Genomic DNA, 72,089 nt, shown 5'->3' on the forward strand with positions numbered 1-72,089 from the left:
AGTCGGCTAAGTCAAACTACTTTGTCCGTTCTAGTGCCGAAGTTGAGTATCGGGCGGTTGCGAATATAGTTTCGGAAACTTGTTGGCTATGAAATTTACTCATAGAAATTCATTGCCTGGTTCCGACTGCTACTCTTGTTTACTATGATAATATAAGTACGATCTACCTCTTCAGTAATCTCGTTCACACCAACGGACCAAACACATTGAGATGGACATTCACTTTGTTCATGAGAAGGTCTCACGTGGTCAGGTTCGAGTTCTTCATGTTTCATCTCGTTTTCAACTTGCAGATATCTTTACGAAAGGGCTTCTGAGAGTTCTTTTTTAAGAATTTCGATCAAATCTCAACATACATCGCCTGCATGCTTCGGTTGCGGGGTGTAATAAATGTAATCAATTAATAGTTATCTTGTATTTTCTATATATGGTTGTCCTAATTAATATATTGGAGATCTTTAGATTAATGGATAATTAAATTAATAGATCTCAAGATTATAATATTATATATATATATATAGTTTATACTTTGGATTGAATATAACAACGAATTGTATTCTTTTTACTAATTATCAAATCACTCGTTTCATCAATTTAGATATTAAATTCATTTATTTATCTTTCAAATATATCCATTTTTAAATATAAAAAAGATATTATAATAATTAACCAATAAATTTTTTAAATAACCTACCTTTTCATTTAAAACAAAATGATAGAGCCCCGAGATGAATAAAAAGGAAAATGTATTCTTCATAATTACACTTAACTTAATTATTATACAACAATTATTATACCTAATTATAAATAATAAAGATCCTTTTTAATAACATTATACAGTGAATTAGGTGACGTAATAATTACAATGACGTTTAAGCTATATTTACCCATTTCATGTTGCATTTGAACCTTCCTGAAATTGACAGCTCCTCAAAGTATTGTCCACACGTCACTAAGACCAATGGGAAGAGAAAAATATAATAATGATTATGAAGGTGATAATTTTTTATGTAATAAATAAAAGTGGGAATTAAATAATATTAGATTTAGTTTGAATTATTTAATAAGTCAAAATATACTTAAGTACAAAAATTTGATTATAGACCACCAGACATTTATTTAATTTTATATTTATTGCTAATGACCAGACTCATTTAAAAACAACTATATTTTTTATTTTATATTATAAATTTATTTGTTGTTTCTCTAATTTAATATTCTAATTATTTATAAAATATATTTGGGTAGTTCAAAATACCTTTTAGAGCTTGTTTCATATTTGTGTTTTTAGGTTTTAAAAAAAATATTATCTAAGACCTAATAATTAATTCATCAATTTAATCAATCATTTTATTTATTAAAATTATAACTTAATAAACCAAAAAAAAGTAATTTTGTATATTAATCCCAAAAAACTAATTTTATAAATATTATCAAACAGGTTTTTTCAAAAAAAAAAAACCCAAAAAACAACCTCCTCAATCGAGCTCTTGATGTTAATATAGGCTTTAGTAGCATGGAATTAAATTACACATTTTGCCTTAACTCTTAAGCATCACATTTTACTCTTGGCTTAACTCTTAAGCACTAAATTAACAAGCTATACTAAACCACATTTTTTTAATCAATATATTGAGAGATATCACCTAAAAGAAGGACCCTCCCTCCCCAATGCATATTTCTTTAATTAATTGACCTATCATTAATTAGGGTTTTTCATAATAACTAGAATATACAGAGAACAAAATCACCAGAATATAATGTTGATTCGAGGCATGTGTTACACACATTTCCCTTAAAACAACTCTATCATCTCCCGTTTGTGTTGAAACTTATCCCAGATGACTGTCTCCTAAGGTGCAACAAATTTAGTAGTGATTATGTAATTAAATCACTATGCATTGAACTTGATCAATATACCTGAACTATTAACGGGTTTTAACGGAAAATATCGAGCGAAGAACTCGAAGAACACTCACAAAACAAGAAGAGGGATTTTGGAATTCGAGAGTGAGAAAAATAAAGGATGAAGTGATGTGAAATGAATAAAGAATGGGTATATATTGCTAAGAATTAAACATTCAAATAAAACCATCCAAATGTTTATTAGCAATAAATATTGCTTATTAATTTGTCAATTAATCTAAAACTAATTAACATCATTGCCTATACGGTTGATTTGGTTGATTTGCTGAAATACAATGTTGGACATTACTTATTCAATGCTAGCTAATGAAAAGTCCATACACAAATTGATAGGCTAATTAAAGTTAAATGTTTATCATAACATTAAACTTTAATTTTCTAATTAGGTATTAAATATTAATTAAAAAAATTAATATTTAGTTATAATTTGGTTTAAATTCACCATTAATTCACGTTTGAATTTATGTGAATTTTATTTGATTTTATTTATTCACAATCTTATTTTTATTCATTAATTGAATTACCTTAATTTCAAAAATCCCACGCATTAATGGAAATTAAAAGATTAACCCGGTGAAAGGTTCAACAGTTGAATTCTACATAGGATAAGTAGGTGTAACCCTTTGAACCTTCCCTTATGAAAGTATATAACTTTACTAGCCGATTAGTAGACTCGATATCCTTGAACTATTCTGCCAATTGTGTAAACGATTACACACTTTCACATAGAATTTTCCCTCATACATGTCAAGCTCTCATGGTTGTATCCGTTTTGAAAATGGAACACGCGCCTAGTTCTGTTAGAGGGTCTAGATTTGTGACGTGCAATTCTTTCAAATAGGCCCCACTTCTCCCTCACATAGGTGATCTCTTTGCTCACAAAGAATCATTAAAAGTAACTAGCATTTAGTCCGTGCATTTGCACGAGTAATAATATAAAAACCGTGAAAAAAAATTACGGATAACATTTTTTATTTTATTTTTAACCGTTTTAAGTTTATGGGTGAGTCAACCCACAATCCGACACAAGTATTCATTTACTCAACATCATTATATATTAGTTAGTTAAAAAGTTGACCCTATATTAATATTAAAACGTCCCGCGTTTATCAAATTTGGTGTTGAATTTAAAATATAAAGTCTTTGTAGCCTAGTTGGTTAAAGAGTTGTACTTGTTTTGTTAGGTTGCAAGTTCGAAACATACCTCTAGCATTTTTAATTTTATTTTTAACCGTTTTAAATTTAAAAACGGGTCAATCCACAATCCGACCCAAGTATCCAAATTAACCACAGCTCTCGACCCGGCAATCCGGACACTTTAAAAATTAAGCATCATTATATATATATAAATATTGGATCAATTTGGTTATATATATTTTATTATGTATTTGGACCTAATTTGGTCACTAATGAATTTTGAATACCAATTCAAATATGTTTTGGTAGAAAATTCAAAATTATAGTTCTCAACTAACTATTGTATTACATACAATTTGGACATTTTATAGATCTTTTCAATATATAAAATTTGGACATTTTATAGATCTCTTTAAAATGATTTATTATTTTAGTCTCATCGAATCTAACAAAAATTACATAGTAGTTAATTGAAGAACAGTTATATCTTTAACGCAGATATAACTTTAATTTTAAGTGAAGATAAACTAAGATAGATTGTGTTTAGACCCACTTCTTCACGTTTAGAATGAAAATATTTCGTGGAGATATATTTTTAGATGCAGTCGTTGAGTGATTTAAAATTATTGTAAACATGAAAATTAAGCATACCTCAATTTATAAATAATATTATTAATCTATAATAATATTTTGAATTTTTAAATTTAAAATAACTCAAAAAAAGATTGAAAATCAAATTAGAGTTAATTATTTTTATAATTAAACTCTAATTAGAAATATTAAATAAAAACACAAAAACAATTAAGATTAAAATATTGTATTTATTTTATCCAAATTAAACTCAAAAAGGAGTTGAAATTATTTAATTATAATTTTAAACCTAAATTATGTACAATTTATGACTTAAAACAATTAAATAAATACCCAAAATAACTAAAATAAAATAAATGAATATAAATTTTATTATGTTGTCAAATATATTTTTGTGTATTAAATTGGTGAAGAAAAGTTAAAGAATAGGGTTAAAATTCGATATCAAATAACTGTTTTAATAAAAATAAAACTGATAATCAAATACAACCGAAAATAAAGAAATCAAAACTGCAGCAGGATTCTTATCTATTGGATTAACGCTGAATTTTTATCCAGCGCTCAAGAAGACGTCGCGTCAACCGGCTGTAGACAAGCGCACACCCGGATCCACAACGAATCGACTAACGAGACACTAACCCGATTAGCTCGATCGCCCAAACACTAACGAATCTCCATCGGAATGCCAACGAACGTCCAATTAAACGAAACAACGTCGTTTTGTTCTTCTTCTTCGCAAACTCTAGAGGCCCGCGACGGACGTCGGCAACCTTCCATAAGGCTTATCTCCGTTATCTTCCATCATTATCCTTTGAGATTTCACACATGTACATGTATTCTCCACGTCATCATTTCCCTTAGGTCTAGAAGTCAAATCCTACACTAACCTAGGCTGTTAAGGACGAAATAAAAATGGGGAAGAAGAACTTCAAAAGAAAAATCGAAGTTGAATTTGTCCATGATAATCGACCTAGCTTGGTATAAATAGCCTCTACGTGATCTTCTTCCAATCCATCAAACATAATCCAAACATTACAACCTAATTCGAAAAATTGAAGAACTCCAACGAACTAATTTTTGTAAAAAAATATTCTCCAGTGATCAAAGCTTCGATCCAAGGTTTGAGAAAGTTTTTTTCACACCATTAGAGTGTTCTCCAATCGTTTGTAAGCTTTCAGACTTGCTGTAATTCAATTTATGATTCAAAATTGGATTTTTCCAAATTTGATCGGGTTGATCATATTTAGGGTTAAATTTTGTGTTTTCTTTGTTTGAAATTATTCCTTAGATGATTTATAAGCTTTCTGTCGAAAGAGATTTGATCAATTTAACCTTAATCGAAAAAACTCAAATTTAATTTGAAAATCTGAAAATTTTGAATCTCATGTTCTTGAGCTTTTAAGCTTAAATTTTGATTCAAATAGTTGTTAAACATGTTTGGATGATTTCCAAATCATATAATCAATATCTCGATCATGTTTGATCAAACTGAAATTTTTAAAAAAATGAATTTGAATTTCAGTTTCAAAAGTTGATATAGAGCTTGATTGATATTCTTGTTTTGGTTGTGTTCGACTATAGTCATTATTTCAAAGTTATTGGAACAAGAAATAGGCCATGAGATGACCTAAACCAAAAGTTTCCAATTATTTTCCTAAAAATGATTTTGAAAAATCAATTGTTATACAGTTCGATTGATCGTGTTTAGGGTTAGGGATTATGATCCCTACAATCATATGAGTTTTTTGAAACTTACCAATCATTTTTTCATGATCTGTATCAAAAGATACAAACATGCAATTCTTCATACCAAATGAAGAACACTCGGTCCCCGACGACCGAATCTTGTAGGATCGGGACTGAGAAATAGGATCAAGAATTCTAGGTCCTGACCGAGACCAAGGACCGTTCTTGAGTTAGGACCAAGGAATCTGACATATGATTCTAACCTAGGACTAAGAGGTTTAACCTAGGACCGAGACTCCCAAGGCCAAGACCGAGGAAGCTAGATCTGGGACCGAGCCTTCCAAACATAGGACCGAATAACCTGAGTTTAAGACCGAGCCTATTGAACCCCATGACTGAACAATCTGGTCCCTTGACCGAGTGTCCTGAACCCTAGGACTGAACCCTCTGGTCCTTTGACCGTGTGTTCTAAACCCTAGGACCGAACCCTCCAGTCCTTGACCGAGTGTCCCGAGCCCCGATCCAGACCACCCCGGTCTAGACTGAGCCCGTCCGAGCCTAAATCGGTAAAAACAGACCCAATCCCTAGGACCCAAGTCTTAAGGCCTGTTTGGTTCCACTTTTCAAATTTCAAATTTATTTTTGGAATTTTGGAATCCCAATCAATTTTCAAATAATTCTGAAAGGTCAAAAAATGAATTTTAAATATTTTTGGGATATTTTCCAAACACATATTTTGACTAAGGCCCCGTTTGAAATTTATTTTTAAGTTCTAACACTTTTCTGATATTTTCAAGTCTTATACTGAGTTTTATATCAACTCAATCGCAGGTACGCTCTTCTAAATAATTTTTTACAATTATTTACGTAATCTAAATATATCCTTGCTAGGACCCTCAGAATACTAATTAATGGAAATAAATGTTATAAATAAAACTTTTGATAGCAAGACTTTTACTTTATGAATAAAATCATCCTTCGATGGCGCGGAGGACATAGCGCGAAAGCTTTTTCCGAGCGTAACCAAAAAATAAACCCCTTATGGAAACTCTTGTATAATGTACATTTACAAACGTATCTTTTACTGATTTTTCTAAAATCATTTGACGACTCTATTTTCAAATAAATAATACCTTCTTAAATTAATCATATTTAATTAATTTAAACAATATTTCAAATTCCCATATTATTAAAATTTGAATAAAGTTGATTATTTTTATATATTTAATTTCAAAAGCTCTTAGGTATTTCAAAATCTATTAAAGTAATGTTTATATTTTAAAAAAAAAGCCTGACATACAAACCAAGGTTGAAACGCATCGAATCTCGAGGCACTCCGCAATTCCCCATATTGTCACGTGTACTCTAAACATGTTCTAAGTTGCGAGGGAATTTTCTGGGGTTACAATTATATATTTTGAAAATAATTTTAAAAATGCATCTATTTGATAAGGTTTTGGGTTTTGAGATTTGAGTTTGGGTTTCGAACACCCTTCTCTGAACCCGATCGGGTAATCTTTTGTCATTCTCATCTCCGACCCTGAACTCGACCTAAATTTAAAATACCCTACTCTAGCCATCGAATACTCTCGGGTATCAGATATACGGATACCCATTGTCATCCCTATATATTATTAAGGTTTTTTTAGTTCTTGACATCAAGGTAATCATAATCGATAATTTATTTAAAATCGTTAATTAATTGTAAACTCGTAAAATCAAGAGTTTACTTGAAATCGTAAAGGTTAAATTTAAAAATTATAGATCAAATATTCTTAATATATATAATCAATTGTTTTATATATGAACAAAATTTTAAAAAATATATATATATATTTAAATATAAAATTAAATAAATAATAAGAATGAGTATAAAATAAGTTATATTTATAAATTTAATTAATTAAAATAAATAATAATTTTAATTTATAACTAAAAATAAAAATTATTTTTTAATATAAAATCGTAAAATCAAAATTATTTATAAATTCATAAAATCGTAAAATCTTATTATTGAAAATTTAAAATAACAAGAATTTAATTATTTAAGAGTTTATCTAAAATCAAATTGTAAAATTATAATATTTTAAAAGTTAACTCGATATTTTAATTTGTTTTTATTTTTGTTTGGTATATGTAAAATTAATTTTTATTTGATACTTTTTAAGAAAATTTAAATATGAGTAGAAAGTAAATAAGAGAGTTAAAATCATAACTTATGAATACAAATGGTAAAAAAAAATGAAAGAAAAGTTGATCAACAAAGAGATTAAAAATAAGAAAGAAAATTAAACATGAGTGTAATATATTCAGAATAATATTAAAATTTAATTATATATTGATTTTCAAAAATTAAGTTTCTATAATTAAATCTATTTAAATAAAGAAATAAATTTATAAAGATTGTTGAGAAAAAATAAATACTCTTAGAATTGAACTTTAAATTTATTTTAAAAAAGAAATAAATTTAATAAGATCATATACTTATTTGATTTGAAAATATAAATCTAATTTTAACTTAATTATTTATAAATATTATTTTATTATATGCATATATATTAAAATTTTGAAAATCGTACATGTATCAATATTATTTTATTATATGCATATATATTAAAATTTTGAAAATCGTACATGTATCGTATTTATAATGGATATCTATAATGGCGATATCGATACAATCTTATCGTTTTTCGGTATACCAAAAAGTTAATATTTTTAATATTTTGCAATCCAATATATTTTATACATACTAAAAATATATTATTCCTATATATTTTATTTCATTTGATAGGAAAACACACATATATTAATTATATGATCACACTATCTAATCTTGTTAATAATATCTGTATGATAATATCTTAACCAAAATATATAAGAAATTAGTTAGTTTGAGATGAGTGTTTCTTCTAAAGGCAGCAGAACCAGAAGGGGGGAAAGAAGTAGAACCGAACGCGTGTTGGCTAAAGCAAACAAGAGGTCCCATCTCTTTCTCTCTCTCTCTCTCACTCACTCTAGAAGTTACCTTGCTTAAGCAATCTGATTCCATCCTTGAACTACGAAACATAGTCATATAATTTTCAAGGGTTCTTTAGTTCCTAAGACTGTGGAGGAGGAGATCAAGTGACAGATGATGATGATTATGATGGGTATTAGCTGTAATCGTCTGTCTGTTACTTATTAAATCTTCCTGAAGGTTTATCTCTTTGAAGATTTAGTCTTGGGCTTGTTTTGTTTTGGTTTGGTTTGGTTTGGTTTATATATTGGAAAGAATAAGAGAGAGGGGTTGATGGGTTTTGTTTGATTTTAGGTTATTTTACGTGTTAATTGTTGGATGGTAGTAATAGAGAGATAGCAATCGAAAGAGACGATGAGGAAGTCATTCAAAGACTCTCTTAAGGCACTTGAAGCTGATATTCAGCTTGCCAATACCCTGTAATTTCTTTCTCTCTATTTGAATTATGTCTATGTTTTTGGTTTATTTGGTAGATTGATCTCATCAATTTCTTACTGTTGTTGGAATTGATCAGGGCTTCTGATTATCCAAGGGAATATGATGGTGCTTGTTTGCAAATGAGATTATCATACAGTCCTTGTGCTCATTTCTTCCTTTTTCTTGTTCAATGGACTGATTGTCATCTTGCTGGAGCCCTTGGACTCATTAGAATCCTCATCTACAAAGTTGTTTTCATTTTCTTGATTTCAATTCTGGGTTGTGTTCATGAGTTGAATTTGATTTCTGAATAATTAATTAATTAATTAATGCAGGCTTATGAAGATGGGAAAACAACTATGTTTATTTATGAACGTAAATCTACTCTTAGAGACTTCTATGGTTAGATTAATTCTCCAATTGAAGCTTTTCTTTATAGCTTTTGTAGTTGTCTTAACATGGTGGGGGGTTGGTGGGCAGGCATAATATTTCCTTCTCTGTTACAACTTCAAGGAGGAATTACTGAAATTGAAGATAGGAAACAGAGAGAGGTCTGTGATTTAAAATATAGAAGGAGAGATTCGACAACGATGGAGAAGGGTAAGTCTTCTGAAATCGAGATTGAAAGAGAAGAAGAGTGTGGGATTTGTTTTGAGATTAGTTGTAAGGTTGTCTTGCCCAAATGCAACCATTCAATGTGCTTCAAATGTTACAGAAATTGGTAAGTTTTGTTTTTTGATCTTTGAAATGATTATAACATTGGTTGATTCTCATGTAACCTTTGATCTAGGATCATTGTAGGCAATCGGGTTAATTTGTTTATCTTCTCTTTATTCTTCGAACTATTGTTTTCTACAGGCGAACACGGTCTCAGTCTTGCCCGTTTTGTCGCGACAGTCTCAAGCGGTTGAATTCTGGGGACCTTTGGATCTACACTAACAGTTGCGAGATTCCAGATTTATGTTCGATTGCTAAGGAGAATCTGAAGAGGCTGGTTCTGTATGTCGAGCAATTGCCACTTATAATTCCTGATCCAGTGTTTGTCTCCTATGATTCTCAAAGGAGATTTATTAGCAATGCTTCTTGATGGATTATTTGTTTGATTAGTGACATGTTTGTACATAAATGTGCTTCCCATTTGTTGGTTGGTTGATTAAAATGTACATGGTAATGTTACTATATATATATAGTAAGTATATTGCAAATAGCAAATTTGGGACATGTAATTGTCTCAAATTTGACACTCTTAGATAGAATAAATAAGTGTACACTTTTTATTTGGTTTATAAAGTTTGAATTTCATTGATAGAACAAAGGTCACAACTATCTCAATTGCACAAATTTCAACAAACATGATAATTCTCATTTAAACCAAATCTATGTTTAAATTGAAGAAGTCATCAATCTTATGTTAATCTTAGAAGAATCACAACTAAAGTTTCAAAATGACATAATTGATAACCACCATAGTCATGGATTGATTGAAGTTTATTAGATGAGTCAGCTTGTTTGATTTTGGGTTTTTAGAATTGTAAAGATTTTCTTGAAAAAAATTGTTGATAAAAATTGCAACTTATTTGGGATTTTTAGATAATTGAATTATCAAAATATTTTTATTTAATATTTAAATTTAATAAAAATAATAATAATATTTTGATATTTTATTGATTAATTAAGTGATTTAATGATATTATTTTGACTTTAAACTTATAAATTTAGGAAAAAGAAGATGCATGTTATAAATTTAGTTTTTTTATTATAAAGTAATTTGACTCTAAATTCATGTTACAAACCGCCTATTTTCTTTCTAATGTGGGATTAAATTATTTGAGGAAGCTCAACCTTCTAGCTCATTTGATTTTGGGTGTTTTTACTAAAATCTTTTTTATCATATATTTTTTTAATAATTTTATTTTTATAAATATTAATAAAAAATTAAATAACTCTGAGGACAGTAACTGGTAATGTAGCTTCTAATTTTTTTTTTCTTTTTTAAAAACTCAAATAATTTACTTTTATTTTAGAAAATCCAATAAAAAATAACCCAACACCAAAAAGCTCTTCAAGGCATTGATTGACTATATAAGATAAATTGAGCTAATTTTTAAAAAATTGAAACAAATTTTATTTAACCCATCTAAAAATTTATCAAAAAAATATTTTTATCTAAATTTTATTTAATAGCTCAAATATAATATTTCCCAAACAAAAATAGGCTCAATAATTACCTTTAGAGAAATGATAAATACAACGAATGACTAGCGAAAGCAAGGCCACGAATCCTACGTGGCCTTGCCAGCTAGGAGAGAGAAAGAAAAAAAAAAAAATTAAAACGTTTCTGCTCCTCTTTCTTCTTTCTTCTTCCCTCTCTTTCTTCTTTTAATTTATCACATCCGGCGAACGAACCGGCGTCTTCTCTGGCGATTTATCACTCCGGCATCCCGACTTCTACTTTCTTCTTTCGCTCGAAAATGGTAAGACACTTCTCATTCTTTAATATTTCAGTTTCAGAATCGTCCGCCTTCGTGTTCATTTCGTAATATTTTCTTTTCAGGCTGGTGTTTCAGGTAAATCTCCATGCAAGGCCCCAAGATCTCCAAGGACAAGGTAAATAAGACATCTTCTATTTTAGAATCGTAGGGTTAGCGTTTTGCGGTTAGGGTCAGGGTTTTGCAGTTAGGGTTAGGGTTTCAGAGTTTAGGGTTAGGGTATTGCTGCATTATGGTTCTCGAAACAAAGTTTTCGTTACCCGAAAGTCTGATTTAATTGTGTATGGTTGTATTATGGTTAGCCAAAACTAAATTTATTGGGTATTTGCTGAATTTAGGGACCCGAAATAGGCTGTTATGGGTCCCGAAAGTGGGATAACTTCATGTTTGGCTGAATTTAGGGTCCCGAAAGTGTGATTTCGGGACCCGAAATAGGCTGTTATGGGTCCCGAAAGTGGGATAACTTCATGTTTGGCTGAATTTAGGGTCCCGAAAGTGTGGTTTCGGGACCCGAAATAGGCTGTTTCGGGACCCGAAAGTTGGATTACTTAATGTTTGGCTGAATTTAGGGTCCCGAAAGTGTGTTTCGGGACCCGAAATAGATGGTTTCGGGACCCGAAAGTTGGATTACTTAATGTTTGGCTGAATTTAGGGTCCCGAAAGTGTGTTTCGGGACCCGAAATGGATGGTTTCGGGACCCGAAAGTAGGATTACATAATGTTTGGCTGAATTTAGGGTCCCGAAAGTGTGTTTCGGGACCCGAAATAGATGGTTTCGGGACCCGAAAGTAGGATTACTTAATGTTTGGCTGAATTTAGGGTCCCGAAAGTGTGTTTCGGGACCCGAAATGGATGGTTTCAGGACCCGAAACGGGTGGTTTCGGGACCCGAAACGGGTGGTTTCGGGACCCGAATTGCTTCATTTAAGTGATTATTTGCTTCATGGCTTTTAAATGTTTATCATTTGTTGTTGTAGGGCAAATAAACGTAAAAGTATTGTCCAAGAATCAGCTCCCAATCCAGCTCCCAAAGCAGCTTCCAAACCAGTTCCCAAATCCCCTAGAGCAACAGCTCCCAATGCAGCTCCCAAATCAGTTCCAAAATCCCCTAGAGCAACAGCTCCCAAAGCAGCCCCCCACAACTTATTTTTAACTAGGACATCGTCTAGTGGCCTTTTCAATCTTCTTCAAATGCTGTCTAAGGAACAAAAAGATGCTGTGAAGTCAATAGGCTTTGGCGCTCTACTTTCATTATCGCTTTCTAAATGCCCCGGGGAGATCTCTCGTTATCTAGTCAGAAAGTTTGACTGCAATAAATGTTCATTCACCCTAGAGAATGGCGAGGAAGTGAAAATCGAAGAAGAGGACGTTCATATGGTATTGGGTCTCCCCAGAGGGGAGCTGGATATTTTAGAATATCAGAATAACGAGATTGATGACAAGTTGAGGGCATTTAGGACTCGATGGGGTAACCCCGATAATGGCGCTCCTTTAGCGACTGCTATGCCGATCAAAATCATTGAGAACAAAGCTGCTGACAACAATTTCAAGATAGACTTCGTATTATTTGTTGTCAGTTGCTTTCTCTGGTGTGATCACCTAGGTAACCTATCCAGGTATATCTCATTTCTATTATTTTCAATTGCATGACAACAAATTTGTATTGTTAATCCTCAAATATGTTTTTTTCATTTGCAGGTATAGAATTCTGAAATCTATTTCAGATGTTGACAATATCAAGAAGTTCAATTGGTGCAAATTTGTACTTGAAGGATTAGTTCAATCATGCGCAAAAGTGAAGCAGAATGAAAAACGACATTTCCAAGGACCACATACGTTCTTTATCGTAAGTTATCACTCATTCATTTTCATGTTTTCAAAAATATTTAGTTTTAACATATGTATGTTTTCAGCTATGCTACGTGTATAGGGTGAGCAACCCTGAACTGGGAGGAGTTACTGAGCGACGATTTCCTATACTGTCATGTTGGAATGACACAACGTTGAAGTTTAGGCTGGATACAGAGTTGGATAATGGAGGATTCGGACGTGGAAGCGTTCTGGGACGCATTCCACTACCCGGGATGTGGGATGAGAGCGACGACGAGGATAATGATTTCAGAGAGAACGACGAGGAGGAGAACGAGGAGGGTGATATTGATGGGGTGTCTCAGACCCCAAAGGCGGCGGCGGCAGCAGCAACAGAACCTAGGAATAGGTCACCACCTCTGAACACAGCTCCGGATGAGGTCGGAATAACATTTACAGAGAATTTGGTGTGCGTTATGAAATGTACAGTGATGCTTGAAAAAGCGATGAGAAAAATGGAATCTTTAAGTTCAGGCTGGGATGCAACACCATTGTATGACAACGCCATGCACATCATTTACAGAGCAATGGACAAGAATAAACTTTTCAGGGATGCCATGCATAAATACTTCAAGGATCAAGCACCTTCTGAAACACAATGTGACAAAGATGCTACTGACAAGGAGGTGGGTCTTGATGAGGCCGGTGACAAGGAGCCTACTCAAAATGACGGTGGTCTTGATGAGGCCGGTGACAAGGAGCCTGCTCAAAATGACGGTGGTCTTGATGAGGCCGCTGACAAGGAGGTGGGTGTTGATGAGGCCGGTGACAAGGAGCCTGCTGCTCAAAATGTTGAGGGGAATCACACAGATGACGATGGAAAAGAGGTGCCTCCAAGAAAAAGAAGGAAAAATCCCGTGCGACAAATGAAAGTTCCAGCAAACCTTAAATCTCCATATATGACGCAGGACAAGCCGAAGAACTTCGAGTCTGCCCAAATTCATCGTGACGCAGGATATGAATTGCAGGTTCAAAAAGAGGGTGGTGAAGCAGTTCCTCTATCGGTGTTCAAAGGAAACAAATTTGTCATCAAAAAACCTAAAAAAAATCCCCTGGAAGTCATGAAAATTCCACCACGCCTTCAATGTCAATATTTGACAGAGAACAAAAAAAGATATAAAAATTTCTTCAATTTTGTCCATTTAGGTGACAAGGATGAGATCGTTTTGGCAATGGTTTTTGACAATAAAGCTGATGAGGATGCGAGGTAAATCAATCTTTCCTAGTTCATTTGTTTTTGACATGAAAGTTGAATTCTTATGTGTATTCTTTATGTGTTTGGCTGATTTGGGTCCCGAAAGTGTGGTTTCGGGACATGAAAGGGGTGTTTCTTGTCCCGAAATGGTGGTTTAGGGTCCTGAAAGTGTGTTTCGGGACCCGAAACGGGTGGTTTCGGGACCCGAAACGGGTGGTTTCAGGACCCGAAAGGTGGTTTCGGGACCCGAAACGGGTGGTTTCGGGACCCGAAACGGGTGGTTACGGGACCCAAATTGGTTTTTTTTAAACTTCATTTCTTCTTTATGTGGTTTCAGGAAGGAAGTAGTGTATGTATCCGAGCATACCAATATCAACATAGAGCAATTTCAATCGATGAAAAGTAGATGCCATGTTGAAAGTGGTATTATTGATGCTTGGGCAAACGTTATGACACTGCACTGCAAAATGGGCTCCGAAGCGAAAATCGTTTTTTCAACAGTCCTTACGGTAAGTCTCTATATCTTTCATTATTGTATAAACCAATTGTCTTATTGTCATGTTGACTTAATTTGCAGGACTTTTGGAGAACGAAAGAGCTTTTTATTGAAAGACTGATTGAAGAAATGAGAATTTTCCAAATAACACCCGAAGACATGAAAACTACTAATCTGGTAAGTTCAATATGCTTATATTAAATACTTATTCTTGCTCATATATGTCATCTGATTCATGGTCATAATTTTGCAGATATTTTTCCCAATTTTATACGAAAGTCATTATTATGTTGTTTTATACGAAAGTAATTGAAGTCCTCGACAATCTACCACTGGACCCAGATATAGAATGGGAACATAAATATGTTACAATTCGGAAACTGGTATTGTTGAAGTGTTTTTTACACATAATGTATGTTAAAGTGTTTATGTTTATTAACTTCTTTTGTAAAACAAGTTGAAAACGTTGTGGAGTACTTCAATACTATCGACCAAGAGATCTCAACCCAAATTGCCCAATTCCCGGTCAATGTTTTAAATTTACATTGGCAAGACAGTTCAAATAAAACGGATTGCAGAATATACTGCATGAGACATATTCATACTTACTATGGCAATGCAGATTGGGAATGTGCTATAAGCCAAAAAAATGTAAGTTAAATATTTTCACATTTTATTTGTTTCACAAATCTTTAATAAATAACCGGTGAATTATCATTTTCTTAGGCAAAGGGAATCATTAAAGCTTTGCGAGCCAAATACACCGCAATGATCATCCGTTCAAGTTTGAACCGAAATCTGAGGAACCTCTTCATTAAGTATCTGGAAATTTTAAAAGAAGATTGTCCTGAAAAATATAAGTTGTTTAAACCAATTATAAGCCAAGTATAAATTTTTTGTCTTCAATTATTTTCTAGTCTTCAATTATAGTCTTCAATTATAGTATGAGTTAAAAAACAAGAAAATAGTATAATATGAGTTGAAAATGTCATTTCGTGACAATAAAACAAGTATAATATGAGTTGAAAATGTCATTTCGGGACAAAAATAGTATAATATGAGTTGAAAATGTCATTTCGTGACAATAAAACAAGTATAATATGAGTTGAAATGGGTGGTTTCGGGACCCGAAAAGTAGTTTCGGGACAAGAAACGTGTGGTTTCGGGACAAGAAACGTGTGGTTTTGGGACAAGAAATGAATGGTTTCCGGACCCAAAATGGATGGTTTCGGGACCCGAAATGGATGGTTTCGGGACCCGAAATGGATGGTTTCGGGACCCGAAATGGATGGTTTCGGGACCCGAAATGGATGGTTTCGGGACCCGAAAAGTTGTTTCGGGACAAGAAACGTGTGGTTTCGGGACCCGAAAAGTTGTTTCGGGACCCGAAATGGATGGTTTCGGGACAAGAAACGTGTGGTTTCGGGACAAGAACATTATCAAATAAGTACTATCTTCGTTAAAGATATGATAAAAAAGTAAAAATATTCAAAGTGACAACAACATTATCAAATAAGTACTCTCTTCATTATCAAATAAATACTATCTTCGTTGAATGTTATCCCCACACGCATTATCTTCGACATATACTTGAGAGGACAAAAGTGATGTAAAGGATAATTGAGTTGAAAGTGGATCATTCCATTGCTGTTGTTGTTGTGTTGAATCCAAAAATGTAGATGTTGTGGCCGTATTTCTCTTCTTTTTTGATCTCGAAGTCTTGGGGATTTTTTCAATTAAGGATTGTTTCCTCTTTGTTGGTGGTCGTCCTCGACTTCTAACTTTGTTAGGAGAGTGTATCAAAATGGATGTAGCGGGAGATTGAAATGGAGATGGAGATGGAGATGCTTCTGTGCTTTGGTCTTTAGATGCTTCAGTATGGCTTCCATGATTAAGTGACAGAAACTGTTCCATCAAGCCTTTTATTCCGTTCATCCAAAAAGAACAGCTGACTTCAGATTTTACTCCAACTTGTTGAACCTCTTGCATCAATCGAGTTAGACTATTGTGACGTTTTTTTTCTTCAACAGACATATCTGAATCATAAATGTTGGTGATATTTTGATACCCACGCTTAATATCTTTACGCCACCGGTCCATTATATAATGCATTGGTACCTCATTCACCCTCATTTTTTTCAATACAGCCATGATATGCCTACACAAAACACCTCTGAACTCAAACAATCGACATTGACATTTCACATTGCAATCATTTTCTGTGTAATGTACTTTGTAAGAAACATCTCTTACATGTTCTCCATTAACCCCCAGAATGATTTCCTCAACTCTAAATATACTAACTGACCCTTCCTCTTCAATGACTGAGATGTCGCACAACATCAAACCTCTAACTTCTTCTTGAACCAATCTAAATATATCTGGAGTGTAGAAGGTTTGGTATTGTCTTTCAAAGGCAAATCCACTTACAGTTGGTATCAAAGAATTAAAAGATTTGAAATCCAATTTCTTTTCTCTCTCGATATTTCGCAACAGAGCCCTATCATATTGCTCGACGAATTGTTTGAGAGATGTTTTGGACTGCACGTAGTCATCAAAGAATGCGTTCATACTTTCACTCCGTTGAGATGTTGACATGCCGGCCCAAAATTGTCCTTTGACATAAACAGGTATCCATTTAGATCTTTCCAAATACAAAGATTTCAACCAAACATTATCTTCCAACTGATAATCTTCAATTAATCTATTCCAATCCTCTTCACATTGTTGAATATTTATGGAATTGTATACTATGTTTTTCAGCCTCTTCTTTATTAGATGATATTCAGTATGGCTTCCAAGTTTTATAGGAAGTTTCTTCATTATATGCCACAAACAAAATCGATGATGAGTTTTAGGAAATACCTTCTCAATTGCAATCGCCATGGATCGACATTGGTCTGTGATTATGGCATTTTGAGGTCTATCATGCATACATTCCAACCAAGTTCTAAACAACCAAGTGAAAGAATTTGAATCCTCACTTGACAATAATCCACATCCAAGCAAAATGGATTGACCATGATGATTAACACCAACAAACGGAGCGAAAGGCATGTCATAGCGATTTGTCAAATAGGTTGTATCGAAAGAGATAACATCATGAAAATCTTCAAAGGCAGCCCTGCACCTACCATCTGCCCAAAACACGTTTTTAATTCGGGATTCCTCGTCCAAATCAATAAGGTAGAAGAAGTTTGAGTTCCTGGTTTGCATTCTTAAGAAATAATTAGTGAGTGCTTCAGCATCCCCAATCCCTAACCTCAACCGTCGTGCTTCTGTAACGTAATTTCTACATGTCCTCTCATCGAAAGACATGTTTTCATACCCTCCAGCTTCAACTACAAGTGATTGAAATGTTTTGGCCACAGTTATTCCAGCTTCATCGTTTGTATCCAATCTTCTTTTTACATTTCCGTCAATCACTTTGTAGGATCTAACATGACGTATTCTCTTTGGGCTTAATGTATGGTTGTGCTCAAGAGAAATACTTGTTATCACATATTCCCCTTCATTTCGAACAACAACATTAATCTTTGCTTTACAATCTGTCTTCGTTATTGGTCTAGGCTGATGAAACTTATTTTTTGCCTTCGATTCTTTCATAAAACTCTTGGCACAACCAACACTGAAATATTTCCTCTTACCACCTACATTTTTGCTCCCTAATTTGGTAATGCCGAATCCCGTTAAGTGGGCATATGATGTGTAGAATTCAAGAAGTTGTTCTTTGGAGGAAAATGTCATTCCAACACTAGGAATGTGACTGCAAAAATTATGTGAAACCGTAAGAAAAAGTCCATAAAACACCCATTTCGGGTCCCGAATCCAACCATTTCGGGTCCTAAAACAACCCGTTTCGAGTCCCGAAACCACCTTTCGGGTCCCGAAACAACCTTTCGGGTCCCGAAACCACCCGTTTCGGGTCCCGAAACCACCTTTCGGGTCCTGAAACCACCTTTGTTGTCCCGAAACGACCTATTTCGGGTCCTGAAACAAAACAATGTTTGTCCCGAAATGGTTGGTTTTGACCCTTTCTTGTCCTGAAACGACTCATTTCGGGTCCCGAAACACAAAATTTTTTTACCCGAAACACAACATTTTCTTACAAGACACCACACATTTCGGGACAAGGAAAGACCCTTTCTTGTCCCGAAACCAACCATTTCGGGACAAGGAAGGACCCTTTCTTGTCCCGAAACCACTAGATCTGTTCAGGGTACCTTTGGGGTTCAACGGGGGTGGATCTGTTCAGGTTAAGTTCTTCATCTACTGGGTTGTTCAAGTTTGGTGCTTCTGTATCCTGAAAATTCAAATCGTTTAAATCCATATATACATCTGTAAAATGTAAAACCCTAGATCTGTAAAATCTAAACCCTAGATCTATAAAATCTAAACTCTGGATCTATTAAAAAAATAATAAAGATCCTTAAAAAGGATACCATTGAGAAGTAAATGCAGCCGTGGAAAAGAAATAAATGCAGCCGGAGAAGAGAAATAAATGCTGCCGGAGCTGGAAAAGAGAAATAAATGAAGCGTTTCAGAGAGAGAAAGAAATGCAGAAATATGAAACCCTATTGGGTGAAAGAGGATATGCAGAAACGTTTTAATTTTTTTTTTCTTTCTCTCTCCTAGCTGGCAAGGCCACGTAGGATTCGTGGCCTTGCTTTCGCTAGTCATTCGTTGTATTTATCATTTCTCTTACCTTTAATTTATTTATTTTTTTATTTTTTTTTGCTTGAGGAAAATTGGGAAATAGTCTTGAAATTTTATGGATAAACAATCATTAGATAAAGTGGGCCTGGCCTGCAATTTGATGTAGATTACTAGACTTTACATCATTACAAGTTACAACCCAAGAACAGAACATAACATAACATGCATCACAAAAGATGAAGTCATATATTCATTGTCAAGAATACAAAACTTCATCAAACTAGTGATTCTTCAGACATATTAACATATGAAATTTGCTCTTGCCCAAGTCACAGAAATATCCAACACCACCTTCATTCATCATCATCCTCACCCTCATCATCATCATCTTCCCCATCCTGTTCAGCCAAAAACAAAAAAAAAAAATTGTTTGTTATTTGACCTACATTATAAGTTCATAAGCATTGTCCAAGAACATACCTGTCCACTTTCTTCATCCTCTTCATTGTTGATTTCAGATTGTGACCTGTCAGAATCTTCATCTGCATCATCAGCTGCACTTTCCTATTTCAAATGATCAGGAAACAACAACCAAGTTAACATCAAAACAAATGGAATTCAAAGATTCAATTCTCATGACCATATTTTTACCAGCTTCTTGTTGTATGCTTTCATGACCTTTTCATATTCAGACTTCTTTTTCGCTGCTTTCGCTTCATGTGGAGCTTTTTCCTGCCCAAATATTTAAGATTTCCAATGGTCAAACTATCAGAAAAATAATGATCTCATATAGATCACATTTATGTAATTCTGATCAATTTAGAAATAACTTTGACTACTTACAGCATGAGACATAGATTTCCATTTCTCCCCACCAGCTTTTCCAACCTTCAAATTCAGAATATATATGCACACTCCATCAAATTCCTCATTCATATAAATTCAAGTCTAGCCAAAATTAACAACACTCACAGCCGAGACTGCTTTCACGTTGGGATTTTCTTTCTTAAACGTTTTCCTGAACTCCTCACTGCAGTATCGAATATATCGGATTAAGAATATATTTCCCAGCTACAAACTACTAATCTACAGAAAGAAAACTCCAACATAATGCCTACAGAAACACAAAGAAAGCACTTGGTGGCCTTTTGGGTTTGTTGGGATCTTTAGCAGCCCCTTTTCCACTCTTTGCCTTCTTGTTGACACTCTTTTCTACCTTTGGAGCAGCTTTCCTCTTTCCAATCTTCCTGCAATACATACATAGACTATTCCCCATCAATAAACCTATTTAAGATCGAATCAACACTCTAAAGAAAGTATTTTGCAGCAATTTCAATCAGTATATAGTATTTCTTAGTTCTTAGTTTGACAGAAAACATTCACATATGATACAATCCAACATTAATCAAAATCAAAATCAGACACTTAACTTGTCATCAACAGGCTTGAGTGCTTCCTTAGTATCCTTCTTCACAGCCCCTTTTCCCTTGGCAGATCTCATTTCAGTCAGACTACAAAATCCAGAAGCTTAGATCAAAACAGAGAAACTAAGCATATGATGTGTAAACAAAGGAGAGAAATTGAACTGACAAAAGTGATGAAATGGGTGATCTGAAGTTGAAATTGTTGAAGAATATATGGATTATACAAAGACAAATTAAATGATGATCAAAGATGGGTAAGAAAGCATAGAATCAAAGAATCGATTAAATACCTTTTAGGGTACTTGGGTGCTATACAGAACAAGATGAAGGAGGAAGAGAATAATAATAATATAAATCCGATATAAAGGATTGATGTTTTTTTCTGGGTAGAAAGAGAAGTGGGGAAGGGCGGTGGCGACTCGGAAGAGAGAGAATGGTGGAAGTTTACTGTTCTAACTAGCCACCGGGAATAACCGGTAAAAGCCATTTGTCAATTTTTTATATTTAATTGAGGAATCAACCCCCTTATACTATTTCTAAAATAAACTCCCATTTCATACTCTTGTGATTCAAGTGGTTCAATATTTTTATTTGCTACCATTTTGTTTCATCAATTATTAGTTTATCAATTCTAATAATTGAATATTATATAAAAGTAACAACATATTAGTCTCCAATAAGATGATAAAATGTAAGTATAGTCGCTAAACAACCGAACTCTTGGAACCTTCTTTAACTCTAAAATGTGATGAGTCGACATCGAGGTGTCAAACAACTCCGTCGATAAGAGCTCACGACGAAAGAGTTTGAAAGGACCACTAATAAAATCGTGAACTAGATCTTCCTTGCTTCCGATAACCTCCCCACAAGAAGGCAGAATTGTTGTTAGATAGAAGTAAGCCATTCCCAAATAAGACGGTCTCGCCTTGATATGGTTTACTTCTCTCATGTCTTGTGAGCCACTTCCGGAAGGATAAGTAAAAGTTACAAGTTTTCAGTTTGGACCGGCTAGAGGTAATTTATGTGATCATTGATGAAAGTATGATGGACAATATAGAAGGCCATGATTGATTTTGTTGGTTTACTAAAATGTCCAAGGAAGTGTAATATTTTGATGATAATATATTTAATGTAAAAAAGTTTTTGCGAGTAGTTTAAATTTATTGTGGGAATAGATCTTCGATTAATTTTTTGGACAACATTTAGTGTAGTGTCAAAACTTTAGCTAAAATGTAACATGAGCTTGATTCTATAACTATATGTAAAAATGTCACAATTAAGGACATATTTAATCCTTAATTTGATGGTTCTGCTAGCCGAATTAGATATAAAAATAGATTAAACATTAGTGGGTTCTTCCCATAATATAGTTTTATTTTTGATAGGACGTAAGCAAATGTCCACGTCTAAACAAGACGTTAAGCGTTGACAATAAATGAATAGTTTATAAATGAGTCATTGTTATAATTTCTTCGCTAAAATGATTTTATATGATTTTTCTTTGAAGAAGTTTTGAGAGTCAAAGATTTTATCAAATATCTCATTCTTTAGATAAAGCGTTATTCACGAAGAAATTTTACGGATGATATGTGCATGAAAAATATTGTATTATAGTAAATCGTTATCATATGTGTCACGAGAATGTTGAATCAACAACTCACTTACTTTTGCATTATCGATGGGTGATTAGTATCTGGAATCTTTTGTGAAGTATTACTACGATTCACTATGTGATGTCCAAATCTTTGGGTAGTTGCTGAGAAATTTGAATTGATGCGGTTGATATAACATGTCTACATATTTTGGTTATCATCTCAACTATTTTATGGTGAACTATCTAATTGGAGAGAAATTGTTGAACATTTAATGATTGTATTCATTTGATTCGTATCATTCATAATGTTATTATTATGACGTTTTTTAAGATTCGTTCTGAAAATCCGGTGAAATTTGTCGGAAATTAATCCTTATTCTTGAGAATCTACGAGCTCGATAATCTATTGGATAACGTGTTTGTATTTTTTTTTTAATGTCATAATTTTTCGTTCTACTTACACAATTTTTATCATTTTTAATATATATGTATCATTTAAAAAAATATATTAGAAAATTGAAATATATATTAATAATATAGAAAATGAGTGTAAAAAATGGATGCATGTGATGTTTTAATGTTCACTTCATTTGCTTGAATGATAATAGATTTTATTCATTGAGTTTATTGAATAATTTATGTCATAACTTATACTAAAATATTTTTCAGATCAATTTTAAAGTTTTGTTTCAATATGAATCAATGCAAAATGTTATCCTTTATAAAATATATATATAATAAATTGAGTGAATATACACAAAATGTTAAGTAATTGATTGTGTCATTTTTCATCACCAAATATTTTATAATAGTTAAGTTCCATTTTCCAAAAATTTCACTCCTGTTGGCGGTTAAATAACTATTTTTTTATTTTTTTAAATTTTTTTATAAAGGTCCATAAAATACTAAAAAATAAATGGGAGTAGTTTAAACATAAGGAAACAAAACATGACATCTATATATATATAATGATGCTTAATTTTTAAAATGTCCGGATTGGCGGGTCGAGAGCTGTGGTTAATTTGGATACTTGGGTCGGATTGTGGGTTGACCCGTTTTTTAATTTAAAACGGTTAAAAATAAAATTAAAAATGCTAGAGGTATGTTTCGAACTTGCAACCTAACAAAACAAGTACAACTCTTTAACCAACTAGGCTACTAAGACTTTATATTTTAAATTCAACACCAAATTTGATAAACGCGGGACGTTTTAATATTAATATAAGTTCAACTTTTTAACTAACTAATATATATATATATATATAATGATGCTTAATTTTTAAAGTATCCGGATTGGCGGGTCGAGAGCTGTGGTTAATTTGGATACTTGGGTCGGATTGTGGGTTGACCCGTTTTTAAATTTAAAACGGTTATAAATAAAATTAAAAATGCTAGAGGTATGTTTCAAACTTGCAACCTAACAAAACAAGTAAAACTCTTTAACCAACTAGGCTACAAAGACTTTATATTTTAAATTCAACACCAAATTTGATAAACGCGGGACGTTTTAATATTAATATAAGTTCAACTTTTTAACTAACTAATCTATATATATATAATGATGCTTAATTTTTAAAGTGTCCGGATTGGCGGGTCGAGAGCTGTGGTTAATTTGGATACTTGGGTCGGATTGTGGGTTGACCCGTTTTTAAATTTAAAACGGTTAAAAATAAAATTAAAATCTATATATATATATAATGATGCTTAATTTTTAAAGTGTCCGGATTGGCGGGTCGAGAGCTGTGGTTAATTTGGATACTTGGGTCGGATTGTGGGTTGACCCGTTTTTAAATTTAAAACGGTTAAAAATAAAATTAAAAATGCTAGAGGTATGTTTCGAACTTGCAACCTAACAAAACAAGTACAACTCTTTAACCAACTAGGCTACAAAGACTTTATATTTTAAATTCAACACCAAATTTGATAAACGCGGGACGTTTTAATATTAATATAAGTTCAATTTTTTAACTAACTAATCTATATATATAATGATGCTTAATTTTTAAAATGTCCGGATTGGCGGGTCGAGAGCTGTGGTTAATTTGGATACTTGGGTCGGATTGTGGGTTGACCCGTTTTTAAATTTAAAACGGTTAAAAATAAAATTAAAAATTTTAGAGGTATGTTTCGAACTTGCAACCTAACAAAACAAGTACAACTCTTTAACCAACTAGGTTACAAAGACTTTATATTTTAAATTCAACACCAAATTTGATAAACGCGGGACGTTTTAATATTAATATAAGTTCAACTTTGTAACTAACTAATCTATATAGGTGTTGAGTAAATGGATACTTGGGTCGGATTGTGGGTTGACCCACCCATAAACTTAAAACGGTTAAAAATAAAATAAAAAATGTTATCCGTAATTTTTTTTCACGATTTTTATATTAATACTCGTGCAAATGCACGGGAAAAATGCTAGTTATAATAATTACAGTACATTAAAAACAATCCATGATGAAAAATATTAATGTTCATTAAGGTTTTCAAGAAAGACAATGAATTTTTCATCGTCTAGGTAGACTTTCTAGGTACTTAAATAAGTATTCTTTTTTATTATAATTCTACTATTCATAATGTCATTCTTATAGTTCTAATCTAAAAGCATAATGAGAGATGCCCTTGAATTAGGTAGAATCTAATTGCTCTTTAAGAGCTCGTTTGATGTAAGTTTTTAGAATTTTTTTTTAAATTTTATCTTTTTTTTTTTATAAATTCTCTATATCGCATCACTATCATTTAAACCATTAAATTGCCCATTCATTAACTAAATATCCCTACTTTATATTTATAAATTTTAAATTTTAAATACAAAAAAACATTATAGTAATTTAACAAATTAAAAATCTAAATAACTTACTTCTTCATCCAACAATATTTTTTAGGACAAAACCAAGAAAAAAAACTAAAAAAAAAAACAATATGGGAATAAGCCATGAGTATCTCTATGCTGGATGATTTATTTTATGTCTTTGGTATGTTCTTATTTTTCTTGTCATATTTTAATGATCTGTTTAAGCTATTTATTTATATACATGTTGCAAAGACCTTTTTCAATTATTTTACTCTATTTGTAATGGTTGGTTTAGAAAGAAGGAAGAAGCATAAAGTAAGTAAAAAAATGCAGAATTTGTGTCATTATAATGAAAAAATTAATAGACATTGAGTCATAGAGGAGTGGATGAAAAGGACCACAATAATTTATTAATGCTTAGGGAATAGTTTATGACTGGCTACAACTAGAACCGGTTGTAAATTAGACATTGTTTCATATTTCTTTTCAAATAAACATATTATTCCATTATTACTAATCAAATCATTTAAATTATTAATAAAATATCAAATTATCTTATTTTCTCTTTGTAAAATTTAAAATTTAAAATTTAAATAAACATTATTAATTCAATCTAATATATATATATATATATTTGCATGAAACAATATTTTAAATTATTATTAAATATTTTTTTTAAATGAGATGACAATAAGTATGATTGCTAAGTGGAGTGGACTTATTGTCCCCCATTCTCATTCATAATTTATTTATTTTAACTATTGCAATCTACCTGTTTGAGGAATCCATTAGTGTGTTGGATTGGGGTGTGTACCATATCATTTATATTAATATTCATTTAAATCAAAATTATTTATAAATAAATACTTTAAAAAAACTCATTTTAATTATAAAAAGATCCAGTTAAGTTAAACATAAGGTCTCACTATTTAAATTGGGTGGATGCCAGCATACTCATTGGACCTATTTATTTTCAGTCATAACAGCCTGACCCACATGATCAAGAGGTAGGAAAGACCAGATTTAAGGTTTGAAATAGGAAAGTTAAATAAATCATTTAAATATTAGTATTATTATAGATAAATAAGTAAAAACTGAGATTTTTATTTGTTAGGTTAATAAAAAAGTTATTTTTAGATATTTATTTTTCGTTAATTAAAATACTAAAATATTTTTATTTTATTTTTTCATTTCAATTTATGTTATTTTAAGTAAAATCGAACTTTCATCATTAATGTTTTATAAATCACTCTTCTAACTTAAACTACTTTATTTAATTTTATAAAAAAAATAAATTATATATCCAAAACCAAACAAAATATAAATTATAACCCAGCCCGCTCAAATAATTTTGTTTCACAAGATGACTGAGGTCTGGTATGGTTATTGAAATAACAGGAAAAAAAATATGATCGATAATAATTTTGAGGAAATGACGTTATTTTTCTTATAAAGAGACTTAAAAGCATATTAATTTATATAAATAAAATAAAAATTAATAATTTAAAATAAAATATATTTTAATATTTTAATTAATAAATTAATTAATTTGATGGATTAAAGTGTCAGTGAAGTGATATTTAATTTTTTTGAGTTATTCAGTGAAGTGATATTTAATTTTTTTGAGTTATTAAATAACTTAAAATCACAAGAAGGCTGGAGAGATCCAATTCAAACTTTACAGTGAGTTCGATTCTCTTCTAAAAAATACTTAAAAGTTAAAATAGAGTTTATTATTAAAAAAAACTTACAAAAATTTAAATTAAAAACAATAAATAATTTATTTAATAATATAATATTTAACCATCAAATCATTTAACTTATTAATTAAAAATATTTATAAATTAATAAGAGTTTTTTTTACAATCTTCCAGCCTTGAAAGTGACACTTCTGACCACTTTCCCACATTTACACAACACATACATTAAAGTAGCAAAATGTTGTTGAAGAATAATTCAAATTTTGGACCTAAAAACAACTTCTTTTAAAGCTCTTGGTAAATTTCATGATGAAATGATCTTTTTATGGCAGGCGTTTTATTTTCTTTTACTTTTTTTCTTATAGGTACTTTCTTTAAATTTCATTTCACACCTTTGTTGCTGCTTTTTTCTTTATCAAAAATAATTTTTATTATTTTATTCAATCAATTAATCAATCCAAATAATAAAAATATTTTTATTTTTATAAAATTTAAAATTTAAATACAAATGAATTTTATAATAATTTAACAAATTAAAATTTTAAATAACACAATTTTTCGTATACAATTATTTTAAAATAACCCAATACCAAACCATAATTACTCCTTCTCTTTTGTCACATCAACTTAGAGATTCAAATTACTATTATCTTCAAACTATTTTTCATCATGGAAAGAAGATAAAGGATGTATAATGGACTGACTGAACTATAGACCATTCAAAAAATAGAGTATGGACACAAAATTGACCTAGGATTGTCTAATGCTGCAATCGGAACTCAGGTGTATTATAAATTCATGACTTTATGTAACCGTTTATAAATTAATTAGTTTATATTTGGAGAAACGCTTTGAGTTAAAGTGGAGATTATGTTTGTCGCGTGTTATGTTAGTTCTCTTTAATTCAAAATAAATTTTAAAAAAAATTAAAATTATATTCAGAAAAAACTTCTTCATTTTTAAGTATATTTTAGCAGTATTCATTATCCAGTGGGATAATAAATAATTCAATTTTTGTTTGTTAGTTAAATATTAAATAATTTCATAAATTAAAAACTAAAACTATTACCCACTCTCTTCTTTCTAGAAAGTGGGGAAATGTAACGGTCTTGGAGCCATTTTTCTTTCCAGATAATTTTAATGATAAGTTTATTTGAATTATGTATGCATATTTGCAAAAAATACAAGAGGTAGGTTTCTATATGGTCTCATGATATTGACCCATATCTTTCTATTAAATAAAGAATTAATTAAAATATTATATTATTAGTTCATGAATCCTCACAATCATTCTCTATGAATAATATGGATAGTTCAGATAATTCTTATTATTGAAAAGAACTATGGCAATAATACCACAATCATGCATAATCATTCACGATTCTATCAAAATGCCTATCCATCCAAATTATTAATTCATTTGTCTATCTATTTTAAATGACAAACCATTATTTTTGTTACTAATTCTTTGTGTGCATAATTTTTTTTTTTATCGGAATCATAGTTTTGTTCAATCAGTATGCCAATACAAAGAGTACCCCAAAACTTGGATTTTTCGCACATATGTTAAAACATAACGACAAATTAGAGTGTTTTTAATAAGAATATGAAACATTTCTTCTTTCAAATAAGATTTTTTATTTTGTCAATTGAGCAATTCTAGTGAGCGATTTTATTATCTAGGTATTTTACATTTAGATTAAGTTTGATATTTGAATAATCATTGCTTAAAAAAATCTAAGCAAGGTCAAACCAATTACGTTTTTACTTAATTAGAAATCAAACATTATAATCACGTGTCTATATATTACATTGGCCTGAATCAAATTTGAAAATTAAGTTCTTTATTATGATTTTCACTTTATTTAAGGTGTTCTGAATAAAAATTAAACTGTAACCACCTGAACTACCTTAGCAGGTTCATTCGTAGACTATAATAATGAATTTTCTCACTATTGGAGACACATCGATTCAACTAAAAATTATATATTTTAGTTCATGATTTGGTAAGGCCAAGTTTACGGGTTTTCCTGAAACCTAGCTTTCGTTTAGTCATGTTCTTTCTTTCCGTTTCCTTTGTCGTCTCATAACATCGTTGGGAGCCTTGCCTCCTCACAAACCTCTTCAATAAGGGTTTCAATATAAGTGTTCAAGTAGTGTGAAAAAAGCCTTAGAAAAACCCTTTTCCTTTGTGTGTTTGTTGAGATGTTTGTCTGTTACTCAATGTTGGATCTATGAGTTTGGATGATATTAATGTTGCCCATATATTATTTGGCCACCGTTTGTTTAGTATTTTGTTGCTTATTCCTTAATAAAACATCATTCTCTATATGCTTAGAAGTAAGCATAACATAATCCCTTTGAGTCTTTTGTAAACAATATATATGAATATCATATTTGGAAACTTTTTTACCAAAATAATAATCTTATTTAAAAAAAAAAACTTATTCAGTATGTTCTCATTCTATGCTTTGATTTCTTGCCGAGTAAAATGAATAATGTTCAAAAGTAGCATAATAATAAATTTGACCAATCTCTTCCACACACATATAAATTGCATAAGATTTAAGAAATTAAATTATTTAAAGGTCTTTTTCCTTGAATAGAACAAGTAAAGAGTATCAAGTTTTTTTAAAACCCAAAAAAAAAAAAAAAAAAAAAAAAAAAAAAAAATCCCATGTTCCTCAAAGTCTGTGGCACCTTTGACTACTGATGGAACTTTATTACAAGTTTGTTTGATCTTGTTAAAAAAAAACTCATTTTTCAAAAAAATTTTAATATAAAAAAAATCATTTATTTCAATAAATAACTAAAATAGATTTAATAACTAATTTTTAAAATATCATAAACAATAAAATAAATATTTTTTAATTAATGAATTAAATAATTTAATAAAAAATGATTTTTAATTGAATAGTAATTTATCAATAGCTTTGCTTCATATGAACTTATTTTCAAATGATTTAGTATTCAATTAATTAACCTTTCTCAATCATATAAATATCAAAATACTTTTCCTTATTTTATATAATATTTTCAAATATTAAACATATTCTTTTATTAATTCAATCTAATTGAGTTTTACATAACTTCTTTGACATGGGTTATTTTTTTATTTATTAGAATTTTATAAAAAAAACTCAATATTTTATCTGTTTTCATTTCATTTATCTACTCATTTTATCAATTAAAATATTAAAACTTTTATTTTTTATTTAGGTCTGGTTCCGAATTATTCAAATAACTCAACCTAATCAAATATCATTTTATCTAATTACTTAATTCATTAACCAAAATAATAAAATATCATCTATTTAAAAAATAAAATTTATGTTATCATTATATATTAATACTCTTTAAATATTCTTACTAAAAAATATCACATTCTCAAAATCACCATAATCATTAGTTTATAAATAATTGAAGTTATAAGAATTCAAACAAGCTCTTAATTGTTTCTCTTTAATTTATCTATCTCATTTATTTAAAATGATCACTATACTGAAAAAAAAAATCAATTTAAAAAAGAATTAAGTCAAAAAAGATTTTTATTTAAAATCCAAATAAAACTCACAAAATCCCCAAGATCAAACCAGCTCTAAAATATTTATATGATTGGAGTTTGAGTAAGTTAAATTATTTGTGTAAAAAATATTATATATAATAAATTAATATATTTTATAAAATTAAGAATATTTTAGTGATTTTTTTATAATTTGATTGAATAATTGAAAAGATGACATGTTATTTGAAATTAAAAATTTATTAAGTAAATAATACAAAAACATTAAAATAAAATAAAATCAAACTCGTTTAATCATTGTGTTTTTCTAATTTTTTTTAAAATTTTTTTTTGTCTAATTGATTAAATTTTCTTAAAAAAAATCATTTTTTATAGTTTAAAGACAAAAACAGTTCTTATTTCAATATTAAACAATAAATTAATTTAAAATAATTAAATAAATAATAATTTAATATTTTATCCCACTACATAAAAAAAAAAAAGAAGTTCTCACCTAGAATACTTATGGTGTATTATCTGTAATTAAAAGAAAAAGGAAAAAATAATCTTAATATTTTGATTTTGATAGATAGAAATAGTGATTTAGATAAATAAAGTGAAGTTAAAATTTAAATAAAATATTCTTAAAAAATCCAAAAACTCAAAAATCAAACAAGTCACTTGTGTTAACTCTTCCAGGTCATTTACTTTGGTGGGAAATAATGTCTGATTACATTCGAATATTGTCACAAATCCCATGTGATTGATCATTTCAAATCTATCTCTCTCTCTCCCCTAAGTTTCGATAAAAGTTAGGAACACGTCCATAGAAATACCCCATCTGTTTGATTCCTCTCCATTTTTCTTCCCCATAAATCTACCTCATTCATCTCTCTCCTCCGTCTCGACGGTTACGCCGCCGCTTCCTGCTTAAAAATCCCAACTTTAACAAACCCAGTAAGCTAAGATCTCTCTATCTAGTATCTATTGAATCTACATCTCCTCGGATCTGCAAATTAATGTCGGATTTCATGGATTACAGGTTTCAGAGTAGAAATATGGCACCAAAGGAGATTGAAAATGATGATGATTTGAAACTGTTTCTTGAGATGCGCAATCATGATAAGGAGAATAACTTACTTGTTCATGATTCTGATGATTTTAATGATAAATCAGGTATTTACTTCACTGTTTGAATTCAAATTTGAATTTGAATTTGAAAATGTTTGCTTCTTTTTATATTCGGCAGCATCATCGGATGACAGTTCTGGCAAACCTAAGACAACCTTGGTTTTGTCGATTGGAGATGTTACAGCTGATGATTTCCTAAACTCTGAAGCTGCTAAAACTGATTATGATTGGTAGTTTTCGTAATCCTGTAAATATTTTGTGGTTTTCAAATGAACATTTTACATATTCCTCTGTTTTTTTGTTTTTTTACAGGTTGATCTCTCCACCTGCAACTCCATTGTTTCCTTCCTTAGATATGGAACTTGTAACCAAATCTGAATCTACAGAAATCAAAATTTTGAATCCTAAGGTGAGAATAATTGGTTTGTTGTAGAACCCATCAAATTTTAGCACATAAAAAAGTAATATTTGTGATGATTAGCAGACAGCATTGTCAAATGGTTCGAGCTCTTATAATGCTGGTGTAAAGAGAAGACCATCTTCATCTTCTTCTTCTAGACCTGCAACACCAACAACAGGAAGAGCTACAGCTACTACATTTCCTGCAATCATCAAGTCTTCTTCAAGACCTTCCACGCCTACTTCACGACCAACAATGGCGGCTAGATCATCATCATCAAAGGTGCCATCCGTTATTAAGCCTGGTTCAAGGTCAATAACACCGGCAGGAACACAAAGACGGTCATCTGCACCTTCTTCCTTACCAACTCGAGGAATTTCTCCATCTGTGAAATCAAGGCCGTTGAAAACCTGTGATGTTTCTAATTCTAAACCATTGATGAATCAAAGGCCATCCTCAGCTGGACCACGAACAAGGAATGGTGCTAAAACTATTGTTGGGAATTCCATTTTTGTAAAGAGTAGAGCCCAAATGAGAATGGATGATGATGATGAAGTGAACCCGGTTTTGATTGGGACGAAGATGGTTGAGAGAGTTGTAAACATGAGGAAGTTAGCTCCATCATCAACATCATCATCATCATCTGGAGATGGGTCTGGATTTGGAAGGTCCTTATCCAAGAAATCATTGGACATGGCTATAAGGCATATGGTAAGTAATTGAAACCTTATCTCATGATTCTTATCAGATGAATTAGTCAATCTATTAATTTAATTTCACTTGGGATGACAGGACATACGAAGAAGTATTCCAGGAAATCTTCGACTTATCAAGACAAACAATGGTCAAAACTCATCTATTCAAAGCAATAGTTCTTCAGATTCATCATCGAAAAGCAGGGGAGAAAGTTTTTCAGACTCTCCTCTTGCAACCAGTTCTGAACCACCCAGCTTTGAAGCTAGAAATTAGCAAGCACCAGTCAGTTTGAATGAATGATGTTTAACAGAAGATGAGACCTTTCGCATTAATGGCTGATTGATATTGATGATTTGAGAACAGTCAAATGTTGCATTGACTCCATGTTCTTTGTATGGAGATTGTCATCAATTTCTGTTTCTTCTGCTTGATGGGTTTCTTTTTCCATTTTATGATTGTTTATTCTGTGACTTTTTTGAGACTGAAAAGTTTGATCTCTTTACTTGTTTTCAGTTTTGTTGGGTAACCCTAAAACCTGGTTGGCTTGGAATATCTTTGAGAAATCAGCAAAATTAACTAGTAAAAAAGTCTCTTTTTATGTCATTACATGATGTATGGTGGAGTGACAAGAGCCAGGTTGTGGTGTTTGTACAAATATATATTATCTTCACATGGGAATTCTAATAGTTTAATCTTTATTTTAGATACTAAGAAGAATAAAATAATGTAAGTGGGAGATCATAACCTAGTGGAGGTCATACCCTAATTTTGTTTCACTCTTTTATACATTCATTAAGGTTTTTTATGTTCACCTCTACTGCTGTCAGCGGGATTTGGATTAGGTATGACAATAGTACCTATCGGGTAGGACACTTGACCGCTCTAACCTATCGAGTCGGGTAATTCATAAAGCAAAATTTTTGAGTTAAAATCGAGTCAATCCAATTTGGATACCCGACTATTCACATGTTGGTACAAGGAAAAAAAATAAACGGATTAAAAATAATGCTTAATAATATGGATATTCTAAATATATATAAAAAATTATTAATTTATAAAACAAACGAGTCATTATAATTATTAATTTATAAAACAAACCAATACTTATAAAATAAATAATAGTTTGTAAAACAAACTAATCCTTTTCAAAAATTTGGTTAAAATTATAGAAAGTAAAAGTATAAACTTTTAAAACAAACTGGTCGTTAGCTGTCGATTCGAAACCAAGAATTTCTGATCACTTCCTTACCCAATTTTTTGGGACAGGCTCGGTTCCTATTTTGATCGGTGCAAGTTCTGGTTAGTCAAGACCCAAAATTTGCGACCTAATTGTGAGATTAACCTTTGACAACGGGAATAACGTTCACACGGAAAAAAAAAATTACATAAAATAAATTTAATAAAATAATAATAATAATAATAATAATATGTATTAAATGTTTAATTTTTTTAATAAATTACGAATAATATATTACAATAAAAAATAAAATACTCTCATTCCACCTTTTATTCACTTCGTTAATAACTTATCTTCTTACATATCTTATCATATATTTTTTTTCGAATTAACCTCTCATCTCGTGACTTTATACTTTCACTTTGGTAAATCAAATATTTGATTTATATTTTTTAATATTTAATATCGTGACCTCACACTTTGGTCAATCAAATATTTGATTTATATATTTTTTAATCATTTTCAATTGATATCGGCCTATTATCCATCGACAAACTATATCCCAATCACACTTGATTAAAGGGTTGTACTTGTTAGGTTGCAAGTTCGAAACATACATATAAGATTTTTTATTTTATTTTTAAACGTTTTAAGTTTATGGACGAGTCAACCCATAATCCGACCCAAATATCCATTTATTTTCACATATATATATCCAAATTAACCACAACTCTCGACCTGACAATCCAGACACTTTAAAAATTAAGCATATATATTAGTTAGTTAAAAAGTTGAACTTATATTGATAAAATGTCCCGCGTTCATCTAATTTGGTGTTGAATTTAAAATATAAAGTGTTATTAGTCTAGTTAGTTAAAGTGTTATACTTATTTAGTTAAACTACAAGTTCGAAACATACATATAACATTTTTTATTTTATTTTTAATCGCTTTAAGTTTATGAGCGGGTTAACTCACAATTCGACCCAAATATCTATTTACTCTCACATAGTCACACATATATATCCAAATTAACCACAGCTCTTAACCCGACAACCTGGACACTTTAAAAAGTTAAACATCATTATATATATATATAAATATAAATATTATTAAAAAAGATTTTATAAAAGATTTTTTTTTGAATTAAAAAGAATTAGAATGATACTCCATAATTTCGTTTTAATTCAAAACGCTTTCAGTTGAAATCGAACATGTGTCATTTTAATCTCTTAAACTGTTTTTTACCACAATAAACTTGGTGGGTTCTTATGCCATCAAAGAATTGCAAAGTAAAAAAAACAAAATACGCATCAACCATTTTCTTAGGATAAATCATGATTGAATAATTTAAATAAAAAAAAAACAATTTAAAAGATAAATAAAAAATGTGAAGACAAAACAAAATCTAATACCAAAAAATTCAATAATTCAACTATTTTCCTTATGATTAGTAAATATAAAAGCTCGAACAAAATCATCTTTACAAATCAGATGATATTGTACATGTTATTCAAACTAAAAACTACAATTATGGATTTGTCGAATATGACACCAAAAAAACATATCAACTAACACATTCAAAATATGCTTACACCAGTAACCTTCAATGCATTTTTTTAATTTCATTTGAACTCCAAATTAAATGCAATGAATTCAGCTACCATCCGTTTTGGATTCATTAAAAAAAATAAAAAAAAATAACTAGCCAAAAACAATGATCCATTAATTTGCTTGCACGGTCAACCCAACATTCACATGTAATTTACATAGTTTAATTCTAACAATTACTTAACCTCAATTATTTGACAGATCACCTGACCATTAACTATTGACACTCTGAAATTCAGGCCTTCACATCATGCATAGAAGAATCTATTTGTTTTGAACTAGAATAATAATAATAATTCAATAAAGTTACAGTAGAAGTAAAATTAGCTGACCATTGACCGAACTATCCTTGAATATTGTTACAATTATTGGTAGAAAAAAACTGATTGACATTAACACTATAGTCTAGTTTATACCTTAAATGATAATAGTATCAAGTTGGGTAAGCCCAAGACTCTGTCTAAGGCTAACTAGGCAGCCGCATACTTTTTCTCTCAGATACCCTAAAATATAAATTAAAATATACACTATCAAGATTTGAACTTAAAACCTAATTATTATAATATTTAATTAACTAGAATAGATTTCATTTCTTAATTATAATAGTATATAGTTTTACATTTACCGTGTACCGATGACACATGAGATCTTGGTCCACGATATGTTGATCGTGCTATTCATTATTTTGAAAATGATCAAATACAAAATGATATAAATGAGAGTCGTTTAATCTTAACGATAAAAGCATTACAAAAAAGTTTTAAAAAAATACATAACACACAATTGTTATTTCATAGCCTAATTTATTATTACTTAAACTAAACTAAACTAGTTTTAAGTGACAATATTTTTGTGCAAGAGAATAAAACTTTTGAGAACCATGACATGACATGTGAGATCTTGCTATATTTAAAATAAAATTGAATTAACATCCATTCTTAATAAAATGTAAAACTGAAAAATTAATCGTAAATTAATATTGTCATAATAATTCATTTTTCCAAGTTTTGAATGGACCATAATATGATATATATATTCAAATAATTCAATTAAACCATATGTACATTACATATAAAAAAAAATTAAGTTTCAAAGGTCAACTTGATATCTCTTCATCACCACTAGTTGGTTGGTATTAATGGTGGTTTTAGTGGGCATTTCAACCATCCATATATATAACCCTTTTGAATGTGAAATCCAAATAATGAGCCATTTTCCTGTCCTGCACCTAACTTCCTACCTTTTGTCACATTCAAGAAGAAACCTTAGGTCTCTGTCTGCTCTTTCTGTAGGGTTCCCTCTTTTCATCACCCTTAAAAATCTCTCAAGTTGAAAGGTGTGATCTTTAAGATGGGTTTTACTTGTTTTGGCTGCTTCAATTCCAGCACAAGGAAGAACATAAAGTCTCAAGATGAAGGTATATACAGCAAAACACTGTCCAATTGTCTCTTTTCTGTTGTTTTTTCATATATATCATTAGTCTTTTTGGAAACTGTTTAGGAATCGTGGCTAATAATGTAAGGCTCTTCTCCTATAACTCATTGAGATCAGCAGCCGATAACTTTCATCCATCTAACAAAATTGGTGGAGGTGGCTATGGAATTGTTTACAAGGTAATTAAGGTAATGTTTATTTCTCAAAAAATGGAAATTTGAAACTTAAATAGTTCATGTTATAATTATGTCAGGGAGTTCTTAGAGATGGAACTCGAGTAGCTATCAAATCACTTTCGGCTGAATCAAAACAAGGGACTAAAGAATTCTTAACGGAGATTAGCATGATCTCAGAAATCCGACATCCAAACCTTGTTCAATTGTTGGGTTGTTGTGTAGAAGGTCATAGGAGGATATTGGTATATGAATATCTTGAAAACAACAGCCTTGCTAATGCTTTACTTGGTAATGAATTATAATCATATCATTGTCATTTGTTTCATTGAGGGATTGATCATATTTTCTTTGCAGGTTCTAAAGGTAAGCGAATTTCTCTTGATTGGCATAAGAGAGCTGCTATATGTTTGGGAACAGCTTCTGGTATGGTATTCCTTCATGAGGAATCAGACCCACCAATTGTTCATCGCGATATAAAGGCTAGCAATATACTTCTCGATGAAAATTGTATTCCAAAGATTGGAGATTTTGGCCTTGCAAAGCTTTTTCCAGACAATGTTACTCATGTTAGTACCCGTGTTGCAGGAACTGTGTAAGTTGTTTTATCGTATTGAAGTACTATAACAAAATGAATTGCAAGAACAAATCAATTATCAGAGTTTTGGTGACCCGAAAGAGTTTTAGCCCATACTAGAGCTCGTGAATCGTGATTTGACCAAAGACAACCTGAAATTTTCAACAGGAGTTTTATTTTGTGGTTTCAGGGGATACCTAGCTCCGGAGTATGCATTGCTAGGCCAGCTTACGAAGAAGGCTGATGTCTATAGTTTTGGAATTGTTATACTCGAAATCATTAGTGGCAAGAGCAGCAGCAAGAATGCGTTTGGAGAGGATTTGTTGGTCCTGGTGGAATGGGTATGTTTTGTGAAAACAGATTTTGATTATTGGTTTAACGTTTTAGAGAAAAAAAATGAAATTTGAGCACGTTTTTGTTTGTTTGCAGGCGTGGAAGTTGAGAGGGGAAGGTCGGCTTCTAGAAATGGTAGATTCAGAACTAATGGATTATCCAAAAGATGAAGTGATAAGGTTTCTTAAGGTAGCTCTGTTTTGCACACAAGCGGCTCTTAACCAAAGACCGGGCATGAAGCAAGTAGTGGAGATGCTCACAAGGGATGTTGTTTTGAACGAGGTTTTGTTGACTGAGCCGGGGACTTATAGGACAAACAACAATTGTCGTAGATCAAGTGATAAGAATTCATGCAACGGAAGTAATGCAAATTTGAATGATTCTTCTGAAAATGTTACAGAAGTGATTCCTAGATGATTGAATCTTTTATTATCATTGTTTCTGAAATTTCTCTTGTATATTGGACAAGGAAATTTTAACACTAAAGTTATATACAATTCAATTCACAACAGAGTAGCTCAAGTGGATAACTTTCGAAGGAATCCAAAACCGCTAAGACATTTCTTTAGAGTTTTACTAGCGAATAAGAGAACATTTCCTTCTCTATTATCTTCCTCCTCAAATTCAGTCCTTAAATCCATTATGTCTTCATCCCCATTAAGAATAAGCTCCATTTCATTTGAACTGCAAGAGCCATTTGCCACATCCATATCATTTGGTTGAATAATTTGATCCTAGATTGGGAAACAAAAATGAAAATTAGACATTGAACAACTTTATATTATAGTGTATTTCATCCCTCAGCCACCTTCATTGTGTCTTCTTCTTCTTCTTCTTCTTCATGAGTTAATCCAGGGACTAGAACTGGTGTACTTTCACTAGGAACTAAGATATCATCTTCTATGCTCTCCAAATTCTCGAAAACCACAGTTGTATTAACACTTGCTTCCATTAATGTCAAATCCTGTTCTACAAAACTAACCGGTTCTTCCACAACTATCTCCTCCTCCTCTGCTGTAATGCTATCTCCAATTTCATTTTCGAAAACCAAGTCATTTGTTGAAGCTAGATCTTCCTCGGAGATTGTTTGCAGTTGAGAATCATCCCAATCTTCAGAGACAGTGATAGTTTTGGCAGTTACCCATGTCTGAAGAATTCGATCAGGTCCTGGCTGCCAAGAGATATTTTGATTTCCTCCATCCTTTAATATGAACTTGAACTGGATTTTCTTCCCAACAGGAATGTCATCCTATTTGATAAAAAGGGAATTAGTCAATTAGGAAGAGAACCCATGAAAAAGAAACAATATTGGAATGTGAATGAGGGGTTAAACTTTAATTACCAGTTCAACAGTCCATACATGGCCTTCTGACCAATCCATGGGTATTGAACTTGTTGGATCCCAAGAACCAAGCTTTGGATCATCTCCTACTATGTGAAATCGTTCTCCAAATATACATTCCCTTTGTAACTGGAATCTTACTTGAACATGATCTGCATTAGAAGTTGCATTGAAATCTTGAAGTAAGGTTTCTTCAGTCTGCAAAAGCAAATTCATCAGCATCAATTAAAGAAGAAGACTAGTAATGGAACTAAACCCTGTTTGGTAAAGAAAGAAACCTGAGGATTGGAGGAAGAAGAGACAAAGATCCTCCCATGAGAGAAATCGACATTTCTGAGATATCGAATTGAGGGAAGAAGAAGAAGAGTGTGGGAAAGCTTCTTATTATGAATGGGAAAGCTTCCATTTTCCACCTTCATCGCCGGCGAACTCATGAGGGCGCCGGCGGCCATTTTCACTCTCTGTTTCTGATCTCCGGCGGCCACTAAAAAATGGTTTGATTCATAGAAGAACAGAGACCCAAGCAATGTTTAGTGATTGTGTGGAGAAGAACAACCGACATTTTTTTTTTCTCGTAGAAAACAAAACAAAACAAAACATTGAATAATGAATGGAGGTCAGATGATTTGAATGTTTGGGTCCCTCCTCTTATTTCGGAATATGTGGATGTGGGATTTGCTGAATCATCACGTGTCCTGCCGCCAACTTCTCATTATCCATTTAACGATTCAATTCAGCTTGAAATGGATTTGAATTTTTTTAAATAACTTGGATTGTGTAGAAAGTAACTATTGATTATAATTTTGTTCTGGTGATTTTTTCGTTAATAAAAAGGCTGTTTGAGAAATGTTTTTTTTTTTTTTTTTTTTTTGAAATTTATGTATTTTTCTTAAAAAAACTATTGTTTGAATCTAATTAAAAAATAATTTTTAAATATTTATCATCAAATTATATTTATCTCTTTTTCCCACTTTATTTATTTTTATTTAATAATTAATTTATATTAAAAAATAATTTTAAAACTTTAATTAGATTGATTGTAGGATAAAAATCTAAAATAACTCAATAACCACCCATCAAACACCCATCAAACAAGCTTTTAAGAGGATTATTATTATATAATAATAAAATAAAAAATAATAATTTTAAATATAAAATATTTTGATTAATAAATTAAATAATAAGACAAATGATGAGAATTAATTTAAAGAGGAGTGATAGAGAGATGGAATTTGGTGAGGGAATGACTTGCCATATAATTTCTCTCTTTCCTTCCACTTTTACATTTTCAAACCAATGAAGGTGATTGAAGGTGATCCCACTTTATAACCACTCATCAAACAAGCTTTTAAAAGGATTATTATTATATAATAATAAAATAAAAAATAATAATTTTAAATATAAAATATTTTAATATTTTGATTAATAAATTAAATAATAAGACAAATGAGAATTAATTTAAAGAGGAGTGATAGAGAGAGAATTTGGTGAGAGAATGACTTGACATCACATTCAATCACCTTCATTGGTTTGGTTGGAAAATGTAAAAGTGGGATCACCTTCATTGGTTTGAAAATCGTAAAAGTGGGAGGAAAGAGAGAAAAGAGAGAAATTATATGCCAAATCATTCCCTCACCAAATTTCTTCACCAATTTCTCTCGCCTAATCATTTCTCTAATTTAAATTAGGTTTATTTAACCTAAATTTGACAAGATAAAATAAAGTTATTAATAAAACTATCTAAGTATTTACTAAATAAATTTGATCAAACTAACAATAAAATTATTAAATAAGTTTTGATCAAACTAACCATAAATTTATTTATTAAAATTATTGAACCTATTTAATTTAACTATTTCTTTAAATAGAACAAAACAAAACAACACAAAAACAATATTATTCATTGAAATCATCATCAAACTGTGGCTGGAACAAAATTGTGAACTTTTAGTGACGGTAGAAAACATATTAAATTCATACCTAACGCAATTCGTATGACAGAGATGGCTTTATACAATGTTTGACCGCCAATTGTTATGTTGGATGAACTTTCATCACTTTTTTATTTTATTTTAACCTGAGATTTTGGCTTTATAGATATTTGTTTTTCTTAATTCTCATGCATAACATTCTTGAATCGTTAAAGGACCTTATTTTCATTTTTTATATGGACTTTCTTAGAAAAAGAAAAAAACAAAAGTAGAAAGAATGCACTTTTTAGGATGTTTTCTTCGCATAATGGTTGAAAATGTGGAGAAGAAGAATAAATCAAATTCATTCAAGGGCTAAAATGATAAAATTTCAAGCAATCATCAATTGCAATGATAAAATTTCCCTACTTGAATGAATACTTGAATACTTTACGAGCATATAAACCACAAATAAAGACATAAATAAAAACGATACAGTAACACATGATATTTTTACGTGGAAAATCTCCTCAAATCAAAGAGTAAAACCACGAGACTGCACGTCCAAAATCAAGCTCACTGTCATCAAATATTCAGCTTACAAAGAGGTTCAGTAACCTTCAGCAACACAAAAGAATAGAGACATAACCAAAACCAAAAAGAGTAAACACTTTTTGGTCTTATAATCAAATATAATAAAACTGAAATGGACAGAAACTTTAACCCACCAAAAAATTAACTTAGAGATATTCAAACCTTAATCCAACTGTTGAAAACGTAGAAGAATGAGTTACCAACCTCCCAACGAAATATCTACACAAACGGATATTGTTTGACCCTCCAACAATAGGTTTGATGAAGACTGCACCAAATAGACAAAAATCAGTCTTACCTTTTTCTCTTCTTCTTCTCAATGTGTTTTGATATGTCTGAAGCATAAACCCAAACCAACTACTAAACAATCTTAGTGATTGATTGAAGCATGAAAACCGTCAGTCCTACTCTACTAGCTTTAGTTAGAATATGATCTTTCTCTATGAGAGCGGACCCATAACCGTTCTTCCCTGTCTGTAACTTGAACCCCAAAATTGACGTAAAAAAGCAGAACTGAATGAATCAATTGTGATTGATTGCTTCCGGTAATAAAAAATTAGATAAATGATAGGAGAGAGAAAGGGGGAGAGAATAATGTGTCACCACAGAACTAAATGAAAAAAGATTAAAGGGTGAGGAGAGAAAAAATTTGTTATTTTTTCAGCAAATCAGATTGCGCTACGTCATTCCTTTTCAAATCTTCTCTCCTAAATTCCATTTCCAATCATTTCTCAAAAAGCTATTACCCTGTTTTAGGTTTCAAAGTGAATGAGAAATTTGATGAAATGGCCCTACTAATAGCCTTAATTCCAAAAAAGGCCCGTGTCTGATAATGTTTGTAAAATAGGCCTTTTTGCCCTGCGAAAAGTTTGTAATACCCTTCGCGCGCCTGTTTTACCGCTCAATTACGAGAAATGTCATTCACGCATTTTCATCTAAAAAGCGTGAGTTGATTAACGCGTTTTAGATAAAAATGCGTGAATGATATATTTCTCGCATTTAGTATATTTCTCGCATTTGATGTATTTCTCGCATTTGATGCTAATAAATAGAAAGATATCAATTATTTTTTATTAAAATTTTAATTCCTCATTTTAGGTAGCTAATAATATAATTGATTGAAATTTTTAAGCATTGAGTTTGACCTCTCTAGTAGTGGAAGGTGAACTCAGAAAGCATGCTTTTACTTTCTTTAGAGTAAAGAGCATATATATTTCAAAATTATCTCTGATAAATTATTAGAATAAATCGGGAAATTCATACGATCGATGGGAAGATTAATGTATATTTCAAAATATTATCACTTCTAAATATAATTAGAAGAAAGTGACTATATATATGTGTGGGTTGCTGACGCAAGAACCTTTCTAGAAGCAGAATTCTGGTTTCACATTGGATTAGAAAGGTCTATGAAAACAACCCTTCACTTTTTATCAATTTGTTGGAAGAAGATAGAAAATATGTGTAGTAGAAAATTTGGGTGGGTATTCTTTTATTTTCATTTTCGATAGGAATTTACAGAAAAAGACTTGGGTATTGTTTTGTTTTGGGTGTGAGGTATCTTTATGCCTCAAATTTTCTTGTAATTATCATTCATTGATTCATTTTGGCACTTTTAATATCCCTGATCAACTGTTGTTATATATAATCTTGCTTTTACTGATTCAAGTTTTGGTGTTTTGCAATTTTGCTGAACCTTAGTCAAGACAAAAACATTCAACAGTATAACTATTTATTCTTTCTACAATTCCATCTCCATTAAAATTAATAATTAAGACCATCTGCAAAACATTTTCAAGACTAGTGTTTTTGCTAAAACTTATTGTCTTGCATTGTAATCATTATCTAATTTAAATACTCTAAAAAAAAAAGGATGAAAATATGACAAAGTTTTACAAGTTCAAAACCAAAGATTTGATTTTGCTTAATAGCTACATAAAAAATAAAAGCATGTTTGTAAATTTCAGCCAATAGGTAGGCAAATCCTAAAATAGAACACTTATCCAAAAAAATTTACATTCAAGCCTATCACAACCAATTAATAAAATGCGAGAAATAGAAAGAAATATACCAAATGCGAGAAATACATCAAATGCGAGAAATACATCAAATGCGAGAAATATACCCAATGCGAGAAATACAAAATGCGAGAAATATCAAATGCGAGAAATATACCATTCACGCATTTTCCTCTAAAACGCGTTAATCAACTCACGTTTTTAAATGAAAATGCGTGAATGACATTTCTCGTAATTGAGCGGTAAAACAGGCGCGCGAAGTGTATTATATATAGACTTTTCGCAGGGCAAAAAACCCCATTTATAAACATTATCAGGCGCGAACCTTTTTTAGAATTAAGGCTATTAGTAGGGTAATTTCATCAAATTTCCTGACTATCATTTAGTTGGGTATGAATTGATACAAATTGGACCTTTTATTTTCTCATTGAGCCCAATCAAAATCCCAACAGAAACTTACTCATCTTTTAGTGGATGTTTCAATATTTTTCTGATCCCATATATATCCTCATATATAGTTTTTGAGTTCTATATTTTTTTCAGCTGTTTATATTGGCTTCTTTGGATTTTTTAGTTTTGTTAAACAACCTGTGCATTTGTTAAAGAAAAAACACATTTCTAATAATTTCAGTTACCATATTAGTTTGAGACCTATTTACCTACCTAGCTTTGTACATTTTTTCTTTTTAGTGAACATTGTTGGGGGCTAACTCTCCACCCCGGTGAACCCTACTTGTTTTTTTAGAAAACCCCTACTTCAATAATATGTGTCTTCAATGTAATTCGAAAGTAAAACTTCCATCGTGATCTTAATCTACTTGCTTCAATAATAGGTTCAATAATAGGTTGAATTTAAGTTGTAATTATTGTTGATAGATGTACTATGTTGGCACATTTACATCGGTTTAAATTCTGCAATAGCATGTCACTACTTTGTTCGTATTGAGGTTTATAAAAAAATGCAGAGAGAAAAAAATAATGATTGTTTATGATTTTGCGGGGTGATGATTATTTTTTATAAAAAAATTTAAAAGGTATTTGATATATATGCAAACAAAATAAAAAATAATAATTTAAAATATATAGTATTTTAGTATTTTGATTAATGAAATGAATGATGTAATTGTTGATAAATAATTGATTTTTGAGGTTTTTTTTTAAACCCAAAGAGAATAAAGCCATAGATTATCTGTATTCTATTAATTATGGGATTTGGGATTGATGTCAAGAAATTGGGAAATTTCATCAACTCAAGTCCATCGTATGATTTCCCAAAGTAACCTTGTTTCACGTTCACTTTCTCAAACTAACATAGTCATTCATTCCCAAACTAACCTAATTTACTATTCAAACTCAGTTTTTTTATTTATTTATTCTTTTTACATTTAGAATTTATTATATATAAACTAAATTATTTATATTTTGATATATAATTTAAATTATTATTTATATAAATTAAATTATTTATATTTTAAATTATTATTTTTATAAATTTAATTATTTATATTTTGATATATAATTTAAATTTGATTATTTTTTTATAAATTTGATTATTTATATTTTAATATATATATATATATATATATATATATATTTCAATTATTATTTATATAATATAATAAATATTTTCTTTAGCAATCTAATAAATAATTGATAAATACTAATAAATTTAAAATATTTTAACTATAATAATATAATAATTATATATTCATAAAAACATTTTTAAATTTATCAATTATTTATTAAATATAATAACATTTTTAATTAATATTTTAATCCTAGAAATATGGTAATCTTGTTATTATATTTAATAAATAATTGATAAATTTTAAAACGTAAATATTTAATTATTATATTGTTATGGTTAAAATATTTTAATTTATTAGTATTCATCCATTATTTATTAGAATTATATAATATTTATTACAGTATATAAATAATAATTGAAATGTAAATATATATATATATATATATATATTAAAATATAAATAATTAAATTTATAAAAAAATAATTAAATTTAAATTATATATCAAAATATAAATAATCTAATTTATAAAAGTAATAATTTAAAATATATATCAAAATATAAACTTTATATATAATAAATTTTAAATGTAAAAAAAATAAAAAAATAGAAAAAACAGAGTTTGAATAGTAAATATGTTAGTTTGAGAATGAATGAACAAACTAAACTAGGTTAGTTTGAGAGAGTAAACGCTAAACTATGTTATTTTGGAAAACTGTACAAAGTCCATCCACCTTTATGTACATTTATTTATAGCAAGAAATGGATCATAATAAATGTTTGTTCAAATTTCACTCTCAACATTAATTCTTTTAATCATACAAGGTGAGTTAATATGCTGAGTTTTTTTTAACATATACAGGTCTTGTTTGGTTTGGTTTTTAAATAACTTAAACAAAATTAAACATCATTTCGTCCCATTCTCATTAATTATATCACTCAAATCATTAACTAAAATACTAAAATATTATTATTTATATATCAATACTTTGCAAGTATTTTTTTACCAAAAATAATCATCACCTCCTCAAAATAATAATTATTTTTTCTCATTCTATGTTTTTTTTCATTCTATGTTTTTTAAATAACCTTAATACAAACAAGGGCATAACTTGTTTGGATTTGAGTTATTTAAAAAATCTAGAGGGAGAAAAAAATAATGATTGTTATTGATTTTGAGGAACTGATAATTATTTTTGGTAAAAAAACATAAAATATATTGATATATATAAACAAAATAAAAAATAATAATTTAAAATAGAGATATTTTAGTTTTTTGGTTAATGATTTAAGTGATGTGATAGATGAGGAGAGTGAAATAATGTTTGATTTTGTATGAATTATTTTAATAACTCAAACCGAACAAGGCCATAGTTTTTTTAGAATTAAATATAAGACTTAAACTATGTGTGTTTGATAAACTAAAAATTAATATATAAATAATTAACACTGAATTAAATTAATTAATAACTTAAATATTTAATTATGATCTAAAGTCACTTGAGACCCGATTATCACTCAAATGAAATATAAACTATCTAGTTGCAAAATTAAAATAATCTTGAAAGGTATCGGCTAATTCTCATTAAGAATGTGTTTTCATTTATTCTCACATATATGTTGTCGTTATTCATTTTCCCAAGAATGTGACGGTGAAAATGGAGAGAATAATGTGTAAATTTATATGAGAATCTTCTTATTTAACATTTTGTCATATAGTTAGTTGGGATAATATTAAATGTTTTAAAGATCTAGATATTCGAGATCTTATTTTTTTGTAAGGCTCTCCAGTCAAAATGGTATAGTAGATTTGTAAGAGCCGAATAGTCTTTGGACATCGATAATCAAATGTAAGTATGGTAATGATTGGTCTAGTTGGTTCACCAAAATGTCTAATTGTTCATAGGGTGTAACATTTGAAGGATAATTTATTCAAGGTGGAAAAATTTTCGTGATCAGTCTAGATTCATTATGAGGGATGATTTTTCGATTAGATTTTGGGAATAGATTTGTAGTGTCAAAAGTCTAGTTACGATGTATCTTGAGCTCGCTTCCATTGCTATATGAAGAAATATCATAATTAACGATATGTTTGATCACCGATCTAGTGGTTTCATAAGTCGAATTAGGCATAAAAACGAAGATTAAACATTATGGGGTCTTCGTCCCATAATAGAGTTTACTTTTGGTAAGATGCAAACAAGTGTCACCGTCTAAACAAGACGTTACGCGTTAGTAAGATATAGATAGTTTCCATGTGGGCATTTTACAACTTGTACGTTAAGATGATTCCATATAAGTTTTGTTGGAAAATTTTTGGGAATAAAATATTCTGTTAGATAAAATTAGACCGGTTAATAGAACTTAACACAAATAAACCTTCCATGCAGGAACAAAGAACCGGACCAGTCAAAGTAACCAACCGGTTTGAGAAAACCAACCGACCAGAAACATGACCGCTCAAAGAAGGCCGGAAACACCAGACAACCGGTCATTCAGAAGCCAAAGCAATAACCGGAAGTCATCCGGTTAAGTCAAATGACCGACCAGCATAAGAAGATACTTCGGGTATCTGTTGAGAATGATACCAAAGGAACAGACTGAACACTTCCATATTCATACAAGTCTGAGAACAGTCTGCAGGCTGCAGAAGACCGTCCTACAAGATCTTTCTACTTCAGGATAAATCAGAAAGGCAATCTTCCAAGTACAGACAACTGTCTAACCAACAGTCACCATATTGAGTAAAAGACAAACCTAACAGGTTTGTCTTACACACTGGAAGATCAGACCATCAGGTCTGAAAGGTTGACCGCCAGGTCTGAAACACTAAACCCCTGCTCAGCCAATCAAATTCAAGGAAGTGAAATATGACCGTTGGCATATTTCACCTATAAAAGGAGCAGCTGAAGAAGAGTAAATGTGGGACACAAGAGATTTTAAAGGGGACACAGTGGACAATTAATTTGCAAGTGATAAGATTGTGTTCTCTCTCTAGAAAAGGCCTAAAGTTGAAGTGTGTATTTACAATTTCGGTGTAAATTGTACGGGTGTTATCGAGCAGGAAATAAGTCTCGATCGGATTGTATTTGTATTCCTTAGTGAATATCCTTCTCACGGTTTCGAGAGGAAGGGGTGACGTAGGAGCTTTATCTCCGAACATCCATAAAAACCTGTCTTGTTATTTACTTTCTGCTGGTTCTATATTTTTACCGATTTGTATTAACTTACTTACACCGCTTTGACCGACTCTACACTATCTAAACCGAATCACCAAGTTACAAAAACCGACCCATCAATTTCCAAACCTGTCCTATTCAAAACCGGTTCTGCCTATCCTGTAAGTGTGCTGCTTCAACCTGAAACAAACATCTTCCGCGCTTGAACCTGGTTCAAGGGTTTGTGACAGTTTGTGTAGTATTGAAACCCCGATGTTAATCTCTAACCGGATTAATCACCACCCTTTGAGTGAGACGCGCGAACCGGCCCAACCCCGGTCCTCCAACCGCGACCTAGATCCTAACAAATTCCATTTAAGATCTTCTTCTTTGGATGGAGCGTTATTCAGGTACAGTTATAACAGACTATGTGTATGAAAAAAGTTATATTATGGCTAGTCGTTGTCGTATGTGTCACAAAGAGGTTGAATCGGTAACTCACTCACTTTTGTATTGCCGAGAGGTGACTAGTATTTGGAGTCTTTTGTAGAGTATTAATGAGATTCATTGAGTGATATCCAAGTCTTTGGATAGTTGCCAGGAAGTTTGTATTGGTGCGACTAATATAACATGCCTACATATTTGGGTTACCATCCCAATTATTTTTTGGTGGATTATTTGGTTGGGGAGAAACTGTCGAACTTTCAATGATCATAACCGTCTGATGTGTATCATTTTCATAATACTATTATGATGACGTTTTCTGAGATTAGTTTAGGAAATACCTTAGAGTTCTGTCGAAAAGTTTATCGTTTTTCTCGATAATTTACGAGTTCGATAATTTATTAAGTACCATTTTTTTCTTTGAATATAATATTTTCTTGTTATGCTTATATGATTTTTTTTTTCATTTTTAGTATACATCGACTTTTTTTAAAAAATAAAATTAATATTTAAAGATAAAATAAAAAAAAACTAAATTTTAAGTAATTATTATTTAAATTAATTTGATAATATCTACAAATATATATTAAAATTATTATATTTTTATATATTATTTAATAATTTTTATATATTAAATTATATAATTTAATATATTAAATATTAAATAAATAAAAAACAGAGAGTTACAATATATGTCATTGTAGGAGAGAGAATATATATCATCCCTCATCCATTCTCAATTTTATGTCTTTAGATTTGATCGATAATGGAGGAAAAAAATTAAAAATTTAATAAACTTTATATAAGAGTAATTTTGTTAAATTTAAAAGGATAAATATATGTTTTGATAAAAAAAATTTTTTTTGATCTTACACCTATAAAATAAATTTTATATTTTAATTTTTTATTTTTAATACGTTTTCATTTAAATTTTTAAAAATAAATGATTATAAATTTATTTTATCAAATAAATTTATATTAAATAAAATTTTAATATATTAAATTAAGTGATAATATAATTTATAAAACAGTCCAAGTTAATTTATGAACAAAACAAAACTTTTTTACTTGAAGTATATGTGAGTTGTTGTCTACAAGCTAGTTTGAGTAATTGATTTTTTGAGTTTTATCAATTTGTTTCTAAAAAAACAGTATAATAAAAACTTTTAAAAAATCCACTTTTTGAACTTAATATATCAAAACACTTTTATGTTTTTTTCTCTCTTTTAACTTTTTGATTAATAAAAAATAATTTTAATATTTAATAGATAAAAAGAATAGAGTGATTAGATAAATGAAATTATTATTAAATTTTAAGTAAGATTCATTAAAAAAAAATACCTGAAAACCCAGAAATCAAACAAGCTCTAAGTACTTAGGTTATAAAGATGGTAGTTATGGATTTAGCCAACATTTCATAGTATTTTTTATAACTTCTAAGACATTAGTGGGATATATAGATGACATCCAAATTGAATGTATTGTTTTAAATGGGAAACTTTTAATAAGCAATGAACCATATGACACAACTTGTAAAGATTATTAAATCTATATCCACAATATGCAATTATATGTAAATCAATAAAAATAAAATCTTACTCTTCAAACAAAAAAGAAAAGAAAAAGTTCTTATGAGTTGAATATGTTACTCATCTTATATCCAATCATTATTTGATTTGAAAAAACAACACATATATAAGTATTTCTTTTAAAGAATAATTCATTAAGAAGATAAGTATATAATCCATATGCATGAGGTTCAATGCATCTTCTCATGTGGAGATGTTGAAGAAGAGAGAAAGAGTACACCATTAATGCTAGAGAGATAAATTATAAGTGCAGTACATAACATGGGCACCCATGTGATGTCAATGAGGGATGGCCCTCGAATCTTAGGTCTAAATTAAAGGTAATAGAGAAATTTAGATTTTATTTATTAATAATATAAAATATATATGTATATATCCACCACTCATATCTCATCATCTACAATCTACACTAATATTAATATTATATAATAATAATTGAAAGCATTGAAATCCCAAACAAAATGAAGAGAACATGAGTAAAAGTACTCTCTATTCAATCATATATATAATTAATTTAAGTAGCCTCCAATATATGCTTTGATTAATTGCAAAGGAATCCAACAACACGCTATCTTATAATTTAATCTACTAATTAATTTACCATTATAAAAAAAAAAAAAATCAAAACTATAGATTAAAAAGAAAAAGAAAAGGAAATCCAACACACATCGAGCATGTAGAGGGATCGAACGATTTTCAAGACCCCCTCCTATGATCATACACAAAATGTGACAAAAATAAATATAAGTTTATAAGTTTGATAATAGGTTATCAATGCTTTGGAGGAGTAGGAGGTTTGCATTGGTAACACTTTGCGAAGAGTCCGAATGTATCAACTTGTCTCACGAAGTTCGTCATACTAGCCCAACCTCCGAACCCGAATCCCACAACAAAAACCCATACAACTATGAATATGTTCAAACAGTACATTGCTGTCCAGCTTGGTAAGAACTTTGGCGGTTTCTCTGCCGCGTTCTGCATTAGGACACTCATTTAGCTAACTTGTAGAGCGTGTTTTTATACCCGGATCATTTTAAAAAATATAAAATAAAAATTATACCTCTCGAGCAGAAGCTTTCCTGAAGACGAGGATATGAGCTAGAGAAGGAACAATGTAAACTGTGAAACTAACCAAAAGTGCACCGACTGCAGAGTTAATTGGACCGAAAAATGGGAAAATAATCGCGAGAAACCATATCGGTATGACCACAGGCAGCCTAACCAATGCCCTTAAACACATGCTTTTTGTGTCGTGCATTCCAATTACCTTTTCCCATACAAAATACAATGGCGTGCAAGCGAATCCAAATGTAATAAACTGCAACCAATTAGCGACGGATAACGACCAATTAGCGACGCATAAGAAACAATTAGCGACGCATAAGAAACAATTAGAGACGAATAATAAACTATTAGCGACGTATAAGAACTAATTAGAGACGGATAATAAACTATTAGTAACGAAATTCAATACCGAAGCTAATAGTGTTTTTAAAAAACCTGATGAATGAGCATAAGGATGACGGCAGCATCGCGCCAAGCATTCTTTGGAAGGAGAGAAAAAGCATTCGAGTGGTTGAGAAGTTGATCGCCGAACGCCCAGTACACGGCTGAGGCCGAGGGCAGGGTTAATGTAAAAACATATAGTGTAGCAATAAGATATATATACTTGAACTTTTGAGGTTTCCACATTGCATGCATAATCTCCCTGCATATAATAAATAACATTCAGTAATTTTTCTTTTTTTACCACTAATGATCATATTCAATTAATTCATTATTTACACTGTGACAGCATGGCCACCGAAGGTGTAGAGAATATTGGTTGCGCCCGTGAAATATAGCACAAGTTTTGTCGGAGCAGAGTGCTGCACTCCTTCCACCTGAAAAAAACAAAAGTTTGATTGTAAACAAAAGATTGTTTTAAGATTTAAATTAACGGGTGAGAATCGAATTGAATTGAATTGAATAGAATCGAACCTGGCCGTGATGAATAGAAGCAATGGTCATGTACCAGGCAGTATAAGTGGTCATACCAAGTCCTAAAAATGACCAAATTCGGTAGTTGTGGAATGAAGGAATGAAAACAGTTGTGGCGCAACAAGCTCCAAATATGTATGTCCATGTCCTTTTATCCAGCCGATCATTCACGTAATATATGTTACTATATTTAAACCAGACATTTTAAACAAATTAGGTTTGATTCCATTTAAGGTTATCACTTATCAAGATTTGTCACTTTCTTTGAATTTTACCTGGCACAGCCTATGAGTTGGATCACTGATCCAAACAGAAGAAAAGTACAGTTGAAAGCTAAACCCACTGCTTTCCAGTAAGGACCCAATAGTCCATCCAACACTTCGAACCACTGTGATTAGCCAATAGCCATGAACCATGTTCTTGAATCCTCTTCTAAATCAAAACTCAAAAGACAGACATGAAACAGAGAAAACAGAGAAAGAGATAGAAACCTGTATGACATGGTTCTTGAAATTAACATTTTCCTTCTCCTTTCTGGTTCGATACTCAATGTAAAGAACACTGATCAAATAAGCAGTCCAACTTCCAATCAAGCCGTAGAATATCTGAAGTATAATACCCGACAACATACCCAGTTGAGAAAACGAATAAGGCAACGTGAGAAGAACTTGGGCCACCTGGATTATCAACAAACAAACGTCAAAGATTGGATCTTTTTCCATGACAAGATCAAATTACTACATACTTGATTTGAAGAACAGCTGAACCATGCATCCCAAGCAGACCCGCCATGCCAAAGTAGATTCTTGACGCTGAAGATTGAATGATTTTCAGGCAGTTTTTCCTCGTCTTTAGTTCCATCATGTTCGGTTGTTGTCTCATTGTTGAAGACTATAGCTTCCTCTGCTTGCTTTTGAGCCAACATTGTTTAATCTCGTCTTAGATCTTATAACGTCAGATCTGAGATAAGGCATGAACAGAACAAGACACTAAGAAACAAGACAAGAAAATAATGAAAAAAAAAGGAATTACTCCCTCCTCCTCCCTCCTCAATCCACAAACCCATTTATATATCATTATCAGTCTCAAGATCCAAAGCTTCCTAAGCAATGTTTTTTAAGGAAATAAAAAAAAAAAGCACTAAAGGACTAAAACCCAACTGTTGAGTTGAACCAAAGAGGAAGAAAACAGAGAACAAAGGCCAAGAAAAGAAAGGAATTTTATCAGTACCACCACCCACTTTCTAATAGAGAAGTCTCTTTCTCAAACCCAGATCTCTGATTTCAAAAAAAGTCAGCCTGTTTCTTTCTTTGGAATTTCTAACCAAATTTAGGCTTCTTGTTGGAATTGAAATGAGGAAAAAGCAATCAATGAATATGAATGAGTTAAAAACAAATGTAAAAAAATTCCCATCTTATCAAAAACTATTACATGAGTATGAAACGCATTATTAGATCATAAACAAAGCCAATATTAATGTGCATATGCTTATATTCTATAAGCAAAAAAGAAGATGGGACTCAACTGGCTGTATTCCACTTATGATTCGATTCCTTGAGAAGAAAAAACCAGAATCAAATGGGTGAGAATTGAGAGAGAGTGAATGAGTGAGTGAGAGAGAGGGAGAGAGTGTGTAAATTGGCTTATGGAAGAGAGATAGAGACTGAAATGGGACCTCATTTTTATAGGCATAAAATATATATTATGGTTCTAGCTTAGCTGGATCAATATTTGACTTCAAATTATCTTGGTTTCATTAATTAATGGAAATAACATTAACATATGTACATTTTACTTAAAGGTCAACAAAGCTCAATTTCATAGATAAAAAAAAACAAATCTAAATCTTAAACACCTTATCATGTGTATAAACTAATGAGTTGCTTTTATAATATTAAATGTCATTTTCTTTAACCAGTTTCTTAATAAAAATTAAACCTTATAATTTTATTTTTAGACAAAATTTCTCTAAAATTCTTATGAGAGAGCTTCCTATATATCTTAATAAAAGCTGCAAACAATTCAGGCCGAGTTGATGATGAAGTATTTTGTAGCTTAATTCGAACTCGATCTCGAACAAGTTTATAAATTTGAACTCGTTCGAATCGACTCTAAAAATTTGAACTATAATTAAATTTTCAAATATTTGTGAAGAAAAAAATATTTATTTTAAATTTTAGATTTTTAATATAAAATAAAAAAATATTTTTTACTATCAGGCTCGAAAAAGCTTGACAAGTTATCGACCAAGTATTATATGAGCTCGAGCTCGACTCGAATATTAAACGAGTTGGTTCGGTCTCAATCGAACTTGGTCAAAGTTAAACTCAAGTCGAGTTCACTCATTTGCAGCCCTAATGTTAATATTAAATGTTTGTAATGATAAATAGTTCTATATATATAATTCTGTTTTGAAAGGAACTATGAGATAATTTTGGTACCCAGTTAAAATAAATTTGTATTAATGATTTGTTCTTACTAAAAAAAGGCTAATTTATTTTGAGAAACAAATGTAACAGTTCAATCATAGTTAGGAGTAACAGATAAAAGACCATATAAAAGTGGTTGGTTGTTATAATGATCTAATTGAAATATAAATATTTTTTTTTTTTTATGAAATAAATTATTTCAGAAATTTAAATGAAAAAAATACACAACCGACAAAAAATATTTACAACAAAAAATTCAAGATAAAGAAGTCGTAAATTTCAATTTATAATCTTACAAACAAAATCAAATAAGAAAAATATACCCATAAAATTATATCCAAAGTCTTAATTACTAACCATCAATACACACACAAAAAAAAAAAAGCTACAATCTATACAAAAAAAAAAAAAAAAAAACATGTAGAACTATTTAAACAAAAAAAAATTCAATTTGTTAGACTTAAAAATTAATAATTATGTAAGACAAGAAAATGATTAACTAGGCTAGGAAAAAGGTCGGAGTGTCATTGACTCTCCTAACTCACCTTATTCTTATCTTTTTGGAAATGAATGATTTATTTTTTTAATTTTTGGAGTTAAACTTTGTCATAATTTGAATTGAACTGTTTTTTTTTATTATAATTTCATAATTTAGTCGAGATTTTAACGAATAAATGGATAAATAAAATGAGTTTCATCCTTTTACAAATAAAATAATTGCATAAATATTTTTTTTGAGATATTATATATTAATAAATTTAAAAGTTTCCATTTTAGAATTCCTTTAATTCAAAGACCACAAACATACAACCTTTTATAATTATCTATAAATTGGAAAGCATTCATGTTAGTGGCTTAAATTTGGGAAGAAAAGGAATTCCCATTAATTATTTATTGCAATAAAAAGAATATTGATGAAGACTAACAATAGAATATTGTTGAATACTATACATCTAACTACTTTAATATATAGGATATTATTGATTAAGAGACACTAATTTCATCTAGTTAACAAAAAAAAATAAAATAAAAAATTATTGTCCCCAAGTAGGGTTGCAAATGAGTCAAGATGTTTGTGAGCCATTCGCGAGCCGCTCGATCAAAACTTGACTTGAGTTTAACTTTGACAAAGTTCGAGTTAAGTTCGAGCCGGCTCGTTTAATATTCGAGTCGAGCTTGAGTTCATATAATACTTGATCAATGATTTGTCGAACTTTTTCGAACATGATAATAAATAATATATATTTTTATTTATTTTAATATTAAAATCTAAAATAAATATTTTTTTCTTCCCACATGTTTTAAAATTTAATTTTAGCTCAAGTTTTCGAGTCGAGCCGAACTTTTATTTTAGTTAAATAATCAAGTCGGTCTCGAGCTCAAATTTATAAACTTGTTCGAGCTCGAGTTCGATTCAAGCTAATAAATACTTAATCGAGTCGAGCCCGGGTTCAAGTTGACTTGAGCTCGGCTTGACTCATTTGCATCCATATCCCAAGAAGGTTTGAGCCCTTGTCATTTTATTTTATTTTGTAAATGGCATATATGAGTGATAAAAGTGAATAAAATAAAAAATAAAAATCTTAGTGGAAGGAGGTGGCGAAGGAGGCGCCGTCTGTGGTGGGTTAGTCCAAAAAGGGAAATAAAAATAGGAGAAGACTTAAATTTGATAAGTTAGATGTAATTAATATATAGTCAAATAACAAATAATTAATCATGTATAAAATGATGAAAATAAAATATTTATTCACCTGCGAATAGGAGGATTTTTTGTCGGCTTGGCGTGGTAAAGAGTGTTGCTTTGCTTCTCTTCTTGCCTCCACTTCTGATTGCTTTCCAACCGGTTATGATTGATAATGGAGAAGAAAACATAAATGTGACTAATTATAATTAATAAATTAAGTGAAGAGATTCTATTCAAGATTTTATTAATTTTATTTTATACATTATTAAAATGTTAGATTGATATCTATTATTGACTTTGATGACCCCTTTTATATTTCAAATTTTGATCCGAACATTTTTTTTAACACATATATAATTGTTTTGCCATCTTTGCGAAATGATAGATTAATAAAAAAAAAATCACCTTTTTTTTTATTAATTAATGTGTGGGTTGTTTATAAAAACTCGAAGTCATTGGTTATATTTGTGTTTTGTTGTATTATTATAAATTTTTGTTTTTGTTCATAAAATTTTGTAGGAATTTGTATGCCCTTTAAATTTGGTAAGTTTTATTTTTGTTAGTAATATTTTTTTTAGATATTCTTGTACATTTTGCTAAAATAATATTTTTAATGTAATGATCTTTGTATAAAATTAAAGAAAAAAGTTCAAATACATTGTAATTTGAAGAACAATCCTAGTCACTTAAAGAACATTAATTTAATTCAATTGGAATTGGGTTAAAATGTTGTGTTAGCTTCATTTTTATATAATAAATATTGGTTTTGAAAAAACAAATTGTTTTGTTCTTCTTCTATGAATTTATTTGATTTAAAGAATTGATTTTATATAGCAATTACTTATGTCCTTATAGTTATTTAAAAACTCAAAACTAAGATAAAAAAAGTTTAAATGAAAAATCTACGTTTTAATTGAGTCATCAAACATACAAAATACTCAAAATAGAACTCAAACTAGCTCAAAAATAAAGTGTTAATTTCTCATACAAAAATAAAAAACTTTCTTTTATATATATATATATATATTTTACAACATCGTTATAACAATTGTTTTTTATCTCCTTTTGTTGTTGATTGAATTCTTGATTTCTCCTTTTATTTTTTTAGAATTTCTTTTCTTTTCAAAATGTAATTGCAAAAAGTAAACAATAAATTAAGAATCCAATCAACAAAATGAAAATAAATAAAATAAAAACATAGTAGAATACATCATGGCTCGTTTGAGAAACTGAGTTTTTCTCCAAAAACTCATATTCGATGAAATGAAAAGAAAAATCAGTATTTAAATTATTATGACTAAAATACCCCCAATCAAATATATATGTCTTTTATTAATATTAATTTTTATTAATATAAAATAAAATATTTAAGTAAGGATAATTTTAGTATTTAAATTCACAAAATGATTGATTAATTAAGTGATATGATTATATATTAAGTTTTATGATAAAAACTTAGTTTTATCCCGATAATCAAATATCAAATAAAACCGAAGTTAGATGAGGAACAAGGAGTGACCTACATTAGGTCTACCCTAAACATGGCCAAGTTTAAGACTCTTAAATGGGAATATCTATCCTATCCAATGACCAAAGTAGATTCATGAACAAGGTCTTCAAAACACTCACGGGTCTTCTCTTATCCTTAAAGAATCTTTTATTCAGATTAAAATTGTACTAGTTATTATTATTATACATGGATTAGAAGTAACATGGCTAATGATAAAAGCTAAATGGTGAGTGCAAGAAATATAATGTTGAAACAAAAGAAAGTGGGTTGATTAGTAAGTGTTGCAATATTGGATGAAAATGGAAGACATTTTGAGTGGGTGGAGCAATGATTTTTAATTTACTTGTGTGCTTGTGGTATCAAAAAAAAATGTGGAATTAATTTGTTCCATCTTTTACCCTTCATATGGGTCCCTTTTCTCTCTCACACACAAACACACACTAGGTTTTTACTCATTTTCAGCTTTCCAACACAAGTATTGTAGGCATGAAGGGTGACCAATACTGGCACCAAGATCATATAAATGAAGTTTCTTCTTATTGATATTTTAAATAAGATCTTCCAAAATCTCACTTTGGTTGGTGGGAACACCATTTCCGTGTTCAATGCCAAGGTTCATTTTATCTCTATTCATAATTATTATAAACACTAAGCCATTTTCTATAACTATTTATTAATTAGTTCTCAACAAAATCTTATTCAAATTAATTAATATAATTCTATACCAATATAATCTTGTAATGTAAGGTGTGGTGTTTATCTCGAAAAATCAACAAAAAAGTTTATAATTCCTTATAGTAAAATTGTGATTATTATAGTAGTTGAATATGTAAAAGTGGTTCTTAAATGATCACCTCTTACATTTTATTTTTTAAGTTGAAATGAAAGTCAAGGCGATAAGTAATGAGGTAAATTTTAAATCCCGCAGTTTTTAATTCGAATTACTCCGTTAGAGCGTTTTTTCCCGATTTGACTGATTGTTGACCGAAGATGATATTTGTTTGACCGGTTTCGAACACAAATACAATTAAATATAAAACATCACTAATATATTTATTTATTTTTCATATTTTATAAGAATTTTAAGTTTATTTTTTTAATAATATAAATTATATATTATCATATATATATATATATATATATATAATATTAAAAAAATCTGATTATATAATTTTATTAATTTTTTATATATTTCTTCTTAGAGAATATAATAAAACGGTACACTGCGGAGATTATCCGAAACTGAAGGGGATGATAGTAAAAATATCTCCGAAGTAGATTGGGGCGAGATGATAAACGCATTATCGGATCAGGTTCAACATTAAAAAAAAATTAATATTGAAAGTTGTGTAGAATTTTTATGTTTACAGAATTTTGAATTTGTAATTTTTTTTTTGTAAGGCGGCTTAATATTTTAAGTTTTTGTTTTATATTGATGTACATTATTTTGTTGGTGGGCACAATTACAAACAAATATAATTTTAACAAGTAGACATAAATAATATGTTTCTTCAAAATAAAATAATAAATAATTACATTTTGAAATACTTTTTGAATTTGAACGGTGATGCTTAATCGATTGTGACATATTATTAGGTAGTAAGTTTGTGTTAGAGAGAAGAATGATGTAACACTAAGTATTGTTTTCACAAACTCAACAAACTTAAATCAATTTATATTTGTATTCTCTTAAATAAACAAATTATAAAACAATTGAAAGTGATTAATCGATTTTAAATGAATAGATAATCATTATCATAATTTATTTTTTGAATTTAAGAAACTAAAACAACTTCTCATAGGTATGTTTTTCATTTTAACTCAAAATATTATTAATAGAAATTGAAATTATAACTTTTGATTTTTATGCACTTTTAACGCTTAGAAAAATCATCACGAGTTATTTGAGTGGATTTAAGAATAAATCTACTTAAAAATATACAAAAGTAAAATATGTTTTTTAGTTTTTGACTTGGTTATGTGATAGCCATGTTGCTAGAACATTTTCTCTTAACATTTCATTTCATGAAGAAAAATAAAGTCTGTTTATTTTCAACAATCATGATCTAAAGTTTTATTAAAAATTTAATATTTTTTCTTTAATTTTTTACTTAAAAAAATCATTTATTTTGATTAAAAAAATATTGACAAGAGAATTGACGGGATGATTATCAGTTCTTGATTGGATTGGAAATTTTATATGAGAGAATTTTCGTATTTTTAATCCACTCAAAAATTGACACATTATATCCTCAATTTTCTTGTCAATATTTTTTCCACCCTTTATCATTTTTCTAAAAATAAATTAATTTTAATATTTTATTTTTGACAATTTTTAAAAGTGATTATAAAATTATAACCATCATATATATAAATAATCTAATATTAATAGAACTAATGTAACCAATTTTTGAAAAATAAAAGAAATTGTTATTAAAATGAACAGGTGACAAATAGTTGATTCACACTTTCAATAAAGTGCAAATACATGGAGTAATTCAGAAAAGAAAAATAAATCAACTAAATATGAAAAGTGGGCTTCTTAAAATCCTCTATAATTTTGTGATCTTCTCCTTTTGTAATTTAATGAAATAGGTAGTTTCATCATGTAAAAAGGAGAGACAAATATGATTTCCTTCTTACTCCCAAAGATCAAAAGGACCACTCATAAAAGAAATTGTGACCTTGTCACATAGCCTAGTGAATGATTATTGCTCATAGATAAATTATTACCTCAATTGTGTTTTCGAAGTCTTTGTTTTTTATATTAAGTTTTCATTAACAATTTCAGACTCATTCTTTGTCTTATTTAGAGTTTTTCGACTATTCTTTTCATAACCTCGTCTTTAATATCACTATTAAAAATCGAATCAAAACTTTTATCAAGAATGAGTTGGCACTCATATGAATGTCTTTCCCTAGCCTCATTGTTTAGATGTCTCTTCATTGCTTCAATATCAATAGAAAACAAAACAATTGGATTAGAATATTTTCATCGTATCATTATTATGATTATTTTTCAAAAGAAGTAATACTTTCACACCTACCCTCATTCATTGTGACTCTTCTTCATTGGGCCGAGATGCAACCATCGGAGTTAATGAAGCTCAAACCGGTTGAGATACTATTGTTTACACATTCTCACAATAAGCTTCACGATAAGCACTAGGAGATAAATTATCTCTCAATTTAGTGTTTGAATACTTACCGTATAAAGATTCCTAAGAGGTTCAACAAATGTTTCATCACCATTTATTTCTCGAAAAGCTTAAAAAGATTAGAAGTCTATGTATTCCGGTATGAATGAATTGGATCCTTAGGTTATTGTCTAAGGGACATTTTTGGCATTTTCATGTGACTTACTATCCTCCTAAACAATGAAAAAGTTAAAATATAAAATTAATTAAAATGATTTGCTTATAACGTCAACCAAAACCATCCTAATTCATATTATTGTAGAGAAAAACACGCATATCCAATTCAGGTTAATTATCGTGACTACTACTACTTAAAGTTGAAACGAAATAAGATTAATTTGTTGTGTCTAAGTTTAACTCCCACTTAAAGAAACAAAAGAAACATTCTATAATTACCTTTTAATATACTTTTTTTAGTTTCTGTTAAGGTGGCCTAAACTTTGGCTAAATTATTTATATCTCATGCTTATTGGCGTATGCTATAGTACTTGCGAGTCTATGTCGCTACACTAACACTTCTTTTTGGTAATTTAATCATGGGTTGTCTATATTTTTGTCACAACTTTAAACATACTTTATAGTTGTTACACAAGTAATAGAAAGAAGCTCTTTAGTGAAAAAGTATAAATTGATGGCCATTTGCCCAATTCACAAAAAAAAGAAGAAGTAAAAGGGGGTAAAAAGTGATAAAGGGTTTCTATGTAATGGAATGCAACATTGGCCATATGTAATTAAGTACTATCTGACAAGTTATTAATTTGGTCTAATGGATGAGAGTTAAAAGAAGGCATGCTTACAATAATAATGTTCAAAATTCCATAATTGTGACAAAATGATACACAACAAATTCAAATCTAAGGAATTAGAAATTATTGGCATGCGCATACACAAATGAATTGATGACTAATTATTCAGCTTCTTAATTAAGCATGAGTTTTTAGATATAACATTATATGATCTCCAAATTGACATTATAATTGAAAATTGTAAAATTGCAAATTTAAAATAATAACTCATTGTAAATATATTTTCATTTAGGTACCCAGATGGATGTTAACGATTTTGTTATCGATAATATTGATATGAAAAATAAAACATTAACGATAAAGCTTGAAAAATAGCAATTAAATCTAGGAATCTTGTTCATTAAATTAACTATATTTTTAATATACTAACAACATTATTGTTGTGATTTCTTTTAATAGTATTTTCTTTTATTTAAATAAAAATAAATTAACACGACTCTTCACAATGACACTCATTATAATTTTAAGATTTGTTTAGTTTGAAACAAACCTAAGAATTTGATCTCTTGATTAAGAATTTTCCCCTTATTCTAATGATTATGTAATGGTGCTTTTTAGTTATGGGTTCTTCCAATCCGACCGTGACAACTTGAAGTTAAAACTTATTAGAGATTGAATTGTTTGGTTAAAAAGTGTTATTAATTTTATTTTTCAAAACAGTTTGGTATAAAAAAAGTGGTAAACAGCAAATTGAATGTTGACACGCATTGAAGAAAAGCATATTCAACAAGATAACAACGAAATCATCAACTCAAAATATATACTTTCATATTGTTTGCCATCAAATCCTTTATTGGCACGCATGTTACCTTTTGTTAGATGAGCACATACCATTTTCTTTTTGGGAAAAATATTCATTCTTGGGATTAATTTGAATCTTAAAAAGTTAACAAACTATTTATTGTTTATTTATATTGTTATTAATGAAAATTGAATATAACAAGACTTTGTCATTTTTTTAAATAAAAAAATGATCTATGAAGTTTCACAATATATATATATATATATATATATATATATATATATATATATATATATATATATATATATATATATATATATATATATATATATATATATATATATATATATATATATATATATATATATATATATATATATATATAATATGTATAAATTAGAGTCTTAACGATAAAAATGAGTGTCCAAAGTATTATCAAACACACCTGAAACATAACGAGAATAAACATTTGAAAAATAAGTCAAAATGTTCAACGACGAATTAATAAATATAAAAAACTAGCGTTATCAAGCTTAAAAATTCTCAAAAACTAATGAGTTCACCGACCGACCCTACCGGTTTTCCTAAGAAGACCTCTTATATCGTCATTATTGTAACGGAATGCATGAGAATAACGTAAACAATAAATAGACACGGATTTAACATGATTCATTAAGATAAAACTTGACTACGTTCACCCAGAAGAGAGAGACTATTATTGAGAAAATTATTATAAAGATGATGACATAACAAACTAGGGTTATAACACAGATTTATATAAATACCATGTCCCCTGAACCCTAATACATAAATCATAATAAATAAAAAATTGGTCCGGCCCATTAAGAAAACTCAACTATTCAAGTCAATTCAACAAATCTCCACATTGACTTTAATTCTCTTAGATGTCCCTGTTGCATTAGTCGATGCATATATGTCTCAGATGCATTCGTCGATATTAGATGACCCAAATGCATTCATTAATGTCAGATGGCCCAAATGCATTCGTCGATGCCGGATGGCTCAGATGCCTTCGTCAATGCTAAATGGCCTAAATGCATTCGTCAATGTCGAATGACCCATATGCATTCGTCGATGTTGGATGGACTAGATACATTCGTCAATGCGAGATAGCTCAGATTCATTAGTCAATGCTTAATTTTTTCCATCCCCTCTCTCTCACTCTCTTCTAAAGTTTCTCCTAGGGAAACTTAACAGTTTCTGACGTTAAACAAATTCAAACAATGTTGGAACTTGCTACGAGGAATCAACTTGGTGAACATATCAGCAAGATTGTCAGCAATTCCTACTTTTTTCACATTTATCCTCTTCTCACTCCTAAGTAATGACACCTCACGTCAATTTGCTTAGTCCGTTCATAATGAACTTGATCATTGGCTAAGCATATAACACTCAAACTATCACAAAAGACAATTGTCTAATCCTTAATGTAGGCCCTTATAACTAGATAGTCTTTTTAGCCATATTCCCTCTATAACAATTTCTGTTAAGGCCATGTACTATGTTTCCGTGGTAGAAAAAATTACTCTAGGTTATAGAGTTTCCTTTCAACTAACAACCGAAGCACAAGAGTAAATACATAACCATTCATAAATCTTTTACTATCAACATCTCTAACATAATCAAAATCTGAATAACTAGTAATCAGACATTGTGTATCGCCTCCATGTACGAGACCAACTTAGATGTTCCCCGTAGATACCTGGATATATTCTTCATAGCTTGTTAGTGCTCCTTCCTTGGTTGCACCATAAATCTACTCACAACACTCACTACTTGTGCCATATCTGTTTTTGTACAGACTATATCATTCATCAAACTCCCTATTGTGTTAACAAAAGGAACTCGAGTCGTATACTCTTTCTCCTCATTTGTCTAAGGAGCAAACAAAGTAGTAAGATGAATATTATCAGCACAACGTGTATCTATAGGTTTATATGACGACATCCCAAACTTTGACAACACCTTCTAAATGTAACTTTTCTGTGTGATAAGAAAATTTTCTTCTGACCTTTATCTCTAAGAAGTTCCATTCTTAGAATTTTCCGAGCTGCTCACAGATCTTTCATCTCAAACTCAACATTTAGAAGATCTTTTAGCATCTGAACATCTATTTTTCTCTTTGTTGCTATCAACATGTCATCTACATACATGACTAGGTAGATGAAGGAGACATCCTTCAATTTGTTATACACACAATAGTCATATACACTCCTCTTGTAGCTAAGAGAAATCATAAAGTTGTCAAACTTCTTATACCAATGCCTTGGAGACTACTTAAATCCGTATAAAGAATTCTTCAACTTGCAAACGTATTTTTCCTTTCTTGGAACCTGTAAACCATCTGGTTGAGTCATGTATACCTCTTCCTCTAACTCTTCATATAGAAAGGTTGTTTTCATTTCAAGTTGTTCAAGTTACAAATCTTGATGTGTCACTATTGTTAGTAACACCCTAATAGAAGTATGTTTGTCTACTAGTGAGAAAATCTTGTTATAGTCTACTCCCTCTTTTTGATTAACCCTAATAAGAACCATTTCTTTGTCTACCCATATTTCAACTCATTTTTCTCATTATACCCACATTTTCATTCAATTTCCTAAAATATCCAACTTCTCTCTCTAAACTTCTTAATAAGCCCACTAATTACTCTTCTCAATTAATTATATCTCTTCTCTCTCCATTTAAACCAATTAATTACTTAATTTTATAAATATAAAATATATATAATTTAAATTAATAATACTTAATTAAATAATTTAAATAAAATTTAAATATTATATATTAAAATAAAATACATTATATAAATATTAAAATAAAATATATTAAAATAATATACATATTTACTTAATTTTATACATATAATATATATAATTAAAACTACACATACTAAATTAAAATTTTCAAATAAATATTATAAATTAAAAAATTAATATACACTAAAATAAAAATAAATTATATAAATATTAAACTAAAATATATTACATAAATATTAAAAAAATACGTTTATATAGAAAATAAAATATATAATAAATATTAAATAAAATAAAATATCATTATTTTTCACAAACTATCACTTTTGAAAGATTTTCATTTCAGTTCAAATACACAAACTTTTACTAGTTTTATCACGCTTTTTTTTTTAAATTTCTTAATTAGTAATAAAAATACCATACATTTTTCAATTGTTTACGAATTTGAAACGTTAAATATGAATGATTAAGAATAGGGTTAAGCTCGTATTTCTAAATTTTATAAAAATATGATAAATTGTGGCATAATTCAATATACGGTTTATAATTTAGGTAGAATACAAATAAATTGGCACTATATGAATTTTTTTTATGTGCACTCTATTTTCAAAAAACAAAAATCTCTCTATATATTTTTATGTTCTAAATAATGTGTTTTGTTTTAATTTTGTTATAATTTAATTTTTATTTATTATAGATATTATTTTTAAATAAAGTATTTTGTTTTTATTTTTATTTAATGTTCTTAATTTTAAAATTTATGTAATATATTTTTATTTTAGTGTATAATATTTTATTTTAATTTATAATATTAAGTTGAATTATGGGATTAGTTTTAATTATGTATATATTTTATTAATAAGATTAAGTAAAAATAAAATATGTGTTATTTTAATATATTTTATTTTATTTTAATTATTTAATTTTGTATTATTAATTCTAATTATATATATTTTATATTTATATAATAAATTAATTAGTGAGTTTAAATAAGGAGAGAGAGTTATAATCAATAAAATTAGAGAAAATAAGAGTAATTAATAAGGTTATTGAGAGTTTTAGAGAGAGAATGTGGATATTTTAGGAAAGTGTATGAAAATGTGAATATTATGGGGAAAATGAGTTCAAACATGAGTAGACAAGGAATTGGCTCTTTGCAATAACTCAGCCTTAAAACTTGACTCCCACAACAACTGATATCCCTTTCTTTTTCTTGAAAACTCATTTGCAAATAATAACACTTCTCCATATAGTCAACGAGACTAGCTCCCAAGTATGATTCTTATGAAGTAATTTCATCTCATCTCCCATTACTGCGAATCACTATGCAACTTCAGAACCAGATACAACTTCTTTGTAAGTGGATGGTTCAAACGTATTTACCTCCTCCTCAGCAACCTGTAGTGCATAACCAACTATATCTTCATAACCATATCTTTCAGGTGGTCTAACTCCAAGTTTTCTTAATCGACCTTCATCTACACTATGATGAATAACTTCATATGGTTGAAAATCTAATTATTTAGGCTTTGGAAGTTGACCCTCAATGTAGGGTTCTTTATCCTTTTGTAATGTAGTTTCTAATTCCACATGTTTGTGGACACTACTACTTACAAATTTGTCAATATAGTTAAACATAGAATTATCATTAAAGATGATGTTTATAATCAAAACAACTATTCTCTTAGATGGAGACCATACTCTGTATCCTTTGACACTAATTCCATAGCCCAAAAATACACATTTCTTCGCTCTTGACTCTTGTTTACCCTCAATAACACTATAATAAACTGTGCAACCAAAAAATTTTAGACCCAAGTAATCATCAAATTTTCCAGACCATACCTCATAAGGTGTTTTGTAGTTAATCCTAGTGTGAGACCAATAATTTATCAAATAACATGATATAGTCACCGTTGTTGCCCAAAAACCTCTGATCAAGTTTTGCATTAGAGAGCATACACCTTGCTCTATTTAGTAACGTCAAATTCATTCTTGCAGCTATACCATTTTTCTATGGCGTATGTTTTACCGTGTGATGCCGAGCAATATCTGCATACTTGCAGAACTGATTGAAATCAGACAAACAAAACTACAAACCATTGTCAATAAATACAAAGTACCATTCTTGACTCATTTCAGGATAATATCGGAACATTTATAGACATTTAGAACTTCACTTTCACCGTTGAACTAAAATCCCTTACTATCTAGCATTCTCAAAGATATCAAATTCTTAGTAATAAATGGAAAATGTCTGACCTCATTTAGTGTACATAATCTACCATTGTGTGTCCTAATCTTGATTGAGCCAATTCTGACTGCTTTATAAAAAATAACTATTGGCCATAAAAACACTACCACCATCTACCTATTTGTAAGATTTGAAACTCTCTTCGAAGACAAATATAATGTGAAGCTCTAAAATAAAGAGCCCATGCATCATCATATAATAGATTATCTTATGCAACAACTACATAACCATAACCAAATTTCTGTAGATTTTTCTTTAAAGAAAATTCATTCTTCTAATGTCCTTTCTCTTTCTAGTAATTATAGACATTATTTAGCTTATAACCTTTGAAGTAAACGACTTGTCACGTTTTTTTCTTTCCCTCACTTGTTACCTCCGCTGACAAACAACCTTGAAGCTTGACTGTCTATAATTGTACCAACCATCATATAGCGTAGATCTCTTGAATGAAGAACATATGTGACGTCTTCCAAACTTACTATATCCTTTCCAACAATGAAAGACTTGATAAAGTTTTCATATGATGAAGGGAAAGATACAAACAAAATTAATACAGCATCCTCATCATCAATCTTAACATCAATATTTCTTAATTATAACATAATAAAATTTAATTGATCTAGGTGTTCTCTGATTTGCGTATCTTCCTGCATTCGTAGGGTGAACAAATGTTGCTTCAAAAATAACTTTTTGGTGAGCGACTTCGTCATATAGAGGCTCACCAACTTCAACCATAGCCCAATGACCTTCTCCTGCTCCAAGACCTCGATGATGACATCATCTGCAAGGCATAACATTATTGTTGAATGTGCATTCTCCTCCACAATGGCCATCTCAGTGGTTATATCTACTCCTACTGACACTTTCAGTGCCCCAATATGCCCTGTTGTTTCAGCAAAGCTCGTATCTTGATCTTTCATAACCTAAAACTGTTTCTCCCATAAGCTTGTCAATTTTAATGTTCAACTACTAACATCTCAATTGAAGAAAAATAAATGACTGGCTTAACATGACTCTGATACCAATTTGTTGTAACGGAATGCATGAAAATATCGTAAAAAATAAATAAACACAAATTTAACGTGGTTCACCAAGATAAAACTTGGCTACGTCTACCTAGAAGAGAGATACTATTATTGAAAATATTATTTTAGAGATGATGACATAACAAAATAAGGTTATAAAACGAGTTTATATAACACTCAGTCACCTGAAACTCTAATACAAAAACTTTGATAAATAGATAATTGGATCGGTTTATTAAGAAATCCCAACTATTCAAATCTATTCAATAGTCATAATAATAACGTTGTCGAGTAAATTCATCGGTCGATCGGAATCACTGAATGTCCTATGGTTTGTTTCAAGACAAATTGTTCATTCTATAGAAACTAACCATAATACACTATTTATTATGACAAATTGTTCATTCTATAGCAACTAACCATAATACACTATTTATTATGTATCAAACATTTCATTCAATAAATAATATTTTTAGAAGGAATTTAGGACATGCTTCATACAGACATTTCATTCAATAAATAATATTTTTAGAAGGAATTTAGGACATGCTTCATGCGTGGTTTTTTTACTCGGAAATGAAAAAATGAATAAATTGAAGTGTTTAGTTAATTAGTTTGATTACCTTATATTAAGGAATTATTAATTCCCCTCTAAATTGTAAAGAATTGATTGTGGTCAATTTTCAATCTAATAATTATAATAATATTATATATACATTCTTTTATAATTAAAATAATAATAAAAAAAATTAATTTATTTATTAAAAAGATTATTTCAGTTATTTTAATAATAATTACAATAATTAAAGTCATTTTTATATAATTGGTTTTAAATATTATATATTAATAATAAAATTATAATATATTAATTAAAGTGAAAAATATAAAAACTGAAAAATAAGAGAAATAATATTAGTTTGATATAAAAAAAAATTAAAAAATATTACAAAACTTAAATATGAAATATTTTAAAAAACATTATTATAAAAAAAATTATACCATGTGCTAGGAAGTAAAAAGTTATTGATCTATTATTTTAGTATATAATATTTTAATTTTTTTTCTTATATTGTTTATGTTTAATTGCTAAATTTTTTATTTGTAATTCTATAAAATATAAATCTATATTGGTAATCAATTGAGAAATTTTAAAAAGTTGGAATCATTCAACTCTTTTTATTTTAATATTTTTTTAAAATATATATATATATTAATAATAAAATTATAATATATTAATTAAAGTAAAAAATATAAAAACTTAAAAATAAGAGAAAAAATATTAGTTTAAATAAAAAAATTAAAAAATATTACAAAACTTAAATATGAAATATTTTAAAAAACATTATTATAAAAAAAACTTTTACCATGTGTTAGGAAGTAAAAAATTATTGATCTATTATTTTAGTATATGATATTTTTTTTTGTCTTATATAGTTTATGTTTAATTGCTAAATTTTTTATTTGTAATTCTATAAAATATAAATCTATATTGGTAATCAATTGAGAAATTTTATAAAGTTGGAATCATTCAACTTTTTTTATTTTAATATTTTTTAAATATAATTAGTATCATCAAATATTAGTTGTTTATATTTTATTATTTTATTAAATTTTGACATTTAAATATTTTTTATATTTAAAAAAAATTATGATGTAAAATATAATAATATTTTATATTTTTAGTTAAATAGAATATAGTAAAAATAAGACTGAGATAATATTATTAGTTTCAATTATAAAATAATAATAATAATTTTTTTTAATAAATTCAAACATTATCAATAAGAATTATAATTATTATATGGTCTTAACCAAACACTACACTTTTATTAATTATATTTATTTTCATTTTTCACCTCTATCAATCATATTCTTATTCTCATTCCTTTATTCGAATAAACGACCTTAGAATCTTTATACTTCTCTCATTAAAAGTTATATTGAACTATCCTATTTTAAAGTTATTTAAACTCAATTTTATAACATTATTACTTAATGATGTAAATATACAACTCTATTTTTTCTGGTAAAAGATACAATTATAATTAGTGTGAATTTATATATGGTAGAGATGTTCAATATTTGGTTTAAACCGAATATTCGACATAATTCAAATTCACCGAATTCAAAAAAATCAAATTCAAATTTAATCTTTAATTAGTTTTCAAATCGAATTTTAGACCAATTCGAATTCAAATATGATTTTCGAATTTATTTTCGAGTTGGGGTTTCAACTCGAAGACAAAACCAAAAATCGAATTCATTTTAATTATATATTATATAATTTATTAGCCAATCTTTGAGACTCTAATATCTGAAATCTGTTAATAGTGAAAGTAAAAAATATAAGTACAATTATTATAATAAATAGTATAATTGTGTAAGGGTGTTCAATATTTGGTGTAAATCGAATATCCGACCGAATTTGAATAAACCAAATTCGAATTTTAATATTCGGTTCAGTTTTCGAATTAGCTTATAAAAAATAAAAATTCGAAAAATCTGAACTGAACCAATAAACACCCATAATCTATGGTGATACAACCAAACAAAACTCAAATCATTCAAAGTGGTTTCCATAACTAAATCAAATAATATAAAAATACAATTCAACTCAAAAATAAAAGACAAAATCTCTTTGTTATTCAAAATAAGCTTAAGTAAACATGGTAATTTTGTTGAAGGGTTTTTCACGCTAAAGATTGCGTGTCTTTCTTTCCGTTTTCTGCTTAGTTGAATAAATATTGATTGCATATAAACAGAGCATTATGTGATTCCACGCTAAAAAAAAAGGAATATTTTCCGCATGATGTTATTTTTTATCAACAAGTGGTATTAGAGCAAATTCTAGTCCTTGTGATGTTTATAATAATGGAGATCAATACAAGTAGAATGATTACTCTTAATGGCTCTAACTATCATGTGTGGAAAGGAAAGATGGAAGATATTCTTTACGTCAAAGATTATTATTTATCTATGTTTGCTGATGAAAAGCCAAAAGATAAAACTAATGAGCAATGGACCTTGAGTCATTATCAAGTGTATGGCTTCATTAGACAATGCGTGGATGATAATGTTCT

The 72,089-nt window shown here is 29.5% G+C and overlaps 6 protein-coding genes across 8 annotated transcripts; 3 read left to right on the forward strand and 3 right to left on the reverse strand.

The window, feature by feature from the left end:
• Positions 1–8,417: 8,417 nt before the first annotated feature.
• On the forward strand, positions 8,418–9,955 carry LOC124914485 (E3 ubiquitin-protein ligase AIRP2). Its single transcript, XM_047455045.1, has 5 exons — positions 8,418–8,778; positions 8,874–9,024; positions 9,112–9,178; positions 9,257–9,497; positions 9,635–9,955. Exons 1-5 carry the CDS (start codon positions 8,714–8,716, stop codon positions 9,861–9,863), a joined length of 753 nt encoding a protein of 250 aa, XP_047311001.1. The 5' UTR covers positions 8,418–8,713; the 3' UTR covers positions 9,864–9,955.
• A 9,657-nt stretch (positions 9,956–19,612) lies between these two features.
• LOC124914495 (high mobility group B protein 1) lies at positions 19,613–21,312 on the reverse strand. The gene is made up of 8 exons (XM_047455058.1): positions 21,194–21,312; positions 20,910–20,990; positions 20,598–20,726; positions 20,452–20,509; positions 20,323–20,367; positions 20,131–20,211; positions 19,960–20,043; positions 19,613–19,877 (listed from the first exon to the last, which is right to left on the reverse strand). Exons 2-8 carry the CDS (start codon positions 20,978–20,980, stop codon positions 19,833–19,835), a joined length of 513 nt encoding a protein of 170 aa, XP_047311014.1. The 5' UTR covers positions 20,981–20,990; positions 21,194–21,312; the 3' UTR covers positions 19,613–19,832.
• A 9,960-nt stretch (positions 21,313–31,272) lies between these two features.
• Positions 31,273–33,228, forward strand: LOC124914503 (cell wall protein RBR3). 3 transcript variants are annotated; one of them, XM_047455079.1, is made up of 6 exons: positions 31,273–31,457; positions 31,539–31,672; positions 31,746–31,857; positions 31,940–32,036; positions 32,109–32,738; positions 32,820–33,228. In XM_047455079.1, the coding sequence occupies exons 2-6, from the start codon at positions 31,555–31,557 to the stop codon at positions 32,994–32,996; spliced, it is 1,134 nt and encodes a 377-aa protein (XP_047311035.1). In that variant the 5' UTR covers positions 31,273–31,457; positions 31,539–31,554; the 3' UTR covers positions 32,997–33,228. The 3 variants fall into 3 exon arrangements, with proteins under 3 accessions (XP_047311035.1, XP_047311026.1, XP_047311044.1); XM_047455070.1 differs by having other exon boundaries at positions 31,273–31,453; XM_047455088.1 differs by having other exon boundaries at positions 31,278–31,453; positions 32,112–32,738.
• Positions 33,229–36,819: 3,591 nt separating this feature from the next.
• LOC124920078 (putative serine/threonine-protein kinase) lies at positions 36,820–38,538 on the forward strand. Its single transcript, XM_047460481.1, has 6 exons — positions 36,820–36,927; positions 37,011–37,123; positions 37,198–37,408; positions 37,475–37,712; positions 37,885–38,035; positions 38,124–38,538. The coding sequence occupies exons 1-6, from the start codon at positions 36,861–36,863 to the stop codon at positions 38,442–38,444; spliced, it is 1,101 nt and encodes a 366-aa protein (XP_047316437.1). The 5' UTR covers positions 36,820–36,860; the 3' UTR covers positions 38,445–38,538.
• LOC124920079 lies at positions 38,463–39,916 on the reverse strand. The gene is made up of 3 exons (XM_047460482.1): positions 39,648–39,916; positions 39,370–39,567; positions 38,463–39,276 (listed from the first exon to the last, which is right to left on the reverse strand). Exons 1-3 carry the CDS (start codon positions 39,819–39,821, stop codon positions 38,821–38,823), a joined length of 828 nt encoding a protein of 275 aa, XP_047316438.1. The 5' UTR covers positions 39,822–39,916; the 3' UTR covers positions 38,463–38,820.
• An 11,165-nt stretch (positions 39,917–51,081) lies between these two features.
• On the reverse strand, positions 51,082–54,258 carry LOC124920080 (auxin transporter-like protein 2). Its single transcript, XM_047460483.1, has 9 exons — positions 54,114–54,258; positions 53,334–53,548; positions 53,080–53,265; positions 52,864–52,976; positions 52,589–52,772; positions 52,394–52,491; positions 52,109–52,316; positions 51,669–51,926; positions 51,082–51,583 (listed from the first exon to the last, which is right to left on the reverse strand). Exons 2-9 carry the CDS (start codon positions 53,511–53,513, stop codon positions 51,380–51,382), a joined length of 1,431 nt encoding a protein of 476 aa, XP_047316439.1. The 5' UTR covers positions 53,514–53,548; positions 54,114–54,258; the 3' UTR covers positions 51,082–51,379.
• Between the last annotated feature and the right edge of the window lie 17,831 nt (positions 54,259–72,089).

Source organism: Impatiens glandulifera, chromosome 1 (assembly GCF_907164915.1).
Source record: "Impatiens glandulifera chromosome 1, dImpGla2.1, whole genome shotgun sequence".
NCBI classification, from domain to species: domain Eukaryota; kingdom Viridiplantae; phylum Streptophyta; class Magnoliopsida; order Ericales; family Balsaminaceae; genus Impatiens; species Impatiens glandulifera.

Coding starts and splice junctions, on each gene's coding strand:
- LOC124914485 (XM_047455045.1), top strand. CDS start 8,714: ATGAGGAAGTCATTCAAAGACTCTCTTAAGGCACTTGAAGCTGATATT. Junction 9,025..9,111: donor TTAGAATCCTCATCTACAAA/GTTGTTTTCATT, acceptor TAATTAATGCAG/GCTTATGAAGATGGGAAAAC. Junction 9,179..9,256: donor TACTCTTAGAGACTTCTATG/GTTAGATTAATT, acceptor GTTGGTGGGCAG/GCATAATATTTCCTTCTCTG.
- LOC124914495 (XM_047455058.1), bottom strand. CDS start 20,980: ATGAGATCTGCCAAGGGAAAAGGGGCTGTGAAGAAGGATACTAAGGAA. Junction 20,212..20,322: donor GGAAATCTATGTCTCATGCT/GTAAGTAGTCAA, acceptor ATATTTGGGCAG/GAAAAAGCTCCACATGAAGC. Junction 20,044..20,130: donor AAGCATACAACAAGAAGCTG/GTAAAAATATGG, acceptor CATTTGAAATAG/GAAAGTGCAGCTGATGATGC.
- LOC124914503 (XM_047455079.1), top strand. CDS start 31,555: ATGGCACCAAAGGAGATTGAAAATGATGATGATTTGAAACTGTTTCTT. Junction 31,858..31,939: donor GCTAAAACTGATTATGATTG/GTAGTTTTCGTA, acceptor GTTTTTTTACAG/GTTGATCTCTCCACCTGCAA. Junction 32,739..32,819: donor ACATGGCTATAAGGCATATG/GTAAGTAATTGA, acceptor TTGGGATGACAG/GACATACGAAGAAGTATTCC.
- LOC124920078 (XM_047460481.1), top strand. CDS start 36,861: ATGGGTTTTACTTGTTTTGGCTGCTTCAATTCCAGCACAAGGAAGAAC. Junction 37,124..37,197: donor GCTATGGAATTGTTTACAAG/GTAATTAAGGTA, acceptor TAATTATGTCAG/GGAGTTCTTAGAGATGGAAC. Junction 37,409..37,474: donor CCTTGCTAATGCTTTACTTG/GTAATGAATTAT, acceptor TTTTCTTTGCAG/GTTCTAAAGGTAAGCGAATT.
- LOC124920079 (XM_047460482.1), bottom strand. CDS start 39,821: ATGGCCGCCGGCGCCCTCATGAGTTCGCCGGCGATGAAGGTGGAAAAT. Junction 39,568..39,647: donor CTTCTTCCTCCAATCCTCAG/GTTTCTTTCTTT, acceptor TTGCTTTTGCAG/ACTGAAGAAACCTTACTTCA. Junction 39,277..39,369: donor ATGTATGGACTGTTGAACTG/GTAATTAAAGTT, acceptor TTTATCAAATAG/GATGACATTCCTGTTGGGAA.
- LOC124920080 (XM_047460483.1), bottom strand. CDS start 53,513: ATGTTGGCTCAAAAGCAAGCAGAGGAAGCTATAGTCTTCAACAATGAG. Junction 52,773..52,863: donor CAACTCATAGGCTGTGCCAG/GTAAAATTCAAA, acceptor GTTTAAATATAG/TAACATATATTACGTGAATG. Junction 52,317..52,393: donor GGTGGCCATGCTGTCACAGT/GTAAATAATGAA, acceptor TATTATATGCAG/GGAGATTATGCATGCAATGT.